This window comes from Papio anubis, chromosome 5, assembly GCF_008728515.1.
Source record: "Papio anubis isolate 15944 chromosome 5, Panubis1.0, whole genome shotgun sequence".
NCBI classification, from domain to species: Eukaryota; Metazoa; Chordata; class Mammalia; order Primates; family Cercopithecidae; genus Papio; species Papio anubis.
Window position 1 is genome coordinate 96,295,708 of NC_044980.1, and position 72,089 is coordinate 96,367,796.

A 72,089-nucleotide genomic window follows, 5' to 3' on the forward strand; every position below is an offset into this window, starting at 1 on the left:
CAATGCTTCTACTTCCCCTATTTTTTGAGATTGACAGTCTAGGTTAACTATGAAGGCATTCATCAGGAAGATAATTTTCTGATATCAAATATTTTACATGTAATAGCCATTCTTTTTTGAAAGTGTGGAGTACAAAAGAAATTGTATGGACCTAGGAAACTATGTGTGATAGTATGGCCCTGGGATATGGTGGGAAGACTTTTCCTCCAGGATCTTTTCATATACTTTTGATCTTTTCAAAGTAGGGGAAAGGATACAGTGTGTGTTAAAATGTGATCTGAAAACCACTGAAATGCCCACCAACTACAAAGTATCATTTCCACTGTCCTGTTTGGTGTTTGTGAACTCTTAGGTTTGCAAAGAATATAGAAGGTGATTTTTACCAAGTAATCATTCAGTATAAGCTTGAACACACCCCAGACTCAAATTTATTCCCTATTGAGTCAGTCTAATCCTTGTATACTACAATATGATAGAAAGTTTTTATGTGATGCATTGAATCTACATCTCAGTAATCTTCCTTCACATGTGAGCCTCCCCCTTATTCCATGAATACCCAGTAGATATTTATCAAGCCTTTCAAGGAGTCAGGCAATTTGTACTGAAATGAAGACATTCAAATCTCTTGAGGGACTCTGTTAAAATACACACTATCACTTTGTAGCAACAATATATTAATCCACTAAAAAACACAAATGTTTTACCAATTGCTATGGTTTGAATATATGTGTCCCCCCAAAATTTGTATGTTGCAACCTAAGATTCAGTGTGATATTATTAAGAGGTGGGGCCTTTAGAGGTGATTAAGTCTTCAGGGCTCTGCTCTCATGAATTGGTTTAGTATTCTTTAGAAGGGCTAGAATTAACTAGTTAGGGCTTTTTGCCCTTCTGTGTCTGCCACGTGAGGATGCAGCAACAGGGAGCCAACTTGGTAGCAGCAAGACACTTAATGCCTCACCAGACCCTTAACACGGGCACCTTGACCTTCGACTTCTCAGCCTCTAGAACTGTGAAAAACAAACTTATGTTCTTTATAAATTACCCAGCCTCTGGTATGTTGCTACAACAGCGCAAATGGACTGAGATACCAAACCTGACTGTGAAAGTGGAAAGCTACCACCTCGAAAGCCAGGGCAGGGCCTAGGAAGTGAATGGGAAGACCACAAAAAAGCAGCAGATCTGGGAGGAGCCCTGATGGAGAAAAGGCATTGCCACTGAAACGGGGATCTTGGAATGTGCGTGTGCTGAGATATGTTGAAGTGAGCATGGGTGTTGAAAGCTCCTAATTTCACCAGAAGTCAGTTTGCTGGAAACTATCCCAACAGTTGTATTCTGCTATGAGAAATGAAATAATTTTTTATTCATCTTTTTATCCCAGTGTTTGGTGCAGAGCATGGGACCACAAACTTTCTCAGATTTGCAGTCCTCTATACCTTTGTGCCTTGATGTGAACTCTTAGAATCACTCCTACTTTAGGAGAAATAAAACATTTTACACATTGTATGTAAGTTTTGTGTTACATTACATACAAAGGGCTGTTTATGGCTATTTCTATGCCATGTAAAATATCTAATCCTTCTCATTGTAATTTTCTCAGGCTAGCCTACTTTTGGTTTCCTCATTACATTTTTTTATGATATAGAATTTCTGGTTCTTTGGCAGAGCTCTTAAAGATATATTCACTCCATTAACAGCTGAATAAATGAAGCTTGAGCAACTACTTTTTTACCCAACAACGTATAGCCCTTACCTGGTAGAGGAAGAACTCAGTGTTTAGTTATAAAAGGTTTGACTGGTATCGTTCCTTTATAACACGATGGCTGTTACTTCCAGCCACACCCCCATACCACACCCACCTTCTCTTGTTTATCTAGTTCAGAGGTCACAGATTGTTTACTTCATACTGTGTCTCCCAAATCTCATGATCTGCAGACTCATACCGTAAAGAATGCAGGTCTCCTGCTATTTGGAAAAGTCAGAAGGCCTGTCTGTACTGGACCTGCGTTTTCCTTCCCTAAGGACACGCTAGTTCACCAACACTCCAGACTTGCTCACATACAGCCTGCTTTACTCATTTACATCACCTGCCTGGCCCCTGTAGACGGTTCACATTGTGACTTCTAATCTAACTGATTTCTAAGCACACACACACAGTGGAAGAAACTACACAAATATTATGTGAACACTCATGTCAGGGACTCTGAATCTGAGGCACATGCATAGATGTTAAGGGGTTAGAGGACCCCTTTTCAAAATGTAAGCATAAGTTTATACCTATATCAATTTTATAATTTTCTGGTAAAACAGTCCAAAAGTGTCCCAGTTTCTCAAAGCAATATACTCCCTGAAAAAACTACCCAGGTTTAGCCTGAGATGTCAGTAGTATAAAGACAATAATGCTGAATAAAGTTTAAAGATATCCATAGTTCTGGGAGAGTTCAATCTATACAAACATTTATAGATTCAAATATTTGGGTATATATATAAATATTATAACTGTTAAACTATTTTCCTGTTTTGTTGTTGTTGTTTTGTTGTTGTTATTTGTTTTGGTATGTGAACTATTCAAAGAAACCTGATGTGACTTCCCTGCATTTGATTTTTCATTCAATAAATATTGGAGCACCTATACTACAGGACAGGTATTATCTGATTTTATGAATATAGCAATGATCAAAACAGGAAAAATCCATGCCCTCCTGGAACTTATATCTTAGTGAAAGAAGACAGAACAAAATGAAAATAAACCAGTAAAATACATAGCAGATTAGAAGGCAAAAAGTGCTATGTATAAATGGAAAAAAGATAGTGTTTGCCTGGGCTGTAATGAAGATGGTTCAGATTGCAATTTTAAATGGAGTGGTCTGAGAAGACCTTCCTGAGAACGTGCTGTATGAGCAAAAATCTAAAGGAGATGAGGAGATGAGAATGAACTATGTAGACATACAGGGGAAGACTGGTCCAAGTAGTGGGAGCAGTCCATGAAGAGGGCCTGATGTGGATCTGGGCTGGAAGATTCCAGGAAGTAAGTCAATATGGCTGGAAGAGTGATCAAGGAGAAGGGTACAGGGAGAGAGTTGTAGGAACAGCCTTTTGATGAATCAATAACACAGGGAACCAGTAACTGGAATTGTTTACCAAATGGGGCAGTTTCAAAATCTGATGTGTAATACCAGCTTTGACAGAATTCTGACTTGAATTATTGACTTTCTTAAGAAATGTTTCTCACTGGGAGAGGCAGGACAGGGAGGAACGTGCCTCTGGGAGAAGGAGAGTCAATTTGGGAGATATATTCATCCAGGTGAGCATGTGTTTCCTTTGGGAGGCACAATTGTTCTTACTGCAGGTTCCCTTGCAGTTCCAAATAACTATAGGCTGAAGCCAGTGTTGGGATTAATGTCATTGATCCTGATTTCTGGATATTGGCACCAGGAAGCAGTCCCCATGACTAATGGTCCTTGCTTTAGGGTGTTCATATCAAGCAGATGACCATAGAGTTTTCATACTGTTATAGGGCACTTACTCTCTACAAAGCAAATTTCACATTTTATTCTAACAGTTACATAATTGATGATGCTTTTTGTATTTTATTTCTACTTCCAAATTTTACTAATTTCATTCAAAAATCTACAGACAGAACTACAAAGAAAATATACCTTCTCCTTTAAGTTTCATCATTCCAAATATAATTTCTGAGGCTATTAGGATTATTACCAGCAGTTTGGAAGGAGTTTTTACTTATTCAAAATGTATTTTAATTTACAATATGGAATAATGCAAACATTAAATATAAAATAATTTGGACTCATGTGAAAAAACAAGGGCCTTCTATGAAGTGACCAAAATGATATAGTGCTGATTCGAGATTGAAAGCAGACAGGCAGAATTATGTACTTAGGAACGAACTTCCATCTTAGCCCTTCTTGAGGTCTGGAGAGCTTCTGGGTTCTGTCAATAGTTTGGTCCAAGTAATGCACACGGGAGGTCAGAGGTCTGCTGGAGGTCAGAGGCCCCATGGTGGCTCAGTGAGGATTAGGCATGGTCGTTTCTGTTTTTTGTCCTTTGTTTTAATTACTATTCCACATGGCCTCCCAAGACATACATACAATGCCTCTGTAACACCACAGCAAGGTTTAAAAATATATTTTATTACAAACATATTCTTCCTATTCTTCTGAACATGCTTAGCTTGCAAGAGGGAAAGAAATGGTGGATTATTTAAGAATGGCAAAGGCTAACATTTCCTATAAAATTGATTTGGCAATATATTAACCTTTTAAAGAGAAATTGATTTTTTTTTTTTTTTTTTTACATTAAACTGCAGGCTTGGAGATGCACTATTTATGGGTGGAGTGGGTGATAATGTAAAGAAACAGACTGATATATGCTTGCCTGTGTTCATCTAACTCTAAAATATATATCTTTAGCAATAAAGAAAACATCCCAAGCAATTTTTAAAAAGCCCTCATCTTAAGACTTTCCAAAGCTAAAATATGTAAAAATAATGAAAGTTAATGATTCTGTATAGACCACCATACCTTTCAAAGCTTGCTTCTGAGGTGGCATCAACATGTGTATTTGGTGACAGTAATTTTCCTTTGAGTCATTTTTGTTCTTATCTTCTTTAGAATTTGGCCCCATTGATGCAATCCTTTAGCACTATGCTGGCTCCTGTTTAAAACTGGTTAGTCCAAGGTTTTCTGTATCTTGGTTACCATGTAGGTCGACATCATTGGTCGGTGTTTTCTCAATAAGAAACAGATTATCTGAAGCACACACTGCACAGTTGGACTCAGCACTGTTTGCTGAAAAATGCATTTGAAAACAGACTTTGTCATCATTTTCATTTGAAAGGTCTTCAAAATCTCTGTAGCACAAATTCTTCACCACTGGTAATATCTGGCTTTTGTCTTTTTCAACATTTTCCAGAGAGCTGGGTCACTCTTTAGGGTTTTTCATTCCCATGGGACAATTAGAAAAACTATAGTTTCTTTATCTTAACTAATTTTTGCTCTAACTCATCAGTTATGAAGGTTATAACTAGAGCTTTTGTTTTGCTCAGGGCTGCTATCTCTGGATGACTTGCTGCGACTCTGGTTCCATTCCACAGTGCTGTGGCTAACACCACTGAGCAGACTCTTAGCTGCTAGGCTGCTGCCAGAGGCAGGCCTGAGATTAAGACACGGTGTAATCTTCCTTTCCAGTAGTTGCTGTGCTTTTGCATGAGAGTCACTATGTAAAATAGCTTTGTTAAAGTCTCTGTCAGTCACATTAATCTGCTCCTTCTCAGAATCTATCACACAGTCAGCACAATGATTAAAAGAAAATGTACTCTCTGGGTTTTCCTTAGGTGTTTGAATGTCTGGTGGCCCAGTGAGGTGCACTGAATGAGGTGCAAGACTGCAGAGAAGTTTGACTAGAAGGGAAAGATACAGAATTTGAGTTCTCACAGCATTCTGCAGGTGGAGTCTTGCTTCCTTTGCAGTAGATGTTGGCTGCCTTTGCTTCTATGAGCTGCATGCTCACAGAAGATGAAGAACTAAAGTTGAAGTCTTTGCCATCTTGAACTGGAAAGATGTCAGTAATGGTATTTGGCAAACAATTTATTCCTTCTGTGCTTTGCTGTATGTGTGAGTCTGATGTGATATTTCCTGGGATATCAAAGTTGATTTTTCTCTCTTTTTCCACATCTTTAGAGTCCTCAAAAGGCATTTTACTTAAATCTGCATTACTTAAACTTGTGGTCTTTTGGGTATTATGTGAAGTAGGAAGAATTTTTTTGAGAAGAGTCTTAGACTCAGAGAAATGTTTCTTTCTGGGGGTGTTCTGACTAATTTTAAAGACCTTCTGCTGAGAGATAGCAGATTCTACCTCACAATCATCTAAGACTGTAGATAGTGTGTCAGGCTTATTTTTCTTTCTCTCCAGAGTTGAGGTTAGAGAAATCACCACTGTATCAAAATTATTCTCCTTCTGGACACCACACATGCCAGGAGGAGAGACACACAAACAATCTCAACTCTGATGCTTGTTTTCAAGCTGCCACATTTCAGGATGCCTAATACCAGACTGTGATGGAGACGTGAAAGGTTCTTTAGTAGTGCGATTGGAGGACATGTTTCTGTATTTAGTTACTGTTTTCCTTTCTTTTAGGATGAGTTATATTAATTAGTGTATTCTGTGTCTTACTCATGCAGTTGACTTTAATTTCTTTTCTTTCAATGGTTACTTTCAGCAATGGGCTCTCAGTTCTGGCGATTTCTCCTTCATGTTTAGATGGCACCTCAGGTTTTAATTCTTCCACCAATATATTCTTATGTTTAGGAAAGCAGCTCCTAGAACTGTAGCATCTCTGAATGGGTCTGAGAGAGAAATGCTGTCAACATTTTAGATGTGTCTTTTTTGTTGGGAACTGTATTCCTGGTTTACAGAAAAAGTTTTTCTTGATTTCTATTTGCACATTGAAAGCCCCAAGTTTCACTTCTGTAATAAATTTGCCTTTTGCTGGCTTAAAGGCTTCTACTGTGCCTGGGAGATTCTGTAATGTAATGTTTTCTGATAATGATTCTCCATAGTCATTAAATATAATCATAGGTAAGACTTTTTCCAGTTGATGAGAGACAGCCAAAGGAGGATCATCATTTCCCTTCTTCCTACCTATTTTGCTGTCAGATGGATGCTGTTTCTTATCTTTAGGGAGAAAAGAAGAATTCTGCTTTTCATTTACAGAAGCAGACATACCCTCATCTCCATTTTCCTTAGATTTCCCTAATGCCCCAGGCTGATGAAACATAGGCTCCAAGGTGTCTCCTTTGACTTCCTTTTCAAGAGCTTTTATATTTTCTTGGCATGTTCAGCCAGCAGGCTGAGATACACCTAAAGAGGAAGCAAAAAAATAAAAATTAAAAAGGTTTACGTGTCCACTTAGAGAACAGATGTTCCAATTTCCAGAATAAAATGCAATGCAAATCCTTTGTAAGTATTTTGGGTATTGGTTTTCATTCATTTATAGCATGTCAAAATGTTTTTCACAAAAGTTCATTTATAATAAATATATCATTTGAAATCAACCAATTCTCTTAGAGTGTAGAAATATCACCTGGTAGTTTTACAAAGTAAGAATTTAATTAAGCTTTGCTCTAAAACAGCAACTTCCAAAAGTGGGTGAAATGAAAATTTCGCAAGAAACCTATGCAACTAAATTTTAAGTGCAACTCTTGATAAAGAACAGCTTGCTATGATAAGGTATTTGAACATGGCATTATACTACAGGCTAAGTCAAGCTCAATATAATTTGAGATGGTACAACAAATGAAGATGTGGGTAAAAAGAATGGAAGAAACATAAGTATGCTTTTAGACAGACTTTCAAACATGTCCAGTAGTATCCTTTGCCCTGGGCTTTTAATAGAATAGGTTCACAAACTCAAAGTCTGTGGCATTTAAACAGGTAACATAAACAGATGAAGCAGGCTGGGTGTACATATTCTCTGCTAGTCAGCTCCACCCATGTTAAAAGGTGTCCTAGTGTTACCGGATCCTCTCGTTTTTTTCCAGAAGAGAACTAGAATCTGGATTTTTTTCTATACTGTAAAATCTCTTAATTTCTAAGGATTAGTTCAAATTTTTTTTTTTTAATGACCCTCTATAGGTGGAGGCCAGCATACTTAGGGACCAGATTTTGCCCAAGAACTCCCAGCTTACAACCTGCACTCCTCTGTTTTATAATATTAAAATATATTCTTATGAGAAGCTTGTGAACCTGAACATGAGGCACCAGAGCTTTTGTGAAAAACAGTGGACAAAAATATCTCAAATTCTATTTTAAACTACATCTGAGATTATTTGTTAAGAAAGAAGAATGGGCAACAAGTGAATACTTAAAAAAATTGATGAACAAGGTATCAAAAAGGACATTTTAAATAAGTTTAAAATTGGAATGGATTATTTATACCTTTATTTTAAATGTTTTTAATTTAAACATGATTTTTATTTGTACTTATAAATTTTTACATAAAATGTTTATAATTATATAAATACTTATATAGAGAAAAAAATTCTCTTCAACAGGAAAAAGAACAGCATTGAGCATACTAAGGTCACTTGAGGAGTCTAACCATTCCCATTTGCCTCTCTTCTAGCCTGAAGGAAGGTCTTCTCTCTTGGCAGGTACTGAAATAGTTTCCAGTGGGCTTGGTCACAATCTGAGATCTGTAATGTGGAGGTCATAAGAGAAAAGACATGGAGACCTATCTCTCTACAGGTCATTTACAATAGACCGTGGACACACTAACAGTTTATAGATTGGTGGACTGCCTTCCAGAACGGGACTTTATTCTTTCTTCTTAAAATAACATCTTCATGCCAGGAGCCATTATGTTTATACCCCCTTTCAATTTTATAATTTTATATTTTATAGACCCTTTTAATTGACTACATTTTAATTTCTGCAAAAAGGGATATAGAGCGGAGAAAGTTATGTAATGATGCATTGATAACAGATTCTAAGAATAATGGGTCCTAATAATCTATATCTGGATAAATATTTTTATTTAGATTTTTATTAGTTATAATACATATCATTAATAATGCAGAAGTATATAAATAGTAACTATAGGCCAAGTTTCAAAAGCATTTTGTATGTTTTTATCTTCCTAGTTTTGTAGACAGTCCTGTGATAAAGAAGAAAGTACATAAACTAAGCAGTTCATTTTATAAGTACTTAGAAAATCATTAAATTAGACTTACATACTGTGATATTCAAGATTTCCCATTTTTTACAGGCTTTTCTTCTTTTCCTCGTCATTTTGGGGAGCTGCGGGTCTTCAGTTTTCACTGCCCTTTGAAAACATCGAATAAATTTGAAATTATTTTCCCATCAGAATTTAGGTTTAATCAAATTACTGAGTAACTAACTCACTTGCCAACTTGATAGCATGGGTATCTTTCTGTGGTATCCCTATATTCTTTTCCTTTAAATATATTTTACTGTTGTAATTACATTTACCTTTTTTGTTTAGTTACATCTCAATAATTTAGTGCATTGTTTTATATATATATATAGTACATGTGTATATAAATGAATATTCAAACATATAGATATGTAAAACATATACACATAAATTCATATTTGTAGACATTTAGGATGCAAGTTGATGCATATTGTTTAATTATTTTTATGTTTTGCTGTTTCCGATATTAATAGAAACACCCAATTTTTTGTAAACTTAGCCTAAATCCAAGATTATGAAATTTGTAGCCCTGCTAAAAATTAAGTGGGGTAGGGAGATGGTTTGCCTTCATTATACTGTCATATATAACCATATTTAAATATTATGATTGAGTACACATATTGATAGAGATGGTAATTCATTGTAGAAGACTAAATTCTTTACCTTAACTGTGAAAGAAAGGATTATATTCTCTGTTGATGACGTCTTAACTCATAGAAAGTGTTGGAGAAGGCATCAGCGGGAAGGCCATCTCCTAACTTCCCAATTACCACCTCAAGCAGGCACCTGCCTGTGCTCAGCGCTAAGCCTGATTCCAATTGCTTTACTTTAAAAGAATTAATCTATCTGCAAAGATGAAAAGGAAATAGTTTCCCATGGAAGCAGTTTGCTTTAAGTGTATTTGGTCAGGCCAGGCTATATCTTTGGACACCTCAGTCAAAAAGCTTGACTCTTATTTGTTTTATGTAAAATGAGGCTGCTTTGTGGCCAGTTTTGGCAAAAATTTATTAAAATTCTTCATAACTCACCTCTCTCCTCAAAATCCTCCAAATCATAATATTTGTTGATTTAAAATCCTTTTTATTCCATAGCCTCTCCAAATCTTTTAATTTTCTGAAACTTCTTTTTCCTTAGGCTGCCTTTTTTATATAGAGCAATTGATATTCTTTTGGCATCTTTCAATTAACCTGTCTACATTCTCCTGCAATAAGCAGAACTACATCTCTGTGGCTTATGAGGTGAGCAGTAATCCATTCTTCTTAGAAGGCCAATGTGGGGATTGGGTAGGGTAGAGAATTACAAATGCATAATTTAATATCTTTCTTTTTTTATCCCTGTCTTACACATAATTGGGATTTCTAATTTAAAAATGCTTCAAAAGCACTTGACTAGGTATAGCTACTATAGAAAAATGTATGGAGATGCCTCAAAAAATTAAAAAAAAAAAAAAACTACCATAGGATCCAGTAATTCCACTCGTGAATATATATCCAAAGGAAATGAAATCAGTATTTCAAATATCTGCACTCCCATGTTTACTGTATAGCTATCACAAGTCAAGATATGGAATCAACCTAACTGTCTAACAACAAGTGGAGAGAGAAAATGTGGTATATATACAGAATGAAATATTATTCAGCCATAAAAAAATGGAATCCTGCTGTTAGTGACTACGTGGATGAACCTGGAGGACATCATGTTAAATGAAATAAACCAGACACAGAAAGACAAATACCATGTGATCTCATTCATATGTGGAATCTCAAAAAAAGTTGACATAATAGGAGCAGAGAGTAGAACAGTGGTTAACAGAGATTGACGGGGAGAAAGGGGTAGGAAGGTGGGGAGTGGTTGGTCAACAGGTTTAAAGTCCCAGTTAGATTGGACCAATGAATTCTGGTGTTCTGTTGCACACTAGGAAGACTGTGGTTAACAGTAAAACATTGCATATTGCAAAACAGCTATAAGAGAGGCTTTTGAATGTTCTCACCACACAAAAAATGATAAATGCATGATATAATGGACAAACTACAATGATTGGATCATTACACACCATAGCTATGTATTGAAATATCAAATTGTACCTTATAAATTTTTACAATTACAGGGCCAAATAAATAAATACTTTTTTAAAAAGCACATGACTAGGTTAGTGATTTTTCTCAATGGTTTCACATAGTTTAAACAGAAAAATGTAGCCTGCTGCACTGCGTTTAGTTGAGAGCGCTGGACTTTGACCCAGAAGATCTGGGTCTGTACTGTGGCTCTGCTTCTTACTCAGCAGGTTGTGTCGTATCTGTGAGGCTGAGTTTCCTTTACCTTTAAGATAGAAATGCTAACAAAATTTAACTTGCAAAGTTATCTTGAAGAAACACAACTGAAAACATTATTAATAGTTCCAGTGAAATGGTACTTGCTATTCTTAACCTCTGTTATAGTATATATACATAACAATTAGAATATACCTATAATTAGAGCTGAGCAGTGGCTGGCTTTGGGAGACTTACCATCGTATCAGAGCTGCAGGTGAGGCCTTCAATGAAGCTGACCAAACCATACATTCTTTTTGCACGAGAATGTCTAGAAGTTTTCAAGATTATCTCATTCAAAGCTCTCAGTCTGTATGTGAAAAACTGGGACCCAGACCATCCATGCTTCCTGAATCTCACTAATGGTGGCAAACCACTAATTAGGTAAGCTCTCTCTTTGAGCAGACACATGTGGTATAGATGCCCTGGAGATATGAATAGGCTTTGTGTCCCCACCCAAATCTCATATTGAATTGCAATCCCCAGGTGCTGAAGGAGAGAGCTGGTGGTAGGTGATTGGATCATGGCAGGGGGGCAGTTTTCCCCATGCTGTTCTCATGATAGTGAGTGAGTTCTCCTGAGATCTGATGGTTTTGTAAGCATTTGGAAGTTCCTCCTTCATACACTCTCTCTCACCTGCTGCTATGTAAGACGTCCCCTTGTGCCATGATTGTAACTTTCCTCAAGCCTCCCCAACCACGTGGAACTGTGAGTCAATTAAACCTCTTTTGTTTATAAATTACCCAGTCTCAGGGAGTGTCTTTATAGCAGTGTGAAAACAGGCTAATACACCTGGATTGCTTCTGACCATAAAGAACATATTTTATAGTCCGTTTTCACTTTAGCATTGAGAAAGCACAACTTTGTTCCAGAAAATTGAATGTACTGCTTCATATGAACCTAGTATCTAGCACAGTGCCAGACACATAATAAGTACGTAATACATATGCATAAATAAATAAATTAGATAGACAGCTCCAATCTGTACCTAACTATGGTTTCAATAAAATGTCTTCTTGGATTTTTAAACATACTTTCCTTTTACAATGTATTGAATTTGTTGATAGTTAAAATTCTGTTTTAAAAGAAATAAGTTGCTCGTATTTTTTCCTACTAGTTATCTCTCTTGCTCTGCACTTGCATAAGAGGCACCCAAATCAGCTGATGGCAGTGTCTGGAATCATTGGCTGTAGGGGTACTATCTATTCTGTTTTAATTGAATGGCAGCAAACATTTCTTCCTTTTTGCCTGTTGAACATGGTATGGCTGTAGCTGCATTTTCTAAATTGGTCCTAAGCAAAATGAGGAGTGGGAGAAGGTATTCTTTAAAATCCCAGGCTTCTGTTTCGATACCCTCTCTTGTCCTGTATGACCCTCTTCCTTCAATATGGTTGACCATGTTATGCTCTCTCCAGTCTCTCTCTCTATTTTAGAAAGGCCTATATAAAGATACAATAAAATGCTTAGAACATAAGCAATGTAGGGACACTGAATAAAGTTTTGGCTATTAAATAATTTGATATTTGATTTTTCAAAAACTTTCAAAATAGTCATTGACTATTTTGTAGAATATTGTTGAACTTCCTCACATATGGTTTAGAATTTGTCATTTTAATTTCACAGGGAGACACCAAAATAATTTTAAAGCTTTCCTACAATGATTTCATAGCATTTACATATTTTCTATCTCTAAAACAACTATTTTACACTGTCTCTTCTCCAGCCTCCTATCTGTCCTCCTCTTCCCACACTCTCAGTGATGGGCTTGACACATTCCTCATAGGAAACAGAAGCTGACTGAAGCTGTTTCTACCTTCCAATACTAATTAATTGTTAATTAATACAAACTGACTTCGTTGAATTTATATCATAGTCTATGAAATCTCTTTTATTTTGTGGAAAAAGTAAGTGTACCTGAACCATTTTCCTGCAATTTATCCTCTCCTCTCCTGCAATATCCATTTCTGTCTTTCTCTGCATCACTCCATCTATTATTGCATGTCACTGTTCACCTTTACAGCAACACATCTTCATGGATTTGTCTGTATTTTCTGAGTCCACTTTCTCTCCTCACAGCTTTTCTCAGGCCCACTCCAGGAACTAGCCTATCACTTATCCCTACCACTCCACTGAGGGTGCTCTTACCCACATCACCAGTGACATCCGTATTGTCAAAGCCAAGAGTCAATTCTGTGTCATCTTAGGCACACTCTCAGCAGAATTTGACACAACTGATCACTCTGTTCCTCTTGCATCGCTTTTTTTCTTTTAACTCCATGGTGTCACACTCTTCTGATCCTTATCCTGCTCTACTGGGCACTCCCTCGTAGACGCTTTTGCTGGATCTTCCCTTGCTCAGTCTCGAATCTTTGACATCTTCAGGGTTCCCTTCACTTTTTCGTCAACTCTTTCCCTAGGAAATCTTGTTTGAGAGCTTCAAAATAATATACCTAGGTGATTCTAAAATTCATAATTTTACTCCTAAAATTCATAATTTCTTAAGCCCAGAAGTCTAAGCTTAAATTCCAACTGCCAAATTGATGTGTCTATTCATATGTCTAATTGGAATCCCAAACTCATAAGGTCCCCAACTGAGCTCTTAATGTCATCTGCCTTCATTTCTTTTCTTCCCCAAATCTTTCCAATCTCGGTCAACAGCATCACCATCCATCTAGCTTAAGTCAAACACCCAGATATTGTCCTTGACCCTTCTCTTTAACCTTCCTCATCCAATGCATCAGCAAGTTTGCCCTACTCTGTTTCTAAACATCTTATCCCAAATATGTCTGTTTATTTTCTACTCCATCGTTACCACCCCAATCCAAGCCACCAGATATATTTTTAAAAATCTGGACTAGTGTAATAACTTCCTAGCTGTTTCTCTTATTTCTATATTCATATCCTTTGATTATATAGCAGCCAGATTGATTTTTTAAAAGCATAAATCAAATCATGTTATCCCACCCCCTGCTTAAAACTCTCTAATGGCCTCTCATTTCACTTTGAAAAATTCTAAGCACCTTTTTTTTTACACATATACATAAAATACCATTTTATTCACAAGTAAAATATATCACTACTAAACCTTTGGGTATACATTAAGGAATCCATTTTACTACAAATTTCTTGGGTTTATATTTTTAATGTTTATTTTTTTTCTGTAGAAAATTGGCAATAAAGCTCAGGAAAGTTACTATGATTGCTATTATGTATCAGCTGAATCCTATCATATCTGATGTCTTTATATTGGATTTTACAGGTCTTTTTTCCATCTGCGCTTTGACTCATTACTATAATTTACAAGAAGAAAGGGGAAAAATGTAAACTGGAAATACTAACAATATCTTTTTGCTGCAGAATTACACAGTAATACTGTTACACTTGGAAAATTATTGGATGATAAAGATTTTTTTGGGGGGAAGATATTGTTATAAAGTTTTACTGGTGTCATTTTTCTGATAAATTACCTAAAAATTACCTAAAATTTCAATTGCTATGTTGGAATATTTTCCTTGAGGCAGTCAAAGGAAATGTACTATTACCAATAAAAAGAGAAAGATTCACAAAGGGGTAGACAATGATATAATGATTGCTATGAAAATTCTAGAAGGAGACTAAATATGAAATTCAGAAGGTTAAACGCTTAACTTCCAGGGTAGCACAGCATCTAGTACTCTTTGTAATTCCCACTGGCTTTAGTTTTCTGTAGAATCTGAAAGAATTCTTAGTGTTTTTATTATGACTTCATTTTCCCAATTTTAGCATAATGTCTATGCTCTCTGTACTATATTTTTAAGGAAATTCATACACACAAAACAGGTTCTGAAAAGTTCAAGTGTAAAAATATTTGGAGAAAATTTAAAATTTCCATTTACTTTGAAAAGTATGTTTAAAATATAAAAACTTACCCATTACTGTCGTTTCTGATTTTAAATGGCATGAAATTTAAACTATATTTGTCCTTAAAAAAAATTCGTAAGAGCATAAGAAGAGTTATATAGGAAAACAGTTGTTTCAATAATGCCCATATATCACTTCAGATTTGCTCTCAGCTTCTTGTTTACAAACCTGGGACCTGATCAGTAATTCTTAGTGAATAGTTTGCCAGTGTCTTGAAAGTAAGACGCCTTGGTTAAGATCACTGAAGGCTGTTTCGGTGCCTATTGCAAGTTGTTCTTTATATTTTTACCTCCTTCTCTGTGCTGAAAAACACTGATGAGTAAATGCATTTATATCTGTATTTATATGCATTCGTGTGGATGAATGTTTGAATTCATTAAATTTTTAATGGAAACATTCAAATCTCATATGTGATGAAACCAAATTTACTTTCCCCCAGCATATGATGGGCAGGTTGTTGAGGCACACAGGGAGCATTTAAGTCCATCTATAGAAAAGGCCCTTGGTGATCACTGGAGCATAAATTGCTTAAGGTCTTGAGATTAGAAGAATAGGTATCAAAAACTTCAATACTAAACTAACTAACTTAACCATAACCTTTGTTGGAATGCCATCACTCTATTTGACTCACAACTGATCAAATGTAACTTAATGGATAAAGATAATCCTTGGAGAGATAAGAAGCCCACCCTACAAACTTTTCTTTCTTTTTTTTTTTATTATTTTTATTTTTTTTATTTTTAAGACAGAGCTCTGTCTCCCAGGCTGGAGCGCAGTGGCCTGATCTCGACTCACTGCAACCTCTGCCTCCCAGGTTCAAGCGATCCTCCTGCCTCAGCCTCCAGAGTAGCTGGTATTACAGGCGTCCGCCATCACGCCCGGCTAATTTTTGTAGTTTTAGTAGAGACAGGGTTTCACCATGTTGGCCAGACTGGTCTCGAACTCCTGACCTCAAGTGATCCGCCTTCCTTGGCCTCTCAAAGTGCTGGGATTACAGGCACGAGCCAATGCACCTGGCCTGACCCTACAAACATTAAGTCAGAGTCTCTGAGGAAATGAAATGCAGATAGAAAAGAGGATTGTGTAGTGTGAAATTTATTATTTCTAAAGTTTAAAGAATTGGGAAAGAAAAAATTGATATTAGTAAGTGAAAAGAAAAATGAGCTTAGTATCTAATACTGTGTGATACATTCAGTAATACCAGAAAAATCTCTTAACAGTTCCAAAATGTCTGTTCTTTGTTAGACTGTCGACATGTGTGGGACAATCTATCCAAATCCCCCATGTCTTTTTTTTTTTTTTTTTGAGACGGAGTTTCGCTCTGTCACCCAGGCTGGAGTGCAGTGGGCGGATCTCAGCTCACTGCAAGCTCCGCCTCCCGGGTTTACGCCATTCTCCTGCCTCAGCCTCCCGAGTAGCTGGGACTACAGGCGCCCGCCACCTCGCCCGGCTAGTTTTTTGTATTTTTTAGTAGAGACAGGGTTTCACCGTGTTAGCCTCGTGATTCACCCGTCTCCGCCTCCCAAAGTGCTGGCATTACAGGCTTGAGACACCGCGCCTGGCCCAAATCCCCCATTTCTTATTGCAGAAAAGTGGGAGAGATGTAGCAAATTACTCAAGAAACATGGTCCTGAGATGCCGCTTCACTTTCTCTCTCCACCATGGTAAGATTCTGAAAGTGAATAATTTTCTTAAGATTTTTCAAAGATTTTCATTGCTTTACTCTGTTAAACACAGAGGCTCTTCCTGCCATGCTTCAAGAACAGCCCCTTTCCTCTTTCACTTTATTATGGAATGATAAAATTAAAATTGGGAAAATCCAGTGTACTTACAACAGAGATAGGCTTTGAATTTGGCATTCTGCACTATGGACTTAAAGTAGTTCCGAGCTGAACTTGATGTAAAAATGTAAATATAATGTAAATTTCAAGGAGTTTACTGTTTAGCACAGGAATTCTCAAATTTGAATGTGGTTAAGAATCACTGAACAATTTGCTAAAAATGTAGATTTTGACCCTCACTTTAGAGATTTGGACTCATTGGTGATTCAGGTGTATGCAATTTTAATGAGCGCCCACGCTCCCATCACCTTATACACACACCAAGTGGTTTTGATTAGAAATCCCACTGAAGCAAATGCAATTGAATAGGTAGAATGGAACTTCATTCAAAAAATCTTTGAAAGCCTTAAGATTTTAGGCTAGGGCAGCTCTGAGGAAACTTGCTATTGTTTCACTTTATTCTATCTCATTTCTCTTCTTTCTCAACTGCACACACTAAGGCTTGGATTTTTTGTTTTATTGTTTTGGCTTAAGACTCTCTCTGTATCAACAAGCTTCTAGGAAGAAAACTCAGTGATAGATTGCTTTTTATTTTTTTCTCAGCCTAGTGTGAAGAGGCTTTACCTAAATTGTGTTCTAAATCAATCTTACGTGTCAGCTCACCAACATCCTTTTTTCATCTTGTACGAACTGGAACTTGTGATAAAAATCTAGCAAGTCAGATTAGCAAGCCAGGAGTAAGAAGACAACTCATGTTGTCTTTTTGATTGCTTGCTCTCCTGTGTTCACATTCAGCTTCTCAGCGGCAGAGGGTTCCTACAGTTTGGGTATAACTGTCTGTAAGAGCTGAAACAATTGGAAAGTACATGGAGAATTACAGTGTAGTGAAAGTGTTCGTAAGGAGGGTGCTTGGCAGGATGAATGAGGTATTTAGAGTTTTATCTTTTTATTTATGATGGAGGATCCATCAGCTCATTTCCTTAGTGCTGTAGCATCTGTAGGGCATCTTTAGCCTGGGATTGAAACAGACCCCTGGCTGCTCCACAGTTAACTTGACTTGAGCCACCTGAGCTTCAGAGGAACTTTATTACTGGGTCCAGCAAATATACACAAAACACCTCAGTGTATACAGCCTTAGGTTATTCCAGTCTTCTGTGGAACCACTAGCGGTATGACCCAAAATGTAGGACCCACATAAGACCTTGTCTATCGTATACTTTGATATGCTCCTATCGCATTTGTGTGGAGGAAACATAGCATTTAATAAATATTTGTTGGATGAATTAATACGTTATCTATTGTTTCCCAGCTTCAGTCATTTGCATACTACCTTCACAAGTTCTACAACATCCATAAAATAGCTATGCTGTTATTTGCTTAACAGTTTTCTTCTTAAATTTTTTCTTTTACTTTAGCTTCAAGTTAGGCAATAATATAGGTGTAAATCCTGGGTTATATCTAACACATATTAAAACAAAACTAATAAAAAGGAAGAATCTCATCTTGCACCACTCCAAACCATTGTGCATTCCAGCAGTGGTGTGTGTCCCTTGCTTTAGAAGATTTTAAAGATGCAGTCATACTCTACGTGCTATCATAATGACATTATTAGACTAGAAATCCCTGAAGAACTGTATTTTGCTTTGCTTCATTTCCTCTCTGGCTTTAGAATGACTATTAGACTGGAAGTTTAGCTAATCCCTCATGCAGAATGATGCATGAATTAAATATCACTATATGAAGAGAAATCACCCTATCCAATTACAATTAGAACCCTAGCTACTCTATATATTTTTTGAATTGCTAGGTCTGAGATTTCTGTAATTATGGTTTTCCCGTACGTTGACCTTGACCAGCACAGGGAGTTTCAAAATCTATCTTGAGAAGCCCATTTTCAAAATTGACTCAGTCCTGTGTGACATTTTACATTATTCCTCTTTGACTAATTATAGTCCACAATAAGAAGTGATAACTTCATTTTAACACATGTATTTCAAATAATAAAAAGTTTACACTATGAAGGTGTATTTCCATTAAGATGAAGAAAGAAAAAATAAAGCACACACATCTACTTAAATATATGATTAAATGCTTTATAAAAGTTAGCAAAAGAATAGGCACAAAAGGCTAATTGAATACATCTCAGGGACTACTTTTTTTTCTGCTCAAGACTTTCCTTACCTATTAATTAAACGAACAATGCCTTTGAGTTTTCTAAAGAGGAATGCTGTCTCTTTTTTTGCTTATTGAAGTGGAGCCACACTACTTCAATAACCATGTTACAGAAGAGCTATGTTTCTCTGAAGACTTAATAATTGCTGAATCGTCAACTCTTGCTGGGTTTAAATGACATCCTCCTAATTTTGAAATACTCAAACTTAAACCTCAGTTTGAAGTAGCATTTGAATATACCTTCAAACAGAAACCTCTGTGTATAATTCCTCCAAAACATGAAATCCCTGTAACTCTTTCAATGAAGTTGTGTTGGTGTTCCCCAGACGCAGAGCTCATCAATTCTGCTGACACCAGAGAGTTTCCGATTCCTGAAAGCAGGACCCCTGTGACATCTTCATTCCTTTCCAGTCTAGAATCAAGGAAAACTGATGTATAACCACCCTTCTAAATTCTAAAGATTAAGAAAAATCTCAAGTAAATATTTAAAATAAACACTCAAAATGTATCTTATCCCTATCAAGATTGTGCTTTGCTTATGTTAGCCTAAGAAATGGCTGTATGTTAATTCTACTTCAAGTCATTTGGAAGAAAATAATAAATACGACCTTTATAACATTTTAGTGGCAATGTTATCATCTATTATTAAGAGCCAATTATTGTTAGCAATATTTAGGGCACTTTGGACAATGCTAAATCTCATTATTTGTTCATAATTCAAAGTAACTTGAATTACTTTGAAATTACTGTGTTACCTCAGAAAAAATAATTTGATAGGACTATTAACGCGAACAAGATAAAAGGGCTTCGAAGAGGCTTTAATCAAAAGATTTAAAGGAGAAATCTCCAATCTTAGAATCCCCATTTTAAAACATTTTCTATGCTTACTTATTCACTTAAGTAAATACATTTCTGTAGCTTAATCCAAACAAATACATGTTTTTGAAAGCAATAAAAAGGCATTTATTTTAAAATGTTCTATGCTTACTATTTCCTGCTGACCTCCTTTGTATACAGCTGAAGCTATTGACTGTGCTGCATTTTTGCCCACTGTCATAAAAAAGTATGTAAATTGCAGTCTGGCCAATGATGAGGGAATGAGAAAATTATGCTTAGAATTAATCTGCCAGGTTAATTTAATCACTTTATGACTGGTTTTAAATTGGGCGGATAATCAGTGCTAACATCCCATTCCATCTCAAATTCACCGAGGTCTCTACAGTCTCATGGGATCAGAATAAGTTATCAGTGGATTTTGGGCAGTGTGTGTACATCTTCACAAATCAGATAACATTATGAATTTTTATTCTACTTTTTGTAAAAATAATCAGGGACCACGAAATGGTCATCACATCTGGTAAGGGTTGAAGATCTGAAACAACACAGTGAAATTACTGCTGTCATTTTACAGATCTTTTTAAAAACCTGGTCAGTGGATGACTTTTTTCCCCTGGAGAGAAGATACCAAGACTAACTTATAAGCATCCTAATTGTAATTTCATCACATGATTAGTACAGATTTCTTTAAGAAGTTAGATGACTTTACCTATAATTAAAAGGTAATTGCTAGCAACTAAGGGAATAATATCTTAAAACAATATAGATAATAAAGGTTTATTTTTCAATTTATTTTTCAAACATATCATTTAGGAATACTTATTTAACATCATTTTAATCCAACATTAGATAAACGAGCTAAAATTTAAATTATCTGAGAGGAAAAGGAGATTAAAAATTATCTAATATTTAAATTCTGAGTGAGCACGGGGAAGGTAAAAAGAGCTGGCTGAATTCTTAACGGTGAAAGGAGGCTTTTATAGCAAGTATAAATTTCCATAAATATCATAGTAAGAGTAAAAAAATCTTGCTTTCCAAATGGACAATTTGTTTGAAATAACCAGATGTAAAGATTAAGTAACAGCAAGATTGTAAATAGGCTATTTTGCAGTTTGATTTGGGATTATTTACAAAAAGATATTGGCCAGAATATTTTGCCTATGAAATTGTTCTAAATCACAGAGTAATTGCAATTGTAATAGAAAAAATTTCAACATCCTAAATGTCTTCTTTCATGAAGTCAGATCAAAATGTTTTAATTAATATAAAAACAATTGAATATAAACATTTATTTAAGCAAAATTAAGTATAAAATTAATGAAGAAAAAATTCTAGTAACTTAACCAGATGAAAAAATCATTTTGGTGATTAGTAAATTTAATGCTGCAGTGGAAACAAAGCAGAATATAGGAATTCAAAACAAGGTCTACTGCTTTGAAATGAAACTGACCCTTCCTGCATTCAGAATGAATTTCAATTATGTTTAGAAGCCTAGCTTGTCAGTTGCATTTTCCTTGCTTTCCAAATGCACAATTTACTTGAAATAACCAAATTAGGATATGGATGGTGCTTATTCGAATGTGCACATGATGTCTTTCATAGCATAAATAAAAGAGGCCCAAACATATTGATTATTTAGAATTTTCTTTGGATGTATCCATCCTCTCAATTCGGTAACAGTTAAGTTACAAACAGCTGTTGGATATTTTGTGACTGGAAAGAAATGTTATTAAATTGTCTTCATATATAACATTCAAATAATATTCCCTTTGCTATTATCCTTTGCCAAGGAACTAATTTAGAACAGCAAGGATTAAAATAGAGAATATGGCATTCAAAAAGGAAGAAAAAAGCATGTATAATAAGCTCACCTGGGTAAAGCCTTCATAAATTGCTCAGTTCTGAAGGAGACATGGATAAAATGCAGTATGTATTTTCAACAAGCAAGAAGCTGAAGATTTGAGTACCTTTTCTTGCTCTACTTTGGATTTATCTGGGTTCTCTAAATCCAAACTCTGATTAGCATATTTAATCTTATGCAGCATCAGGCACGATCACCCATCCTTTAACGATTCTATTATCTGTCTTAACCATTCCTAACAGTCTGTTTATATTCAAATACACTTTTAGTAAACACTGATGCAGTGTGTGCTTTTGTGGCTTCAGAATTTTGATAGTGGTATTTATTAAACACACCTATGATGTTCACATGGTGCAGATGAAATAGAGGCAAGCCAAACAGAAACAAAAACTTAAATGATCTAGTTCAGCTATTCAATGGGTTGGGCTAAATATTAGGTAATTCATTTACCTTTGTGTGGTAGACAGGGCAGAAGCAGTATGGCATATAGTATGGTAGAGGTAATAGGCTTTGATTTAGAAGACTTAAATTTCAGTCAGTTTCCATATCCTATGTTTACCTTGGGAAACTGACTTGACTTCTCTCAGATTCAGTGCGCTCATTTGTAAAACTGGGATAAGTATTACAGTTCCTGATATAGAAGTTTTTAATCTCATGAGATATGTAAATGAAAATATAGTTTATAAGTACAGTTTAGAATATTAAATAAATGAAAAATTATTTCTACTTGGATTAGTAACATATGGAATTAGCCATAATTACTCAGGTGGTCCTTAATGAATGTTAATGCATAATGAAAATTTAGAAGGCTTGTCTATGGCTCTGCAGGAACATAAATCATGGTATAATAAGAGGTTGAAGGAAAGGAAAATGATGAAAGTTGAAAGAGAAGAGGTAACTTGCCATGCTAGGAAATCAGACTTTTCCTTTGTCCAAGGACAGTGAGGGGCATTATTTTGAAGGGTTTTAAGTAAGGCAAAGACTAGATGAGATTGTTCCTTAGCAAGATCTCCTTGGCTGCAGTGTGAAGAATCGATTGGGAATGAAACTAGAAAGTAGGGAGACCAGTGTTAAGGGGCTGATGCAGAAACCAGATGAATGATCTGAAGTAGGATGGTAGCAGAGGGAGAAAGAGAAGAGGGAGAGGGAAAGAGAGGGAGATATCGAGATTCAAGAAGTATTAAGAGATTAAAAAGACAGGATTGAAGAGATTGTTTGGTTGAGAAGTAGAGTAGGGTAAGGGATAAAGCAGACAAATTAAAACAGTGCCCAAACTTCCATGTTAGGCAATATTATAATAACATAGGAATACAGAAGCAGGAAGATGCTTGGGGAAAAAAGATAATTTAATTTCAGACATGCAGTATTTGGGAGGTTCTGGGACATCCAAGCAGGTGTGTTGGACAGTTGGAGAGAGAAATGTGGGATCCAAAGAATGTCCTGCAGAAATGTGTAGAGTAGAAGATTCAACCTGAAAAATATGCAAAATTTAGGAGACTAAAGAAGGAAACTGAGCCTGGAAGTGCTTTTGTCAATGCAGAGTTATTAGGAAACATCTTTAGGATAGCTCTGGTAAGAAAGGAAAGGATTTGGAGTAAAGTATTTGGGCTTAAGCTTTGGCTCTCCTATTTATTAACAACATGACTTTGAGAAGTTACCCCATTTTAGCCAACTGTAAAATGGGGATAATAATACTAATATTCATTTTATGGGGTTAAGGATAAAATAATTGTCAACCTTCAATATATAGTCATGTGTAAAAATTACTAGTATTGAGAATACACTAAACAGTTATGCTTCCTTAAAAGCTTGTTGTAAATAGAGATCTGTAATTCTTAGAAATATATTGTAAACAACAGGTAAAAAATAACTTTTATAATGTCCAGAAATCTAAATTTGCAAAAAATTACAATTCATTAGTACTGATGTTAGATATACTGAACAAGGAGAATGTACATACTGTTTTCACTGTATAAAACAAAGCTTTTTATATGATAAATTTACTATTATAGAATGAAAAATGTGTTTGTTTTGCATAAGAATGTAGGAAGTGGCTGGGAACTAAAAAAAAAAGATGGTATGGCAAGCCTAGTAATTTGTAGAAAAATATGGTATTTTTTGGAAATAATAATAATTAAACATTTCTACAGCCATGAAAACTTTGAGGTCCACACAGATACATGCATATTTTCTCCTGTTACCCCAGAACACACAGAGTTCCCAGTGGCTTCCCACCTGTGGATATACTCCCATGGAAGCCCTCAGTATGATATAGAGGGGGGATGATGGCAGGACCACCCAAGCACCTGAGGTTTGAATTTGCACACATCTTTTAGCATCTTTTCTTTGGAGTTCCAAATTCTGCAAACTGCTTGGTACTATTCAAATTTGTTCCATAAACACAAGTAAACCTAACAAAAAAGCAAAATAACTCTTAGCAGTAAAGCTGTTGGATAAATGGCCGTTTAAATCATTTTTACCCCCACTGACAGAGATGACTTCAGCTCACTGCTACCTGAGAGTAGTAATAAATATTTATAAAGTACTCTACTGAGATGTTCGGAACATCACACTGCTCCAATAGACAATTTCAGGCTAGAGTGAAATGGGCAGGATAAAAAGTAAACAAAAATAAACTTCAGACTAGATCACTTGTCCACTTACTCTGTTTTAAAATAAACAAGAGTACCAGTTTCAATTTCTACTGCTGGGTGGAACTTCCACATTACTAAAAATAAAACCTCCTCACAAGTTAAGTGGTTAGAATGTTCTTAATCCTCCACAGGTGAGGCAAAGAATTTGTCTGGTATCGTTCCCATGAGCCCAGGAATGGAAAGCCAGGGCATTTTTTCATTCTTTATGCTGAGTTTGTCTGTCTCTTATCAGGCTTCTAGTGAGAAAGAAAAATGTTTCCATGAGGAGAAAGTTTCCCCCCGCCCCAACTTAAAATCTGTTTAAAATTTTACAGCAGACCCACTATTCTGGAGAGTTATCACTATACCATGAGTTGCAAAAAGGAGGAATATCTATTGTCTACTGCTATGGCTTTGACTCCTTAGCAAGAAAAAAAAAGTCTTGAAGAAATAAAGAAAAGTTAAAAGTGTCACTTCCACCAATGAATACAACTATATATAGATATCCTTCAGTAAAAATAGAATGAGTAATTTGCCTCTTGGCCCAATTAACATGTCCAAACATTCATCCCATAGTTGAAAATTCATTTTTTTTTTTCTCAAACAAGAATTCAGGCTGCTGATTACCTGTTTTCCCTATGCCATCCTTATTATTTAAATGCCCTTTCTTTTGACCATTTCTAGTTTTGGGCAAAAAAAAATGGAATTACTTGAAAATCTATCATATATAATAAACTTCACTCCCTCTTTCAGAAATTCTTTTGAATGCTATTCTGATTGTCCTGGAAGGATGGTAGGTTTTTAGTATTTAGTTTATGTTCACAAGTAATTCCTCCAGTCAGTGACTCATTTTGAAGGTGCAGGTACTTGGCAACATTATTACCCTTGCCCCAAAATACAGCCTGTCTCTCATCTGCTCCTGTGGGGTTAAAGCTCTCAGGCATCTGCCCCCACTTACCAAGCACCCTTCCTGCACAGAGTATCAAACTTCCCTGCCTTTTCCAACCTCTTGACAGCTACTCTTGCTTTGCCTCAGGACCTAGATCTTAAATATTTGAAGACAGAAACTCCTACTTTTGCACATTGGATTTACTTTGTCCTACACATTTTTTTTTCTAATAGAGAAAACAGCCCGTTTTAACCTCAACAAATACACACATTTCACTCAATACCTACCACCCATCTTTCCCTCCCTCCCTCCCTCTCTATCCCAGAACCTAACAACTGGGTCTCAGCCCTAATAAAATTTACACTGTGAAAATTTTACTCTAAATAATTAATAGATTTGTTTTATGGAACATCTTCACTTAATATTTTATTGTATCCATGTTAGCAACACAGTTCCAGGACCAGCCATCTATTGTTGTTATGTGGGATTTAATTTAGTTTATTTCGTTTATTAACAAACTTATTCTTCCTCCTTCCATCTCATGGTCTCTCCCTTTGTTATTCTATTATTTTCTGTCTTCAGCCAAATCCCTAACCGGGTCTTTAAAAGAATTTCTCATTTTTTCCAACTAAATGAAAGATGTAGGCTTCTGACTCTTCATGTTCCATCAACATGTGAAAATGTCAAAATCCAACAATTAGCAATATTAGACAAGTAATAAAAATAATACCAGATATATTGCTTTAAACCTGAAGAGCAAAAACTATTGACTTTATATATGTATGTATGTATATGTAAGTCTGTTTGTATTTGACCCCAAACTATATTTTAAGATTCAAATGAAAGTTTTAAGTCTCCCAAACACAGACACTTTAAAAAGGCTTCTGCATTCTTTGTACACGTCATCAATTCGAAACAGGTTAAGAACTGAAATCAGGCTTTACTCATTTTTCAAGAGACTTGTCAAAACATGTTACGCACACACAAAACAAAATCAATTTTAAAAATTTATTATGACATTCATTTCCAGTAGAATACATTCATGGCACTACCACGTCTACTATTCTTTTGAATTGGCCATTCCTTCTATTTACATAGCTTTTCACCTCTCAGAGGTTGGCAATTTAAAGTTGTTATTAAAACAATAATTTACTTTGATGTTGATTTTTCCCCAAGTAAGGATTAAATATCTAAAACAAAACGTATAACCACAATTGTTGATACTTTATATTCTACTTTCCTATCTTAACATTATGACAACCTGGAATTTTACAATGTAATCTTAGAATCTGTAAGTATTAAAAGTACATTTGGAGTAAAACTGAATTTCAAGATGCTCTGTTTCATAATAATCAAGGTACATTATTTTCCATATACTTATGTGGCTCGAATTTTATTATGTATCTAAATGTCCTGTGTCAGTTTTAATTTGGTTTAAATTCTTGATACCAATAAGCCTTCATCAATTCCTAAGAAAATCACAGCTCATTAGTAAAATGAAGTTTTATCTGACAAAGTTATCTATTATTTAAGTTAAATAAACATTAAGTATCTAAAATTTTAATTAACAATATTTTGTAAGTTAAATTTATTCTTATCATTCCTTCTTTTAATTCTGTCTATATATATTTTTAGTAATAGCTTCTAGTTCCTATTACAGGGAGAATCGTCCTCTGCATTATATAGTACAGACTGCTGTAATTAATTAGTTATGTAACTTTCACTAATTAAGTAAATTCACCTTTCACAATTTCTTTTTCCTTATCTATAAAATAAGGAAAGTTAATTTCATATATTATCCTTAAGGTCTCTTCCAGCTCTAGCATTCATTAGTAAAGATCCAAATTATACAAATTTTGATATTCATAAACTATAATAGCTATTAAATCAATTTCAAAATAGCCTTATAAAATGTGACTTTCTATGTTGCAAAATTGTGAACTACTATGTTTTGCTTTCTCTAGAATCTTACTGATTCAGCTCTAAAATATACTTATTTTATCAAGGCTTCTTAGAATATGTTGAAATAAGGTCAAAGCCAAGATATATTTGAGCATAATAAATATTATTGGTAACGATTATACGATTTTTTGATAACGCAGATACATCACTCATCACGAAATGAAATAAAGCCAATGTTTTCAATTAAATATGTAAATCTGCCTGGGACTTATTTAATATCCGACCTTTCAGGAGAATTCCTTTCAAGTTTAATTTCAGTGCAAAACCAGAGAATCTTGATTTGTCTTAATAACAGCTTTATGTGTAAGTGACATATAGGTAGATGTGTTAATTAATTTTAGGTTTAAAAGAGAGGTCCTAGATATAATAGTATGCTTTTCTCCTTCCAGGAGGGTGTGGCACTGAAATCTCTATTAGAGTTAATTATTAAATCTCTATTAGAGTTAATTATTAAAATAAGAAAATTCTTAACACTGGTCAAATTAGACAAGTGGCTACACTATAACACCTCCACTGCTAGAACAATGGAACCCCCAGGAAAGAGCAAGTGGAACTACAATGGGGAGATGAGCAAAAACCAGATACTGACAACTTAAAGATAACAAAAGGACTAAAAAATCAATACAAGCTAATACAAGCTAAAAATTCATTAAAATTTTTTGTTTCATTTCTCAGATCAAGAACTTTCTTCGTCATCAATTTAATGCTTATAAGAGGCACTGAAATTTACACACATTTCTAGAACATACTTCTTTCCAACACGATGTCTCTTATTAGAAAAATGGTTTTCTGAGATAAAACTGTGAAGAACAATGAAGAAAGAAAAAGTTCAGAGAAGGCTGACCCAGATTTAACATAATCTGAGGCAATATTGTAATTTGTAAAAATATGAATTTGTGATTAAGACAGAAGAACATTTTGAAAATATTTCCAAACCCAACATGATATTCTGTGTTGTGACACTCTCAAGAGTACTGAATAATCTCTAATATCACTTAAGGAATGAGTGTTATTAGAAATTATTAAATACCCAAAGCTTAGTTCTTAGATTTAGAGATTGGGATTTATTCTAATCCAGTGTTTGATTAATTGATGTGCAATAGCTCGGCTTGGTGGCACAAAGAATGCCTGCTGCTTCCCTTTGGTCAGAACATCCAGGACCTAAAACACACCATAACAGAATGCATTAGGATTTCCAAGCTGTCATATTTAAATACTATTCCCATACTTAAATAATTCAACTAAAATGTGATGAGTTTTACGGAGAATAACAGTAGAAAGTGACAACATCCATATTTACAGGCAAAGTTTTTTTTTTTTTTTGGAACAAGGTCTTGCACTCTGCCACTCAGACTGGAGTTGCAGTGGTACAATCATGGCTCACTGCAGCTTTGACCTCCTGGGCTCAGGCGATCCTCCTGCCTCAGCCTCCCAAGTAGCTGGTGCCATAGATGCACACCACCACACCTGGCTAACTTTTTAAAAATTATCTGTACAGACAGGGTCTCCCTATGTTGCCCAGGCTAGTCTCAAACTTCTGGGTTCAATCAAGCTTCCTGCCTTGGCCTCCCAAAGTGCTGAGATTACAGGTATAAGCCACCACGCCCAGCCTCAACATGCAAAGTTTAGTACAGCATTTTTAACTCCTTCACTGAGTTAGTGATTCAATTTTTAAAATGTTCCAGAAAGACACATTCCCTTATGAAAAAATGACATCATGAAAAATTAAAATGTATGCTCCACACTTAATTTCTAAGTGAAGCCAACTTTTGAAACAGATTCTTTTTTATAAAATTCATAAGCAATAATCTAAATTCCATCTTTTTGGATTAAGCATAGAATAAAATTAATTTTATGCAGGCAAAGTCAGAAAGAATTTCAGGTCAGATGAGTAATCCATCTTTCAATATATTATTTAGGAATGGCATTTTAAAAAGTTATTTTAAGTGTATGTTTATTATACAGTTATGTCATTCTTGGCCTTAAGTACATTTTAAGATGAATAAAAACTTTCTGAAAATTTTAAGCACTTACTGATGTTTTTTGAGAGCCACTTGTTTTAATGTTATAAACTAAAATATAAAAGGTTTGAGAATATTCCTGTTTCTCATCTAGGAATTAATGTTTAAGCCCACTGATAGGTACTATTAATGTGTAGGAATGGAATCTAAAATTCGAAATGGTACAGAATCATCTCTACTAGAAAAATCTCACAGAATAAGTTAATATAGATCACATTAGTGAAACATACTCCTCTTGTATGGAATTACTAATTACCATGTAATCCATGCATAATGAGAGGGCCAAAGCCATCATTCAACTTGCTGAAAATATGCATCCTTGTTCTGTGCCCAAACCAATACAGTCAGGGAACAATCAATAGAAGAAGGAAATTAAATTGAACTTTACCTGTTCTCTAGTGAACCAGCGGGCATCCTCTATTTCATTCTTGTCAACTTTAATTTCTGTAGACACTGCCACAGCTAAGCAACCAATCATTAAGGAGGAAGGCATTGGCCATGGTTGACAAGAGACATACTGAACATGGCCAACTTTGACTCCACTTTCCTCTTCTACTTCTCTTCTAACAGCATCTTCTATTGTCTCTCCTAATGAAATGGAGCAAAAGAACAAGTTGCTGATGAACATGCCCTGGACATTTTGTGTCCTGAATCGTTCAAACATCTGGAAATCACTTTGGACAGAAACCCAATTCAAATAATCAGAAAGCAGAAGCCTAAAACTAGACTGTAATTGAAGAAAACATAAATTTTTAAAGTACATGACCACATATAGAATATGAAAATGCCAACAATAAACTTTTCATTTTTTTAAAGGTCCAAATTTGTCAGTTACATTTTAAAAATAATCATATCATCTAAAAATATCCAACACCTAATATTCGTTAAACACTATGCAAACACTTTATATCTGATCTCATTTATATATTGTCCACTAAATAGATATAAATTACATGATTTTTACAAATAGCTCTTTCACACTAAAATTTTCAAACTCTTTTTATTATGTTGTCAAACAATTATTGCAGGTAACTCTTTTCAGGTCATGAAAAGATTAAAAACTACATAAGATGAAATTTAATACTTTTTCTAAGCAATTGTTTTCCTCTAGATGACTGCTGACTCTGCCATGATAAAATAAAGTGATGCCTATAAATGTACTTTATATTTCTAATTTGTTGGATTTAAGAATTAGAATAGGCGATATCATTTCTAAGTAAAATCATTTTTAACTAAATCTGGAAGTTTAGAAACATTTTGCTAAATATTGCTGTATTTAGCAAGATATATTTTAAATATAGCTTTCTATTTCAAATAGATTGATAAATTTCCTACACGAAAATTAACAACTTACAATAATCAAAAGAACACATATAGTAAAAATATAATTATAGACTAGCATAAGATATTTGCAAAACTATAACTAACAAAAGATTTGCATATGCTACATATTTAAGAATTCTTAAAATGAATAAAAAAGGATAAACAATGAAAACAAAATTAGGTAAAAGACAAACATCTAAAATTCAGAGAAATGAAAACTGAATGCCTAATACACATTTGAAAAAAGATGTTCCATCGGCAAGAAAATGAAAACGAAAACGCGATATAATTTCATTCACCCCTCAGAATGACAAACTTAAAAGTCTGAAAATCCTAACTTGGTGAAGATGTGGAATAATGGAACATTTCATGTTCTGCTGGAGGAAGTATAAATTGGCAGAAACACTTCAGAGACAACTTGGCAATATATAGAAAAGGGTAAGATGCTCATATCACATAAGCTGGTGGTGCTACTCTATGTATACAATCTAGATAACTCTTGCAAGTGTGCACAAGTATAAAAATATTAATTGCAGTGTTGTTTGTAATAAGAACTTTAAATGTCCAATCAGCAGAAGGGATAAATAATGGAATATTCATGAATGGATTACTACCCAGCAGTTAAGACAATGACAATGACCTAGAACTACTAAAGACAGTATAGGGATTTGCAGCAAGAACTCAGAAGCCAACATGCCCAGGTTTAAATCCCTTCCCTATCACTTATTCGCTGTTTGAACTTGAGCAAATTATTTCGTCCCTATGCCTTAGTGCCCCTATCTGCAAAATCACTGTAATAGTGTATTTTATAAGGTTGTATGAAGATCATACTATATATATATATGTAAAACACAGCCTGATACTGTTTTATATATATGATATGATCCTTCTCCAGAACACAGGCTGATACTGTATGTTTACTATTATCTAGTAATGCAAATATTGGAAACTGAAATTGAGATAAAACATTTATTACTTAGACATATTCACTCCACAAACATTTACTGACCTACTACATGTGCTATAGGCATGTGCTATGAGGGTTTCATACATAGTAGTGGATAAAATAAAGTCCCTGTGCTAATGAAACTTATATTCTTGAGACAGCAGATAATAAATTAATAAGTGCATACATAGTATATTAGGTGATGATGAGTGCCCTAGGGAAAAATCAGGCAGGATGATAGGGATTGTGAATGCAGGGTATGGGGGCTAACTAATGTATCTGGGGCAATTAAGTAAGGCCTCTTCGAAAAGGTGACAGTTGAGTCTAGTACAGAAGGAAATGAGGTGGAACCTAGACACCTGGGTCAAGAGCGACATATCAAAGAGCAAATACTGAATTTTTAACAAAGCAGATCCAATTACTAGGAAAAGCAATTTATGTAATTCTCATATAAAACATGAGAATTACATGTTTAAACTATTATTGAAATTGTATCATGTTTAAAATACTTTAAAATAACCCAGTTTTATAACATAATTTATCAGAGATTATTAAATGTTATCTAAACTTTGTATTTTGAAATCATAAGTTAAATAGAAATTATTAAGAAAAGGCTTACCAGGCTCAATAAATCCAGCAAGGCAAGTAAACATGCCTGGGGGAAATCTTTTCTGCCTGCCTAAAAGACATCTGGTCCCATCTGGATGAATAACTTGCATGATTACTACTGGATCTGTTAAAAAAAAAATCATATATATGAATGGCAGGAAAAACGAATTTAGATTCATGTGCAAACACTGTCTGATAGGATAAAATAAAGGTGTATCTCCTATAGGGATAGAACCCTTGTCTGGTTGTAAGAGATTGCTTCTTTCTGCCCTAATGTAGCTGACAACAGAATATCTCAGCGAAATTGTACAGAATAGTGTCAATAAGCTAGCAGAAGACCATTTTTGTCCTTCTTCCCCCAATCTTAACAGCAACATTTATTCTGTACTTATGGATGTTAGGTGTATTGTTATTTTAATGAGAAAAACTTTGAGTAGGTAATACATGCAAATAAGGAAAATTCAAATTTTACCACTGTAAATAATTTCCCTCTCCCATCCTAACCCTTAACAAAATGTTTTTAAAAGCTAATATGGTTCTATGATTAGATTTAAGTCGTTAAATAAAATTTAAATAACAGTTCATCTCTCTAGAAGTTACTAATTCAGCAAATTCTTCTCACTATATCATGACTAAGAACTAGGAATTAAATGTAAAAGGTTCTTGAGCAACAAAAACAGATGTCACTAGGCCATGTTATTTTTCGCCCCAGAGGCCTCCTCAGGTGTTGCTGAGCCTACCTATCATTTTTTCACACAGTTTTAAAGGTCTGGGTTATCAGATTTCCAAACTTACGGCAGACTCAAAGCAGCAATTAGAAGAGAGAATACAGGCAGACATTAACAGTAGTGAAAAGCTAGGGCCAGGCTGTACTGCTATGGTAATGCCTCAAACAGGCAAGAAATTGTTGGGGCTTTTTCTCCATTAAGTGGAGCCACACTGGTTGACTTTTGAAATCATGTATCATAACATATCAGGTTCATAGTGAGTAACCCAAAGTTAAGAAATGGCTATTGAATGTACCATGTTTTTTACTTAAAAATCATGAAAGTATGTTACACTTTAACACTTACATTCTTAATGGTTAGACATGTTTTCCATAAAAAGGAAAACTTTTTAGCTCCTCACAAATTTTCTCTTTCCAGAATATCCTATTCCCCAAGATCCAGGTGGCGGAGATATAAAATAAAGGGCTTACCAACTCTTGGGTATGATGTATTATGAACGCCATTGAGACTAGGACAGTCTTCTTTTAAACATACTCTCTTATATCCACCTTCTTCAATTTTAGTTCCATTTCCACAGGTTGGGCAAAACTTATATCGACTGTGCCAGGCAAGAACAGATCTTGCTTGAGCTACAACCCCTTCAAAAAAAAAAAAAACATAAAAATTTTAATTCTGTGACAAATTAAAATCAATATATAAGTAAAATATTCTCAAGTTACAATAAGAATAGCTATGTGATCAGGTATATTAGTGTTTCTATTTTTATAACGTGTATTTTTCTTTTAAAGTAAAAGATTTAATTTTCTGGATGACAAAAATTAGATTCAAGTTTAGTTTGAATAAAATATAACTCTCATATAAGATAGAAGTACTAACATCTATCTTACATCATACATTAGATCAGGCTTTTAGTGTAGGTGATTTTAAAAGTTGGGGTATTCATGATTCTAGTGTAGAGTAAGTTTACAAACAGTGATTTTACAATAGTGATTTTAATAAAAATATACCACAAAAGCAGTTCTTGAGATTTGTACTCTAAAGGAAATATTACTAGGAAACCGTAGGAGGCTATCACCGCTCTCTTGGTGACTATGCCATTGATGGTCGACGCTGTGTGGAACAGAACCTGTTTTCAACTGGAGACTGCATGTACACAGTATAAAACACACTGCATTTACTATGTTCATGGTTAACTTTGTTTACCAAAAAATGCCTAATAGGATAAATCTTAAAATATACACCCTTTAGCTATACGTTTTACTCTGGTAGTTCAAAAAAGAATTAATACGACCTGGCCAGAAATATTACAGTTGAGGCAATAAGACTAGAAATGCTATATTTTAAATGCTTGACAAAGTCACCTCCCTAAAATACATTATTTGGTCTACAGATTTTTGAAATGAACAAAATAATAATTAAAATTCTAACATCGTTTAAACTGGGAAAAATAAACATAAAACAGTTGTAATGAACAGACAACGTTACATTTTTGCCTGCTACCTAACCTTATAATATGTAACATGCTAGGGTATTTACATTATTTCAGAATCATCACAAAAAGAAAAGCTAACATTTATTGAGTACTTACAATGTTCCAAGCATCATGCAAGGAATATTTATAGATTATCCTATGTTTAGAGCAACCCTAAAGAAGATAGGTACTATTATTATTTTCTGTAGGAGTAAACTGAGTCACAGAAAAGTTAAGTCTGTATAAAGTTATAGAGCAAGTGAGTTAAAAGGCCTCAGTTTTCCTACAAGGGAAAAAAGCAAGCAAGTAGCTCATTTATCATATCTTTTTTATCTTAAAGTGATATATACATGTCTAAAGAAAGTAAATTTTCTTTAAAAAGCTTGATGATTTCTGCACAGGTGTGGAGAATAAAACATACCACATCACACTTTGAGACAGAGATATTTAAGCAGTCTCTGGCAGGACCTCTATCACCTAAGGGAATGTGGTCACTGACAAGTGACCTCTTCCTAACTTCCCGTTAACTTATCAATCTACCATAATCTGGCTTCCGTTCCTTTCACTCCACTGACATTTCTCTTGTCAAGTTCATCAATAGCTTTATATTACCAAAGACAAAGATTCTAAAACAAAACAAAACAAAACAAAACAAAACAAAACAAAAAAAAACCCCACAAAACTTTGCCTTCATCTTACTCAAGTTCATAACAGCATTCAATACATTTGACCACTCCCTCCTGGAAATACTCTGTTGTCTTGGTTTCCCTGAGGCCTCTTGGTCTCTTCCTACCTCATGGCCGCACTGTTTCCAACTCCTTTGATGGCTCTCCTGCTTGCAGCTTACCTTTAAATTTAGGGGGATTCAGGGCTTACTCTGAGAGTTTTTCTTGCTTCCTCTCAACTCTCCAAGTAATCTCAGTAGTTTTTTTGGGATTTAAGTATTTTTGTGTTGATGACTGCCATATGGGTATTTCCAGTTCAGACATCTGATTCTAATGTCCATTTCTAAAACTTAGTATGCCCAAAAGTAAACTCTTGATTTATTTACTCCAAGTCTATCCTGCTTTCCTTGCTCTACTCATCATATTATTGAGAAATGGTATCACTATATACCAAATTATTAAAGTCTCTAGCCTAGCAGTCATTCTTAATCTTTTCCTTCATTATTATATATCCCATATCCAATTCAATAGCAAAGACCATTGATTTTATCTCCAAAATTTATCTTCCATATACCCTCTTTCCTCCATTTCTACTATCAGTACCTTAATTCATGCCATATTACCACCATCTCTCACTTATAAGGGTCTCAACCTACAGATCAAGCCCTATCCATTCTACCTCGAGAATATCTCAAATTCTCCCTTTGTCTCCATCTCCACTGCCTCCATTCTAACTCAAGCCATTGCAATCTCTTACTTGGGCAATTGTAATACTCAATTACCTCTTAACAAGACTCCCAACTTTCACACTTACTTACATGTGTGCAATTTATGCTCTATGATGTAGTCAGTGTGCAGTGCAGTGTTTTGTTTTAAAAAAAAAAATTTCAAATACAGGTTAGGTTACATTTAAATGGACTTTAGAATCAAACTCTGATTTCTTACCATGCCATAAAAAGCGCCAGCAACAGAATACAAAACAAATCAAAACAGTCAAGGTCTTTGCCATCATGTTCTGTGTGTAGCAGGAACTCAAGAATTATTCACTGAGGAATCAAATGAGATCATCATGCACCAGTGTTAATTCTCAGGAAATCAGTCTGGGCTGATTAGAACTACTAACTGCCCAGGAGAGTAGTCCCCTACGGTGAGAACTTTAGGAGGTTTCTGATGATGACAGTCTAATTTCACTGCTTATTGGAAAAAAAAGTGGCCCTGGAAAGTGCAAATACATACAATTCCAACTCAATTCTAAAAACCAGATTTTACCAACAAAAAGCAGCATTCATTTCTTACCAGCTTCTTTTTCTTTCAACTGCAGAAGGGCTGGCATAGGAGGATGAAGAAAGTAACAATTTTCATGTCTTTGCTTGAATTCTTCAGCAGCAATAGGATCTATACCTAGAGCAAACCAGGCAACCAATCCATCTTCCTCCTCTCTCGGGACTTCACCAGCATAATTAAGTAGCTTGTCTTTCATTTCAAGTTCCACTCCAAGAAAAATCAAGGTGATCTTCTCAGGCTGGGCCAAATAATCCTTTATATCTTTGTAGTTCAGCTGACAAAGCCTAACTTCTGGTTGTTGGAAACTTTCTTTATTGCCACCTAGAGTAACCAAGGGATTTAAATCTGAGAAAAGAATAAAAACTGTGGCTGGATGGCTTTCTTTAGCTAGTAGCCAGTCAGAATTATTCCTCTTTTCACTTTTCCGGTCCAGTAGTGTTTTGCTAAAATAATTTTCACATTCTTCCACTTCATTACTTAGGAACCAAGGCTTCTTCCCACCTTTAGCAGTAGCTAGTAAATTAGCTATATGCTTATAACCCCAAAATACAGCAATATCCAGTGCAGTCTGCCTTGATTTATTGACAATTGATCTGTCACACCTACAGATGGAAGAAAAAATGGGGAGAAAAAGTAAAATAGGAAGTAAACACTTTCTCCTGTATTTGTTTCAATAAAATATTTCCAGATGCACATTCAAGTCCTTCTTTTTAATGATTACATAGATTTTTTTTCTTGTGTTACATAGTTTACTATTGGGAAGGTTAGAACAATAATCATAAATGACAAAAAGAGACAGTGGATACTTACACTTTCTGGATAATTACTTACAAAATAAAACAGCATTAAGTTTTATGTACTATAAAGAGATACTAAAATTCTACAAGAAGTCCTTGGTAGTCATAGTGAGATTTGCATTTTCTATTTGGGAGAAAAATTTATTATTAGACTTCTCATAAATTTGCTTTGCTATAAAGTAATAATTTCTCAATGAAAAGGTTACAAAGTTTTAAGTTAGAAAAATTGTGCTACATGTTTACATAAATTAGCCAATGAGTTATTTAGTAGTTCAACAATATAAATATGGAAACAAGCAAAATTTAAAAGTAAATATGTAACAAAGAAATTAAACCACAAACCCTTTCAGGTGGTACAGCCTAAAATGTTTACCCTTTCTCAAGCAGAAATTGGACAATCTCTGGGTGCCCATTCCTTGCTGCATACATTAAAGCAGTCCAGCCATTTTCAGAAGTTTCATTGAGAAGAGATGGAGAATGACTGAGTATTCCTGTTAACTTAGCAATATCTCCTTCAGCAGCTGAACAGTGAAACTGGGTAACTATTTCTTGCTTTGGACTTCTTTTTACAGAAGACATTTCTTCCTTAAAAGAAGGAAAATAGGGGGAAAAAGCTTATTTGCAACTGCTTTTTTGTCAATGAATGATATTGTTAGAATAGCAGCAATGGTTTCCAAGGCAATATACTCTTCAAAAGGCAATCATTAAACAGCATACATTTCAATTTCAAAATGTTATCAGTTTAGAATTACAAATACAATGAAATTTATATGCTCATGGGAGTTACACAAAATAATGTATAAAGAGCTTTGATAGCACAGACAAGGGGGCCATATCCTTGGGAGGGGGAACCAGGTAACATATTACATAAGGATGAGGTATTTAGGGTACACCAGAGGGGACTTCATGATGAGGTAGGGACATGATAGGGAGAACATTAAAATAGATGGAAGTAAAGGCAGAGATTTTCTAAGTTTCACATGAAAACAGTTTATTGTTTGACCTTGCACAATTAATTCTGTAATCCATCTAGGATCTATTTTTGTTCATGGAGTGAGGTAGGGGTCAAGACAGTTTTTTACCCAAGGCATAATCCAGATGACTCGGCATTATTCTTGAAATTTCCATCTTTGTTGTACTGTACTGAGACAAATATTGTCACAAATCAGATGACCATATGTTTTTGGTTCTATTATTGGACAGTTCTGTTGATCACTTTGTTGTCCTTGAATCAGAGCAGCTTTTAAAACTCATTAACTTTATCTGCTTTGTCCCTCTTTTCAGTGGTGGAAAACCCCCCGAAATAACTGCCCCACACATCTTAAACATTGCCTAATCATGGACTGCAGATAGTAGAGCACAAACTGAGCTTTTTTTTTTTTCTTTTTTGGTGGGGGGGATGGTGAAAATGGTTAATGATTCAACTGTCTGTGAATTTCTCAAAGAATTTTTTTAAGGTATAATTTTTCTTTCTATGAAATGCTATTAAGAAAAGATTTGGGATTCTAACTACATTTCTATTATTCTAAGCAGTAAGATTTTTAAGCTGAAAAGACAGAAATGTTATAGCCCATCGTTTTTGACAGCTGCTGTCTCCTGGGTTCTGAAAGGGCAATCTGGCTGATGAATTGCATAGCAGGAATAGTATGAACAAAATTTAGGGAAAACAAGGAGTAAAAATTAATTTTATTTTACAGCTGTTCATCTTTCCTATTTGAGTCTTTCTGCTACTTATAAATAGGTTAAAACAGCTCAGAGTCATGGAAACACTTGGATAAAACCTAATAATGGAACTCTGTTTAGAAATTAAATTACCAGAAGTAATATCTACATGAGAGAATAATTGACTTACTCTAGAATTTACTTCGCTAGAATTTATTCCTTTCATATTGAAATTTCTAAATACTTTAAAAATATTATGCATAACAAAATCTTTAACTTTTCAGGACTTTATTTTGAAGCACTGCCGTACAGCTCCTGTACTGATCTACCTTCAAATTGTCTTTCTCTTAAATTTATTTTCCAAAAATCCATATTATAGTTTTTTCAGCTAGGTTTAGTTTGAATAATATTTCAGTGTCTCATGTTCCAGGGTCACGGTCACTCCCTCACATTCTCACAGGCTGCGCTAGGTGACTGCAAAATTGTCCTTCAAAAGTACAGTGTCATTCACTACCTCCAGGGCAATGCTTATGCATATGCTATTCTGTGGAGATAGGAAGTCGAAAGTGTACACTTTTCCCTCTTGCTTTCTCAGCAGAAAAGCCATCTAGAGACAGTACCATTATTCATTCCAGAGAAGCACATAAATTCTAACACCCAATTCTACTGTTTGATTTACTTTTTCAATTCTCATTGGCAGGTTATAGAAGGTAAGGATTTGAAGGCAGAATAAAGTGCTGCCCTTGTTTTCCAAGAAGCTCAAGGACTATTCCGAGAAATCATTTAAAAGAATATTAGATTTAAAGGGACATAAATTTTTAACAAACCACATCCACTTTTACTGACGTGTAACCCGGGGCCCATGACTTGCGCATGCTCTCGTAGACCGAGTGGGACAGGACAGGACCTCAAATATCGCTCTGTCACTGAAGTCACTGACCATCAATTAACGAATTTCATCCACTCCCTGGGCACTCAAGACCAATTAAGCGCCACCTGTGCACGGTCTCGGAAAATGGTAACACGCCTTGAGATATTTTACTTTCTTGCCACTACTGTTAGGTTCCTTCTTTCGAGGTGAAATCACTCCCTAAGTAGCGCTTCCTTTTCCCCATCTCAGCTAGGGCAGGAAACTCCACTAACCTCAGGACCACTTGCGCCTCCGCCCTGTCCCGAGAGTCCCTGCAAATGCGTCTGTGGTTCCTGCGCCTGCGCCCACCAACCCACTACGAGGCTGCGCCACACTACCCAGCAGGGCCACTCAGAGCAGCGCGGGAACCAAAGAGCCCAGGGAACTGGTCACTGTCCCCAGAGGGGACACTGAGACGACTAACTCGCCGCTGCTTCTACTAACCCAAAGGTGACCACAGTAGAGGCGACCAGAATGCAGTCGAAGGATTGGGATATCGCAGTCGAAGGATTGGGATATCCCACTCGCTTTTCCTGGCGCCGGATGCAGCCTTCTCGACTTCCTGTGGCGATCCGAGGTCTTCCCGTGGCTTTATGGGAGTTGTAGTTTGAAGCCCACAGGTTGTGCGCAACCGGAGAAGGGGCGGAGATTGCGGGGGGAGGTGTTTGGGAGCCCGCGCGGGAGAGATTGAGGTTTAAAGGATTGGCGCTGAGTGAAGGTCTGAAAATTCTTTTCCTGAGACTGTGATGTATAGATAGAACGTGGTGCAGGAGATCGGAAAACCGTTCTCAGCGTCTGGCACCCAGCTCCCAGCCCTCTCTCCAATACAGTCCGGTGCAATTAAGTGCTCAAAGCATTCTTTTCTGTTAAATAATCTTGGAATATTGCCTATACCAAGTCAGTCTTAAAAGAGATATTTGGCCTCTGTAACACCTTAATCAATCACCCCGTGTGAAAACTGGTATCATGTACTGACGCGTAACTCATTCATAGTCCTTTAAAAAGTATGTATCAAGCGCCCACAACACCTTCTTGGATTGTGAGGTTTACATAGGATAATACAAACAAAGCTCTTAGGATGTTGTGAAGTGCAGAGCGGGCACCCACAACAAAATTATTGTCATTATTTATTATTTCAGTTCCTGTGATTTTATGCTCCAAAACCTACAGAAGTTATGAGTCCGAGATTACAAAAGTAGGTGTTGGCGGTCTTCTAACTTCCAGACCGGGCTTTTTCCTTTGCTAAACTCTCCTTGGTTATCAGCAACAGCTACAGGGGTCTCTTACAATTTATCATTGTTTCCCACCCAGAGTTTACCCTTGGAAGCTCCTTCTCACCGTGAAGCTGCTTTTCTTTTCTTTCTTTCTTTTTTCTTTTTCTTTTTTTTTTTTTTTTTTTGAGACAGGGTCTTCCTCTGTCACCTGGGCTGGAGTGTAGTGGTGCGATCTTGGCTCACTGCAACCTCCGCCTCCCGGCGGTTCGAGTGATTCTCCTGCCTCAGCCTCCCAAGTAGCTGGGATTACAGGCCTGCGCCACCAGGCCCAGCTAATTTTTGTATTTTTATTAGAGACGGGGTTTTGCCACGTTGGCCACGCTGGCCTCAAACTTCTGACCTCAAAGTGATCCATCCACTTCGACCTCCCAAAGTGCTGGGATTACAGGCGTGAGCCACCCGGCTGCCCTATGCTTCTTTATGTGACTAGCTGTCTTCAATCTTTAATAATTTCAGTGACTAGACTGGTGGTCCGAAAGGATTAGTCACTTCACTCGGAGTACCCAGTCTTTGCATTCAAACACATGTTAGGTTAGTATAGTGAACTCTCGTGTATTAATGATCCAGAGTCGACAATTATTAATATATAGTTCTCCCAGTTCTTAGGATTGTTTTGAAGTAAATTCCAGACCCCATATTGTTTTGATGACAAATATTTAAGAATAAACTTTTTGGAAATATGAATTATATCTAAAATACAAGGGCTTTGAAAAACAACACAACTTCAATATCCCTAGTATTACAAATTTAACAATAATTCTGTAATAACATAAAAGAAACATTCTATGTCAAATTTACTTACTTGCCTCAGAAATTTTTTGTTTTCCAGTTGATTCATCTAAACAAAGTCTCCACATTACATTTGATTTTTAAAAATCGATGGACTCCTTCCTCTTCCCCTTTTTTTCTGGCAGTTTATTTGCTGAAGAGTAATGATCATTTGTTCTATAGAATTTTCCACATTCTGAATTTTGCATATTATATTCCTGTGGTGTCCTTTCCCCCTGTATTTCTTGCAAACTGGTAGTTAATAGAATACTCAGATTAAAGTTTGATTTTTTTTTTCACAAAAGACTTTTTAGGTGTTATAGTTTGTATTGAATTACTTCAAGAGGCTTACAATTTCTGGTTGTCTGTCTTTTTTTAATGTTATACTTGATCATTGGGTTCAGATGTCATCCTGATAACATTTATGATAAATAATATAAATATTATAAAAATATAAAATATGGCACATATTTATGAGAAATATATGACATTGATATATAATTATGATAAATATAATTATATTATTAAATACTAAATTTCTGATAAATATATTTATTATAAATATCATAAAGTTTTCCATCAACTTTTCAGCTAAGTTTTAGCAGTCATTCATGATTATTGCCTAAATCCATCATTTTGTTATGAGTTGCAACTAGTGATATTCTAATTTGATATTCACTCTACATTTACTAACGAATTATTTTAAAATAAAGAACTTCATCTAATTAAATATGCAGTTTATACGGAAAGATAGGATAAATGTGTAATTTTCACCATTATTTCCTAATCTTCAGAATAATTAGTTAGTTCCCTAATATCCTTCAGGTTTTTAAGTATACAAACATGCCTTGTTTTATTGCACTTTGCTTTACTGCACTTCACAGATAGTGCATTTTTTACAAATTGGAGGTTTATGACAACCTTATGGCAAGCAAGTCTATAGATGTCACTTTTCCAACAACGTGTTCATTTTGTGTGTCTATCACATTTTGTAATTCTTGCAATATTTCACACTTCTTCATTATTATATCTGTTATGGTGATCTGTGATCAGTAATCTTTGATGTTCCTATTGTAATTGTTTTGGATTGCCACAAACTGCACCCATATAAGTTGGCAAACTTAATACATGTTGTGTGTGTTCTCACTGCTCCATCCACTGGCTATTCTTGTCTCTCTCCCTCTCCTCAGGCCTCCCTATTCCCTGAGACACAACAATATTGAAACTAGGCCAATTAGTAACACTGCAGCGGCCCCTAAGTGTTCAAGTGAAAGGAAGACTCACACATCTCTCACACACTTTAAATCAAAAGCTGGAAATTATTAAGCTTAGTGAGAAAGGCCTGTCAAAAGATAAGACAGGCCAAAAGCAAAGCCCCTTGCACCAAAGAGTCAGCCAAGTTGTGAAGGCAAAGGAAAAGTTCTCGAAGGAAATTAAAAGTACTACTCCAGTGAACACATGAATGGTAAGAAAGTGAAACAGCTTTATTGCTGACATGGAGAAGGTTTTAGTGGTCTGGGTGGAAGATTAAATCAGACATAATATCTCTTTAAGCCAAAGCTTCATCCAGAGCAAAGTCCTAACTCTCTTCAGTTCTGTGAAGGTCAAGAGAGGTGAGGAAACTGCAGAAGAGAAGTTGGCATCTAGCAGAAGTTGGTTCATGAGGTTTAAGGAAAAAAGCCTTCTTCATAACATAAAAGTGCAAGTTGAAGCAGCAAGTGGTGATGGAGACACTGCAACAAGTTATCCAGAAGATCTAGCTAAGAGAATTGACAAAGACAACTAAACTAAACAGCAGACTTTGTAGAAAAAGCAGCCTTCTGTTGGAAGAAGATGCCACCCAGGACTTTCATATCAAGAGGTAACAAATCAATGCTTGGCTTCAAAACTTCAAAAAACAGGCAGACTCACTTATTAGGGATTATTGCAACGGGTGACTTGAAGTTGAAGCTAATACTCACTTACAATTTTAAAAACCCTAGGGCCCTTAAGAATTATGCTAAATCTACCCTGCCTGTGTGCTCTAAATGGAACAAAAAAGCCTGAATGATAGCACATTTGTTTACAGCATGGTTTACTGAATAAGCCTACCATGGACCCCTACTGCTCAGAAGAAAAGATTCCATTCGGGGCCAGGCGTGGTGGCTCACGCCTGTAATCCTAGCACTTTGGGAGACTGAGGCGGGTGCATCACAAGGTCAGGAGATCGAGACTATCCTGGCTAACATGATGAAAACCCATCTCTATTAAAAACTACAAAAAATTCACCGGGCATGGTGGCGGGCCCCTGTAGTCCCAGCTACTCGGGAGGCTGAGGCAGGAGAATGGCACGAACCCGGGAGGTGGAGCTTGCAGTGAGCCAAGATTGCACCACTGCACTCCAGCCTGGGTGACAGAGTGAAACTCCATCTCAAAAAACAGAGAAAAGATTTCTTTCAAAATATTACTGTTAATTGACAATGTACCTGGTAACTGTCACTCAGGAGCTCTGGGGAGATATACAAGGAAATTAATGTTGTTTTCATACTTGCTGGCACAACATTCTGCAGCCCACAAATGAAGGAGTACTTTTTACTTTCAAGTCTTGTTATTAAAGAAATACATTTTGTAAGACAATGGCTGTCATATGGAGGGATTCCTCTGGTGGATCTGGGCAAAGCAAATTGAAAACCTTGTGGAATTGATTCACCATTCCAGACATCATTACAAACATTTGTGATTCGGGCCGTGTGCCATGGCTCACACCTGTAATCCCAGCACTTTGGGAGGCTGAGGTGGGTGGATCACCTAAGGTCAGTCGTTCAAGACCAGACTGGCCAATATGGTGAAACCCCACCTCTACGAAAATTACAAAAACTAGTCAGGTGTGATGACGGGTGCCTATAATCCCATCTATTAGGGAGGCTGAGGCAGGAGAATCGCTTGAACCCAGGGGGCGGGAGTTGCAGTGAGCTGATACTGTGCCATTGCACTCCAGCCTGGGCAATAAGAGCAAAACTCTGTCTCAAAAAAAAAGAAAAAAAAAAAAATCGTGATTTGTAGAGGAGATCAAGCTATCAACATGAACAGGAGTTTGGAAGACATTGGTTCCAACCCTAATGGATGACTTTGAGTGGTTCAAGACTTCAGTGGAAGAAGTACTGCAGCAGTGGTAGTAGCAAGGTAATCCAGATTAGAAGTGGAGCCTGAAGATGTGTCTGAATTGCTGCAATCTCATGATAAAATTTGAACGAATAAGGAGTTGCTTCTTATGGATGAGCAAATAAAGTGGTTTCTTGAGATAGAACCTACTCCTGGTGAAGATGCTGTGAACATTATGGAAATGACAACAAAGGATTTGGAATATTACATCAATTCAATTGATAAAGTAGTGGCAGGGTTTGAGAAAATGGATTGCAATTTTGAAGACGTTCTACTGTGGGTAAAATACTATCAAGCAGCATCACATACTATAGAGACACTTTCTGTAAAAAGAAGAGTCAATGATGTGGCAAACTTTATTGTGTTTTATTTTAAGAAATTGCCACAGCCACCCCAGCCTTCAGCAGATCAGTCAGCAGCCACCAACATTGAGGCCAGACCCTCTACTAGCAAAAAGATCATGACTTACTGAAGGCTCTGATGATCATTCGTATTTTTTAGCAATAAAGTATTTTTAATTGTTATGTACATTTTATTTAGACATAATGCTATTCCACACAATAGACTACATAATAGTATCAACATAACTTTTCTATGCACTGGGAAACCAAAAAAATCTTATGGACATCACTTGACTATGATATTTGCTTTATCGTGGTGATCTGGAACCAAACCCGAACTATCTCTAAGATATACTAGATTGGGCGTGGTGGCTCACGCCTCTAATCCTAGCACTTTGGGAGGCCAAGGCGGGTGGATCACGAGGTCAAGAGATCGAGACCTTCCTGGCCAACATGGTGAAACCCCGTCTCTACGAAAAATACAAAAATTAGCTGGAGGCTGGGGCAGGAGAATCTCTTGAACCCAAGAGGTGGAGGTTGCAGTGAACCAAGGTTGCACCACTGCACTCCAGCCTGACGACAGAGTGAGACTCTGTCTCAGGCGGGGGAAAAAAGAGATATGCTGGTATTTATGAACACATGGATGTTAACATTTTTAATGTATTTCAGGTCATTTAAGGCATTATTATTTTCAAATATTTATATATTTATTACTTTGATCCTTGAATTTTTTCTTATTTGACCAGTGGGAACCCCCTCAAGTGGGCTTCTGAGTTTTTTGGACCAGACCCCTGCAGTGTTTGATAGCTTACTTCCTTTCTGGTATGACAAAATGTTTTAGGCTAATCTTGTAAATATTTTGCTCCAGACTTGGAGTCAGCCATTTCTCCAAAGAGCCTTGGTTCCTTCTAGTGAGAAATGGTATTTAGATATGACAGTCTTTATACTTGTGGTGCTCATTGCTGATGGGTTACTATCTCTCTGGATGTAATTTTCTCTCAGGGAAATTGAACAGTTACAAATCTTTTCTGATAAGATTTCACATTCAAAGGACAATATGGTCTAATATCCATAGATGTTAATAAAATAAAATAATGTTTTCATTTTATTACATTTCCATTTAGAAACTTAAGGCTCCTCAATGTGTACAAGAAAGAATTAAAACTCTAGCTTTGGATATTCTCCTTAATATGGACCCAACATATTTTTAGTAATATTTTTCCCCAGAATTTCCTATATAAAACCTTTCTGATCCAGACAAATTGGCCTATACATTGCACCGACCTGGGATATCTCTTGCCCTTTCCTACCTCACTGCTTGTGCTCATGCCACTTTTCCTACCTTTAATGCTTTCCTTTTTCCAAATCTTACCCACTTCTTAAAGCCCAAGTCAAGTATCTCTTAACTGGATCTTCATTACTGTCCATAGACTTATAGATTTCCCACTATTATCTCCTTGCTTTTACCACTTCATTGTATGCTGGCCCTTCTTCCAAATGCCAGCATCTACATTTCTTAGCCTGAGGGTTTTTTCTTTTCACAAAAGAACTTTGCCCTCCAGCTCAGCAGATCAGCAAAGCCAAATAATTAATACCTCTGGGGCCATGACAGGAATTGATATATAAATACCTCAGCCTTTGTCACCCTCTTACTCAGAGGCATGTTCTACACAAGCTGCCAGCTTTCCCCAAGGAGATCAAGTTCTCCTTATCTAGTGTGGACGCTAAATAACGAACTCTCTTTATTAAGGACCAACTCTCTTTATTGGCTGCCTTTCCTTCCCTGTTTCCCTGCCATTCCTCACTTCTCCACTTCTCTACCATTTTTTTCTTCCTAGATAACAGATTTCATATGAATCCTTGTACCAGGATCTGCTTCTTGGAAAACCTAAACTAAAACAAGGATATTTTCCCTCTTTCAATTCATATCCTCAATTATGTGGTGATTTGCCTCCCCTGCATAGCTTGGTTAATCATTAACCCAATGGGTTAAGTAAATAGATCCATATTATCTGTTATTCTAGAACACACAGTCTGTTGTCTTTATCAGAACAGTGTTGTTACAAATCAGTGCATGAAATTTTGATTGTCCTTTAGATGAATAATTTGGAGTTCAAATTTTAAACTCCTTTTTTTTCTTGCCTATAGCGTCATTTTACAAAATGGCTTGTCCTTCACTATTACTAGCCCTCTAAGACCACTACTTGGACCTCTTGTTATTTAGTTTTAGCTGCTTTGGAAAGTTACTTGGTTTCTTTTTTGATTGCCCTGCAAACGAACACATAGACTATTAAGGCAGAAGTATGTTAAATGTATTCTTCAAATTTAGTAAAATCCAGTCATTTTTCTCTCAACCAGTAGAAACTTGATGCTACAGGTAACATATAAATATAAGTTTAGGTAATTTTACTTGGTAATTAACCTTATGCTGTCTGGAGATACGTCTTATTCTTGGCACACATTGCTTTTTATTTTTTGTATTAATACTTCATGCATTTTTGCCTTTTTCTCTAACAGCTTGTAGTTTCTTTAAACATAAAGAGTCTGATTTAAAAAAAAAAATATTCTCCAGTAGTAGCTGAATTTCTCTCATTAGCTAAGGCACTTAGCAAAAGTTGGTGGATGGCAATAATGAGATATATTGAGAACTGTGCTTTGTATTTAGAGGTGAATTCAGTAAAAGTAAGGATCTCTTCAGTTCTACATAAGGGCCTTGATATTAGATAGTTTCATATATGACTAAAGATAGAAGAGTTTCTAATTTATGTACACTATGTATATATTCTGCATTTTTTTTTTTTTTTTTTTGGAGGCAAAATCTCACTCTGTCTCCCAGACTGGAGTGCAGTGGCACTATCTCAGTTCACTGCAACCTTCGCCTCCCAGGTTCAAGCGATTCTTCTGCCTCAGCCTCCTGAGAAGCTGGGACTATAGGCATGTGCCACCATGCCCAGCTAATTTTTGTATTTTTAGTAGAGATGAGGTTTCACCATGTTGACCAGGCCGGTGTCGAACTCCTGGCCTCAAGCGATCCACCCACCTTGGGCTACCAAAATGCTAGGATTACAGGTATGAGCCACCACACCTGGCCTCTATTCTGCATTCTTAAAAACACGAAGTTTGCTATGGACTTAGTGCCTTTGTGATAGCTGTTTCCTCTTTTTTGCAATACCCTTTTCCTAGATGTGCTAATTATAGATTCCTCCTTGCATCCATGTGTCAGTTCAAATGTCATGTTTTTAGAGGGCTCCCATGATCACTCAGTTTACAGTATTTCTCCTACTGATACTTTCTTATTTCTGGCACTCTTATTTTTGAAATTTCTTATTTCCAATGTTTATTGTGTTTCCTTATTAGAATGTAAACCACTACATGAGAAAGTCCTCATTTATCTCATACGGCTGTTTTCCCAGGATCTGGGATTTTGATTCAGTGAATATTTCGTCATGTTAAACAAGTGTTTGTTTTCATATTTATTAAGTCAAATATATTTTTGATATTGCTATAATACCTTGGTAATTAGAACTTCTCAAATAACATTAAGCAAGAACATATCTGACTGTGTGGTTGTGTTTACTTGTATGTTTATGGAATTTAGGCAGAAAAATAATATCTGGTTGCCTCTCTCAAGGAGTTTCTTGTCTAATGAAGTAAAGCAGATGGTAAACAATTACATGCACCATGATAGAGTGAAGACAAAGTGGAGAGAACATTCAGGGCAACTACTGTAGACTTGCAGGGCAGGATCAGAAAGGGTAGAGTGGAGACTTGAAGTGCTTACCCATGTCTTTTTTATTCTCTCCATCTGGATCTTCTGGGAAAATGATATGGCCTAGGTTCCTTGCAGCTAGACATGGCCTTGTTACTAGTTCTAGCCTATGCACTGTGGACAGAAGTGGTGGTCTTCTAGGTCAAGGGAGTAAGAGACAGGATTATAGCCCTTCAGATTTTTTTTTGTTTTGTTTTTTTTGAGACGGAGTCTCGCTCTGTCGCCCAGGCTGGAGTGCAGTGGCCGCATCTCAGCTCACTGCAAGCTCCGCCTCCCGGGTTCACGCCATTCTCCTGCCTCAGCCTCCCGAGTAGCTGGGACTACAGGCGCCCACCACCTCGCCCGGCTAGCTTTTTTGTATTTTTTAGTAGAGACGGGGTTTCACCGTGTTAGCCAGGATGGTCTCGATTTCCTGACCTCGTGATCCGCCCGTCTCGGCCTCCCAAAGTGCTGGGATTACAGTCAGATTCTTATTACCCTGTTGTGGCAATGTTGGAAGCGCATGTTAAAATGACAAGGTCACTAGGAGACAGGACTGGCATTCACTCTTAGGAGATACCTGCTATGGAGAGCTGCCATATCTGCCATGGACTTTCAGTGAGAAATCAACCTTTGTGGTATAAGCCACGAAGATTTCAGGATTAGGTTGCCACCTCACCGTAGCAGTCTATTCTAGTATAGAATACAGTGAGGAGATGACCTCTGAACTGGGTTTTGGAGGACCAGGAACAAAGACTGGATAAAATCTGTATGTTAGAGGTTCTCCTTTCCATCTTGCCAAGATAGAACCTGGTCCCTTAAAAGAGTAGGAGCAAGTTTAGACATAAAGGTAAGTTAATATTCCAGACGCTAAAGAGGTAGCAGAGTCTACTAAGTGTCAGATATGTCAGGAAAACATACCATAAAATCTTGATATCCAAGGCCCCTGGTAGGCCAAGTGCTGACGGCGCTCTGTCAGCAGTGCCCAGCTTGTCTGATTTAAGGCCTATTGTGCTCACCCTGCTTTTGCAAATACATTTCCTCTTACTGAAAATGACAGCATGTAATAGCAGTTGGCAGAGGTGACCAGAATAAAACAGTTTACCCTTTGCAATGTGTACATCCAGAAATGCCTTTAATCTTTAAATGCACTCATTTATGATTTTTATGGGTAACAACCCACTTTTGTTGAGTTTAATGGTAATTTCATCTGTCTCACGATTTTCAAAAACAACTTTTAGAGTATTTTTACTCTTGGAAGTGTATAGAAATGACTGTATTTTCCATGCAAACATCAATTTAGTTTATGCATTTTAGAAAGAATTCCCAAACAGTGGTTTATTCTTATTCACAGTCATTTCTCCCCCTTTGCTGTATGAGTTGTGTTTTATGAAGCAACAACCATGATGTGAGGAGGAGTCTGTCTGATCAGAGGCAGAATTAACATTGCTTGAAAGAGCAGCATTCTTTCTGTGTACTCAAGTTAATTGGTGCAGTAATTTAATCATTGAGCCTCTGTTCACATTTCATGTGTAAGTCACTTAAACTTTTTTTTTTTTCGCTTTTTTAGAATGTCTAGGTTGATGAGCATTTAAATAAATTTGTAGCATTTAAAAATGTCCTCAAAACTGATTGCAGCATGACATCCCTCAGATTTTGTATTCAGTTTTAGTTTAGCTATTTTGAAGTTTTCAGATGAAAAAAACACCTAAATTTAATATTCTGCAACAGGTTTTTCCATCACTATGCCAAAGCCCAGAGGAACACAGTATATTTTTTGAGTTTTAGTCTTCTATTTTTTCTTTAGGATATTTTTGACCCCACACACTTTTTCCTTTAAATTTGACTGAGCTGTGATCATGACTCTGACCTCTAGCCTTGAAAGAAGAGGAGTTATGCCTCTCAGGAGCAATGCCTCAGGCACTTTGCAAGTCGGCTGGCAGGGATTATTTCCCAGACTGTGAAGCGATGACCTTCTACAGAGAGTGAATGTCTGCAGTGCACGTAAATTCCTTCAGCCAGGATTGAGAGCCTTAGGTTTGTTACCTGCTCTATGAATCAGAGTTTTCCTTCTCTATGAAGGACAGGTAATTTAGCAGTATATTTAAAGCCACATGTTATGTGCTCACATGTTGGTTAATTTACTGTTTGAGGTGAATATATTCTGGTTTTGAGCTCCATAAAGGATTAGTTCAGAAGTAAATCTGGAAATTTGGAATAAAAAGCAAGGATGACTTTACTGTGATTAAAGGACACCTTACCTGTTATTTCTAAACAAAGTGCCCTGACAGTGCTCTCTCAGCTGTTCCCAACTTGTCTGATTTCAGTATCCCAGAGAGGATTTCTGTTGCTTCCTAAGCTATCATTACAACAATAATATAATGCTGATTACTACGATATTTTCAGAATACATTAAAAGGAGGAATGAAATTTAGAATGATTAATAAACACTTTTGGAATTTGTGGGATGGCATTTTGTTTTTATTCTCTAAATAGAACTGTCAATCTGAAGCCAGTAAATTTCTAGAGCTTTGAAAAATTAGAATATTCACCTATTTTTTTTTTTGAGGAACATAGTCATTTCAAAAAGCATGTGTATATTTTTAAGACAAAAACTGATTTTAAACATTATGTGATGATTTTTAACATTGATGTTAAAAATGATTTATATATTTTAAGTCCTTCTGAAAAATCCATGAGAATCCACTTATTGTCACTATCCTGTTTAGCAAATTCTAATATAAATCTAACTGACAGAATTGGGGGAAAGGCAGAGTAAAATAAGAGAGTAGCTATGTCACTGAAGGCCATGTGAAATACTTGGAAAGCCAGGATAAGGAACTATTGCTGGATACAAAATGTCACTACAAATATCTTATAAAATGTTCTGTTTTGTTCTAGTTAAAAAGTTATCTGCAATGGGTGAAAACATTTTCAATCTAAATCACACAGAGCTTTTCTGGTAATAGGACCATCAATGTGGTACTTCTTGTGTAGGACTAGGCCTTGTGGTCTAGAATAAAATTTGAACAGTGATTCATTCATTCATTTATTCTTTCAAAAATGGATAAGGACTTCTTAAAGTGTTGGTAAATAGTACTCGAAGGTACAACTTAGTCAGATTCTGTTGTTAAATATTTCTCTTTTACAGAGTTTAAACAAAATGGAGAAAGTTTCTCAAAATATATCTAATTGCACTAAATCCAACTTTAAGCTCCAATAGATAAAGCATAATTTACCTATGTTATATCTCGCTATTCTCTTTCGCTTGGCTTCTTTGTTTTTTGTTTTATTTTGTTTTGTTAGCAAAGGAAATCTGTGATATATTTGGACGCATATTTATTTAAAAGGCCCTGGCCTATTGAATCTGGTAAAACAGAGATAGAAAGCAGAAACGATACTACCTTTATTCTATCACCAGTAGGATGGCATGGGACAATTGGATACTGGCCATAGCGTTGTGTTAGCTGGTACCCTTCACCCTCACCTTTGGCTTCCCTCTCTCTCCCTCCCAGTCTCCCACCCCGTTTTCTATGATCAAGATTTTAATTTCGCTTACATGAGAACAACTAGAGTGATGTAGCCAGGTTAGTGACTACATTTCTTTTAAAAAATTGGTCCTAGTCATGAAATCAGAATATAATTAAATCATTGAGTTTTAATGACCTCAAATAGGATAAGGGCATATTATAACTTGATTTGTAGTCCTACTTTTGGAAGGATATATAAATTATCTTTGTGGAATTGTATAGGTCTAGAATGTAATGAATGATGTAAGTCAATATGATTTATAGTTTAAAATATTTTTCCCTTATAGGCAACTCCTGTCTCCTGCTTGGTATTTCCACTGTGCCACCAGCATCATTTAAGTTCTTACCAGGATTACTGAAGTGGCTTCATAACTGCTTTATTTGTTTTGGATCTCATCTTTAAATTTACTCCCCAGAATATAACCAGAGTGGATCTTTTAAAATCTACCTGTTCTTCATTTTTAAAAATTCTTTATTACTATGCATCACCTTCAGGAGAATATAGAATTTGAGGTCCTTTTACTTTAATTGCAATACTATAAATTAAAATTTTTTGAGGACATATAATTGTGTGTGTGTGTATGTGTGTATGAAGTCTTGTAGATGTGTGTATATATTTATATAAAATATTAGATACATTATATACTATGCACAGGAGCAGAATTTTAAAAAGGATGTGGTAAGAATAATTTTAAAAATAAGCTACAGTCTTCTCATGTATTCACCTTGTGTACCTTTTGCTGTGTGCACCCAACTTTGGAGTGCTCCATTACTCCCCTATTTGCTTCCTACCGTAAAGCCACAGCTACATAATTACCAAGACTGTGGCATGTTCACTCCTCCTATTTCTTCTGTTAGAAATGCCTACCTCACTCAACCCACTCACCCATAGAACTTCTTGTTGAGTAATTTTTACATAATTTTCCAGACTGAGTTCATGTGCCACCATCTCAGAGAAACCAATTATATCCCCTTGTCTGCTTCCAAAGCATTATAAATTAACCATTTTCATAATATTTTAGAGTATAGATAATTATTTTTTCTAATATTCCAAAGATTAGGAGCTTCTTTGAGGAACAACTATCTTGTTAATCTTTACATCATCACAGGCAGACACAATGCCCTGCATGCATTATACCTTCAATATAATTTAAATGAATTCATGTGTGAATCAGGAATGAAGGAAGGAAGGAAGGAAGAAGGGAGGGAAGGAAGCAGGGAGGGAGGGAACGAGGCAGGGAGGGAGGGAGGGAGGGGATAGAGGGAGGAGTTAATGGATGTGTTCAAGATAAGACAACCAGTCATGGTAAAAGGAGGATTTTTAATCCATGTCTCTGTGGTTCTCTGATGGTCAATGGTAAATATATAAGGAAGGTAATTTTGCATTATTTTGGTGAGAAAGTCTGTATATTACGTATCCGTATCAAACATAAATATTGTTATGTAAATGTTCTCTGTTTTTCTCTAGGTTTTAAACACTTATGTGGTAACCTAATCCTATTAAAAGCTTTATTTTTGTCTTTTTTAAAAAGTGTTTTCTTCTGTTTTATGTAAAGCCATAGGACTAGCACAAATACCTAAAATATTGATGTGCTTAAAGTTCCTTTTGAAATGAGCATGGGATAGAGCGAATCATAGGAAGCAGGTTATGGATAAGGATAATATATTTTGATGATATTCAAATTTATTCAGCAAAGACCAAGTAAGTCAAAGCAGATTTGCTGGTTCATCAGTTGTGCTGCTTCTGCATTCTTATTAGTAAACTGTAGCACATTTTACAAAGACTCAATCTTTTCCCACAGGGCACAGCTCTAGGTTAAGCCTAAAAAGCAACTTTCATTATAGATCGTTTATTGAAAGTGGAGTAAAGCAATTACAGTATCTCTCTGAAGAGGTATATCGGCCAAACACTCTACTTTGGAATAGTGCTTTATACTGGATTAGTTATTTAATGCTTTGGCTATTATTGAAACTTGGAAATGTGTATAGATGCCCCTTTGGGCTTATTGATACTGTTAGAAAAGTAACATATATTCTGGGAAAAAAATATGATCCTCATCAAGCCTTTTTAAAAGTTAAAATGTAGACATTTGCCAATCATTGTTTTAGTTTCTTAGTTTAAAATACCAATGAAAGTTGTTTTGAGGATTTATGGAAACTAATATTTATCCATTTGACTCACTGTGGTAATTATTTTTGTGGTGTGTTGATATAGTCAAATTTCCATTCTTTTGATTATGTGTTTTATGCAAATTTTGATATAAAAATATAAGGGCTCTTCTTTTATATTTAGCATCTGCATTTTCTCATTTGACAAATTAGAATTAAATATATGAGATCTATTTTTTTATAATAGGCCAATCATAAAATTTAGGCTGATTTTAGACAAACTAGTGTTCTAAGAAGTCAAATAGTTTCCTTGGAAATAGTTGATTCTTTTCTCTTGAAAATAATGGATTTTTGTCATCTTCATCTTATATTAGAGCTAGGATACTTTCTTTTTTTATATTTTAAATTTAAAAGCTACAAGTTTTTGAATATGTCAAACTTATTTAAATGAAACTGAATCTTGTGATTCTTTCTTGACATTTTCAAATATGATTCAAATTTGGGGAAATTTTTCTTGCAAGCTAGTAAATGATTGCTGAAATCATGAATTGAAATTTCTCTATTCAAATGGAATGTCATATTTATAAAAGTAATAGCTTGTAAGAGATTGTCAGTGGCATTCAAATCTGAATCCAAAATGTATTTCTTTCATTAAATATTCACACAGAGTTGTCATATATTTATATAGGTCATTCCCTGGGACGTTTTTTACATTGTCATTTAAAAATATTCATTCTTAAAGAGATACAATAGAAACATGCTTTATGTATCCATTCCAGGTGCATGCTTGTATAGTACTGTGCTGTATCCATTATCTGCTCTTGAGGCTATAGCTGTTATTTATAGTGTTACAGTTACTGTACATTTATTTGTTCTTGATTTTAGCTTTTCCAACTGTGCATTTTCATTATCAAGGACAAAATTGGCTCACAGATAAAATTTCTCACCCCCATAAGTAAAATAAAAATGAACTCTCCAAAGTTGAAGTAACAATGAAAGAAATAAATTGTGGCAATGGAAATAATGGATTTAGATGAACGATGTTTGTATTAGTTGATGCATTCACAAGGTTTTTACCAATGAAAGTCCAATAATTCAAGTGAATGGAATTACTTAAAAGATATACTTGATGTGCACTAATGAAATAATATTTTCTTCTTTTCTGTTCTTTTCTTTTCATGGCATAACTGTATTTTATTTCTTTCCCAGATTCTTTTTTGCTTCAACCATATAGGTGTAATAATATTTGGTTGAAGTGGAGTTTCAATACTGCTCGCCTAGGTTCAAAACCTGGCTCTGCTACTTCTAAGTTGTTTTGGGGCACCTAATCTGTGCCTCTGTTTCTGTTTTTAAAATCAGAATAATAGAATAATTAATAACTTTCTCATAGAATTGTTATGAAGATTAAATAAGTAAACATATGCAAAAAGCTTAGAGTAATGTTGCCATATGTAATTTAAACAACACTGGAGTTATTAATCTCTTTATCGTTGTGGACATTAAAGTATTTTTGTTGTTGAAACGGGAGAGTGTTACAAAGAAAGGGTGTGCTGGCACGCACCTGTAATCCCAGCTATTTGGAAGGCTGAGGCAGGAGAATCACTTGAACCCAGGAGGTGGAGGTTGCAGTGAGCGGAGGTCACACCACTGCACTCCAGTCTGGGTGACAGAGTGAGACTCCATCTCAAAAAAAAAAAGAAAAGAAAAAAGAAATGGGAGAGTGTTCATTCAATGAGCACCTAGAATTAAAAAGTGAATTGCATGAATAAATTCTCTCATTAATACAGTTTATTGTGGTTGTAATGGTGGGGTTAGTAAAGAAGTAGAGATAGTCTCCTAGTCTCCAAAATGAATTGGCACTTCAACAGTTTAAACTACATACTAAAGTTTGTAGAAACTGTATGCAACCATCACTGCTGCCTCTGTTGTGACCATGTGGCCCTTCTTTTAGATAAGGAGTTATAGCAATACATTATATAGCACTGGATTTTGACCTTTGGTATATAAATTCTGGTCATCTCAAGGTATCTTGTAGGGTTAATACAGATATAAGTAATAATAATTATAATACATTTAAGAGATTACAACATACATTGTGTTATTTGGTTCCTTATGTATGCAGTAGGTATAGATTATTATCTTTATTTTTCTGATGAAGCTACACTGGCTTAGAGAAGTAAAATGCCTTACCTGAGGTCACACAGTTAATCATAGTGGCAGGATTTATAGAATTGGCCTCATGTCCAGTTTATATTTGTTTATTAACTATTTATAGTTACCAAAACTCTATTAAAAATGACATTGTCTTAAGAAAAAGGTACTTACACAAAAGTAGAGTTAATATCTAGATTGTTTAGGAATTTAAAGTCACTGGTGTTGTAAAATAACTAAGAAAGTAGGACTCGTATTAACAATTGTTTTGGTTTATACTATTTGAAAGACTCAGAATTCTTGGCATCAGATTGTTTTCATAATAAGTAAGGAGGATATAAAATTTGGCAAGACCTTTTTCTCAATTGATATATTTTAATAAGTTTTATAACATTCAGTTTTTAGTATAGTCTATATACTAAAATTAGGAAATTAGAACTTAGCCTGTATACTAAAATTAGTATATGTAGTCTATATATTAAAATTAGAATGTTTTTGAAATATGTTTTAAGAAGAAATATGTATTTTTGATAAATGTATTGGCAATTCTTAAAAACGTGGAGGAAGTGATAAATATATCGTTTGGTAAGTAATTTGTGTAAAGACCCCTAAAATCATAACAGCATGATAACTTGAAAATTAAAAGAGCTTATTTAAAATATAAGCTTAATAGCAATAATAAGTGGACTTCATAATGAAATATTTACTTTCTTACCCATTAGCATTTTAATAATGAGAATATTTTAGACATGCACCAGTTTTTGCCAGGTTATACTGCAGTGACAATCGACCTCTAAATTTCAGTGACAACAATATAGGTTGATTTCATGTTATGTGTCTATTGCAGGTTGACATGTAACACAGTCTCATATTATTGTAACACAACTTTACATTGTTGTTCTTTCTTGTATGGTCAAAGGGAAAGGAAAGCCAATGTGTCATTAAGGTTCCTACTTGGCAATGCCACAAATCACTTGGGCTTATTTTGGACTGGCCAAAGCAAGTCATGAGAAGCAGTGAATATTTTGAACTAATGTCACAATCTACTACAAACACCATTATAATTCCTAGGCATGGACTCTGCTTAAGAGAAATATTGCAGGGTTTTTTTTGTGTGTGTGTGTGTGTGTATGTGCTTGCACTTATATCTAAAATTGTATCTCATGGGTAATAGCTACATTTTCAGCTTTTTTTGTTGTTGGCTGGGATTCTAATTTTTTGGTATCAAAATTTTCCTTGCATTTTTTAAATGTTAACTTATTATTGGAGTCAATACTTTTGACTTCGAGAAATAACATCCCACAGCAAACTAGTATATTACAATGCAGAAGGGTTTATATGGATACATGGGAATGTCGTAGAACCTATGGGTAGAAGTACTGCTGTGTTCATGTGGAACTAGAAAGTTGTCAGGCATTACTCCCTCTCTCTCTTTCTGGATTTTCTTCTTTCCTTATTTCTATATGTGAGGTTCCTTCTTTTCTCTTTTCATATGGTCATTTTTCCCTGCTTTTTCATTCATTTGGTACTCAGTGACAGCACCATAGTCCCTGAGTTTACCTGTCTCAACTTTAGAAAACATCAAAGACTCAACTATCCTTTCTGAATCCCAATTCTGAATTCTCCAAAGAGAGAAGCACCAGCTGGTAGGCTATAAGTGGCCCACTAAGTAATTTAAATCATGGAATTTTAATCTCTATGCATTAGGGGAGATAGGAGGAGAAATTTGTTGAAAGAAGATTGGACAGACAATCCAAAAGCTGTCTATTATTCAAAGGTTAAATTTCTTATTAAAATAAGAAACTTTTTTTAAAAAAAACATTATTTTCATGAATATGTTTTAAATAAGTTTTCAGTTATTTTTTTTTATTCTTACTGTTGATAGGGAAATCTGATAAGCACACTGATAAAGCTTTAAAGTTAATGAACAGGGCAGTTCTGAAGCTGTTAAATTGTAAAAGAAAAAGCTGTTGGTATACTCATGTTCTTTTATACACATTGTTCTTTCCTTACCCCAGAGGCAGTGTTAAGTCAATGCTCCAACTACGCAACTAGCCATCTCCCATAAGACCCAAGGCTACTGTTTCTCTAGAATAAGGAAGAAAAAGAAAGAAATCCTCAGAATTATTTTAAGAAAGTATTTCAATTTTTCTCAGACATTAAATTGCGCATTAAGCTTGTCTAATATAATTTCAATGTTCTTTTTAAATTTCATGAAGTTTAGCTGCACTGGTAAAGCAGGTTGAATATATCAGAACATTATACTTTTTTTCTCCATCTTTTTATTTAGAAAATTTGTAAATCGAAGAAAGGTAGAAGGGCTAAAACAGTGATTTCCCATATATCCTTCAACTGGATTTACCAATTTTTGCCACACTTGCTTATATCTTCCTTCATGTATACTTGTATCTCCTACATGTATACTTCTATCTTCCTACATACATTGAACATGGTTTACTCAATTAAAAGAAGGTCAATTAATTCCCTCAGGAAGAACTTTATTGCTTTCACTTTATTTTGTACTGCATCTCCTGCTTTTTTGTCACATAGAAAATGCTCTTGTAAAAGATATACCTCAATCTAATGTGAATAACCAAAATGGCTCAGGGGCCTTTTCAGTCACCTATTAAGCCCCTCTCTTATGGGAAGAGATGTATTACAGCATAGGTGTAACTTTGCCTGTTGTCATTAGTTTGCATACAAAATGTCTTGAAATTTTGTGTTGATGCGTATTTTCTTGACCACTTTGCTGGAGTTATTCCATTTATTTTTATTTCTGTTTATACATGCTGGAAAATGATTTAGAGTCAACAGCAGGTGGCAGTACTACCAAACGTTTTGGTACATAATAAGCTTGGAAAGTAATGTCTTTCAGTACCACAGGAGCAATACAATTAGTAAGGAGTCCTTAAATACCTATGCTTATCTCCAATTAATTTTATTTCAAGAATTATTTTTGAAATCAGTTGAAAATTATGGCTAAGTGTATTTAGAAATACTAGTTTAGAGACTGAATTTTGTTATTGTGGGATCAAATAACTGAGAAAAACAGGTTTGTTTTATCCTTGTTTCTCGTTTATTCCATAACCAGGAAAAATAAATGTGAATACTTAAAAATTAGAAAGAATAGATAGTTTGAATCCTGTTAAAATTTGCTGGAAAAATGTCACAGCAACATTTATTTCTATTGATGAAAAGGTAGTTATGTATGTTGAAATTTTGTGGCAAACTTTAAGAAAGCTCTTATGAAGCAAAGCTACTCTGATTCACCAGGGTAACAAATTTTAGAAAGCTTAAATTGCTCTTGACATTTATGGAAATAATTTTAAAAATTCTCTTTAGTTATAATTTGTTTCAAAGACCACAATTTGTTGCAATTCTCTTCTTTCATTTCATAGAAAAGGAAACTGGACAAGCAAGGAATTTTTGTTTTCATTGAGGTGTTTGGGTTTTCACAACTTTTGTGTCATTTTACCAGAAACAATAAAGACTTTTTAGGAAGTCATATCAACAACTGTTTTATGTTGTTGGATTTTAACAGTTCTTCTATACATGTGTTTCAATAACTTACATATGGCTTATTTAAATATTTGTATATTTATAGGTTCATATATCATCTAGATATCAGATAATAGCAGATTAGTAGATTTCTGTTACTAATATGATTATTTAACTTATTAAGAACTCAGAACACTTAAAATTCCATAGAATTGAAAGCTCATGTAGTTTAATGAGATCATTGCTCCAATGGAGAAACTGAGGCCCAGGAGAGATTTCAGTGAAGGAGAGAGACTTAATGGTAAAGAAGGACCTTGTTACATTCTCTCTTGATTCTCAGGCTGTCTCAGGAACAACTCGGTTGCTAATTCTTCTTTTATTTACTTATACTCTCAGGACTCCTGCATTCACTAGGTTCTGTATTTTACTATGAAGAAAATTACCAATAAAAATTCTGTGCTCCCCAAAAAGTGTGCATTTTAGCCATTTCTCTAATTAATTGGTTGGCCTCATACCCCCATTTGCTAGATGTGTAATTAAAATTTAATGACTCTTCCTGAACTATAGTTCCAGTGCTTTTGAGAACTACCCTATGTAGTGGCAGCTATTATTATTCCTACCTTTTAAGACTGACAAGTGAAAAAAAAATGATAAAATGTTTAACTTATATTAAGATAAAACAGCAAATCATCAAAGGATGTGGGGAGGACAATAGAACTCTGAGGCATAAGTACAGATTCCCCAAGCGGCAGCCTTTTCCATGAAAAACAAACAAGACAGAATGAAATCTTAAAATTTTCTTCAAGGATTACATTAGAATTAGGAAATGAGATGGAAGCATTTTATGCATTGCATGTGGAATAAATCATCTTGAAATAGAAGCACATTGCCTGTTCTCAATAAGATATCAATGATTTATTGAAGTTATTAGTTAACTCAAACACACAATTTTTGGCATACTATTGAAATTTAGCTTTGATTACATTTTAATTATTACTCCATTAAAACCTATTATTTACATACAATAGCTTTTTTATAAGGTTAGGCAAATCACTGTTTCTTGAAAATTCTCCGGTCATGTGTGTAGCCAAGTGAAAGAGAACTTTAGTTTGGCCTGTGGTAATCTATGTTTTAAATTACAGCACAACTCATTCCAAATCAATATAATGAATTGATTTGTAAACGTTTGAGGCAGGACTGCTTTCTTTGGATTTTGTCTATTGAATGTGCACTGCAGTTAAAGCATCCTTTTTCTGCATAATTAAGTCTATGTTCTTGGCCTTTCACTGAATTTAAACTGTGTTTAAAAGGTAGAAATGTATGTTAAGGCAAAATTATGCACATCCATTATTCTTAGTCTTATAAATATTGAAGCATTTTTTCCCTTTTAGTGAGAAATGGAAGAGAAAATAAAGCTGAATGCCCTGAACTTTAGTTCCCCTTTCTGAGGACATTTTAAACTATTTTAATTCTGGGAAGCATTGAACATACTTCCTTCAAATGCCTAAATTGCCTGAATACACAGCAACATTCTTTATTCTTATAGCAATGGCAATGTTTAAATTATGGTATATGAGAATAAGTGAACAAGAACAATGTGGTGATTTGAATTCTGAGAATTCTGAAAAGATTTTGAGCTAATATATAAATGGAAAGAGCTATGGTAAAAAATCAATTCAACCAACATTTATTGAGCACATGTAATAGTGCTTTATATGTAGCAAACATTGGGTTAGTCAATTCATAAATATCTTCCAATTTCACAAGAATCCTGCAGGTTGTTTTATTCCACATCTACATATAAGAAACTAGAAAGTCGAGTTATTGAAACATAGATTAAAACATGGATCTTCATCATGATCTTTTGGCTCTAAAAGCAACATGTTGCTTTGCCACCTACCAGTTGTCAAGAGCTAGAGATATAAAAATAAACTCAGTTCCTGCCTTCAAGAAATTCATATGGGTGGTCTATTGGGAAAGAAAGCCATTCAAACAGTTTACATTATCATGTGATAAATCACAGTATATAATGATGTACTACGGTAAGGAGGGAATTATTTCTGATAATAGGAGCTAAATATGTTATCATTGAGATAGGAGAAGGTATAGTGCAGAAGAAGTTAAAAGTAGTGTCGCATGGTAGATTTTGAAGGGCCTGGAAATTTATGCTCAATAGCTTAGGACTCCTGGGTTACTTGGCTTTCAAACAAGCCTCATGATTAGTTTCCTAAATAGTTGTTGGTGTTAGTGGATTTAATAGTTTTATGTCTTTGAATATACATTTGAATGCTTTGAAACTCCAAATTATTGAAAATTAGTAATTCTCTAAGTTTTATTCCACCAGACTTTTGTAGCTCAGGATACATTTTTACAGGAGTTATTTGCTATTCTCATTAACAAAGCATATTTTATATTTTAAATATACTCATACTTACAGAGTAGATTTCAGTTGTCAATAATCATTATTGTAAAAAAAATACATACAAGATGAAGTACTGGTAGTATTCACTTGGCAACTTTATATCACATTTTTCAGGGTTTATGAAATATAAACAGGATTTTAGACAGTGTACATGGCTGCATTATAAGAGAGATGAAGGAGTTTAGATTTTTTAAAAATATGATTGTAGACAAAGAATATTTTTGGAACTGTCAATAACTTTAATGTTTTTAAGTATATATTTGCTGTCATTACATCTGACTCACTGATTGAATTACACATAAGCAACCTGTATAAATGGATACCTTGCAGGGACTGGAGATGTTGGTAAGTTCTATATTGTCTTCTATTAGAGATAATTATATTTCAAAGTGGACACTCAAAAGTTTATTTTTGAATTTCATTTGTAATTTGCAAATTGATAGAAACTTTAAATACTTGGAGCATCATCCTAAATGTTATCTTTTTTCAGCTTGAGGATATTGTATTTTCCATCTCCTCAATGGATAACATCTCCTATAATGTTATCCAGTTATATGGGATTTATTGCACTGTTGGTTAGTGCTTTTTATGGCCTTAATCTCAGTAGTTTTATTTTGAAACAAAAGTTGTTGCTTTATGGATATATGTATAAGTTCCAAAATACTTTTCTGATAAAAATATGAATATAACATAGGAACTTCAAACTCTTAGAAGGCTCAAGTTACTCAAGTTATACTTTTCTTAAAGACAAAAGCATTTTAAAATGTGTAACATCACCCTGGAAAGAAATAATTGTATAGAAATGCAACTATTCTCCTCGTAAGCACTGATACCAGCTCCTCCCACGTCTGCATGGTTTGATCTGTTGTTTCTCTTTACCACAAAGCAGGTTTCCTTATCACTGTCAACAGCATGAAATCAGACATCAAACTTGCCATTAAGACTTTTCACATTTTTCCCAAATGTTTTCTAAAGATGAAACTATAATAGAAAGAAGGAGATTTGACATCAGGAAAGGAATAAGCAATTTTTATTATAGATGTCAAATATAATAGAAACGTAACCACTGATCATTAGATTTTTTTTAAAGATCTCTGGGTTAAAGGTGTTCAATGTTCCTGAGACAATATATGAGTCAGTTGAGCTTATAGTTTCTGTATATGTATATGTGTGTGTTTAATCTGTTATTGCTACTTCTTAATAAAAGAGAACCTCATTTCTGAGGTTCTTTGTAGGATATTGTACTGGGTTACAATTCACTTTTATGCCTGGTATATATAAACAGGCCCAAACTGATTTTATGTTGACTTCATCATGGCAGTGTTAGGAAATAACTGTGATGCCAAGTGATGGCCTTACTATTGAACTGTTTTGTGCCTAGGAGGCAAAAATCTTAAATTCTTATTAGCTTGTTAACATGTCAGATATATTTGGAAAGTATGAAGTGTTTTCTAATTATTATACTAGTAATTCCAACTCTATGTACTTTTTTTAAACAATATAAAGAGGTGTGAGCTTCAATTAATATTTGGGACTATAAAATAAATTTAAAGGGATAAAGTGTGTAAATGTCATTATAATAATAAAAATTCAAATTTATAAGATGAAGCCTCTGCATAGCCTTGAATAAATTGCTCGCAATAAAGAAAATCCTAAAATGACCATTAGAGGGTGCAAAGGCATTGCAGAAATGGACAAACTATTCCTAGAGTGAGAAATAACTGAGGGAAGTGTATCTTTGTGACCATGAAATGCTTAACATTTCAGAAAACATTCAAAACTTGTAGAGCATTTCGTTGAACATGAGATAAGTGTATGCTCATCTGAGTATAATCCTACTTTTCTTATGTGATTTATTCTGAATGAGCAAGTTGTCACTACGTTGGTTCTTGAAAAGCTTAAATAAGATCAAATCAGTAAAGCAGTGTTAAAAGGGGGAATGCCATTACAGTTGCTACAACTGAAAAACTGAATCTGGGTGTTTTTTTTTTTTTTTCTTTTTTTAAGGTCATAAATGATCATTTTAGAGAAATTTCGATTATAAGTTTCATATTTCATCTGTAAAGACAGACATCAAGCTTGCCATTAAGACTTTTGATTGGGGAGAGATAATTCTTGAAAAATAAAGGCTTTGGGAAAGTTTGAGAAAGAAAGACAAAAATGCTATAAATATCTTCTAATTCAGTACATAATGCAAAATTTCTATTTATTAATGTGAGTGTTAAGATTATTTTCTATGCCAGATGATATAATTTTGTGGCACATACCTATTGATTGACCTTAATAGGTTCTTTGGTTTTTTGAAAATTTTGAGATACAAACCCAAACTAAACAAAACAACAAATCTAACATTAACTGTAAATATTAATAGATCATTTGACAGAAGGAACATGCAAGTTGATTCTGATAGAGCAGTTGTTGTTGTTTTTTTAGCAATTTTTTTTATTATTATTATACTTTAAGTTCTAGGGTACATGCGCACAACGTGCAGGTTTGTTACGTATGTATGCATGTGCCATGCTGATGTGCTGCACCCATCAACTCATCATTTACATTAGGTATATTTCCTAATGCTATCCCTTCCCCCTCCCCGCTCAGAGCAGTTGTTTTAATAAGTTTTTATCTCATGGTCTTAGTTGGATAGAAAGGTGAGATTAAATTTTTAAAAAAATATTTTTTGTTTGTTTTGAGATAAGGTTAGAAGAAATTGAAAACTGCATCGACTGTTACTTATAAGTGAGAGGAAATAAAAAATGAATATTGAACATTTAGTTTCAAGGCTATATCTGAAAGAACTGCTTTAGACATAATCTCTGTGATGATTTTATATTAGCTTTTAAAAATAAAATCAACTTTTGAAGTGAAGTCTCACAGGAGATGTTAAGGCAATAAAAACATTTTATTTTGTTGTTGTGGCTTGTCATCTAGTAAGAGATGCCCCAGAGCTCCCAGCATTCCTCATTTTTACACCATCAGGACCTTAGAACCACAGGAAGCACCTAAAAATTATCATCTTTATTTATTTTATTTATTTTGTGGTGACTGTGCTCCTTAAGGAGGAGCTGAATTAAGGGAAGATCTACTGTAAAGAGCAGTAACTAGTCATTTCAAAAAGTCCAGAAGAATAAATAATTTAGCTCTAGTCAATTTATTCAATATTCAGTTACCATATGTCAGGCATTGGTCAACCTGTTGTATTTTAAGATCAATCAGTACTTAGTACTCAGAGTTTTAGGAAGCTGAACTTATTGTTCCTTTAGATTCTACATCTACTCAGGAAGTGTAAGATATCTTAGTACCTTTAACAAATATTCCAGTCGCTCCAGTAATTTCTGGATGCTAGAGAATTGGGTATAACTGAGTTATGAAAGGCAGTGATATTTTCTAATTTAGCATTGATATGGGCCTTCTGTGGCTCATTATGCTACATTGATACTCACCATAGTAGTCAATTAATTTTGTACCTCAATTGCACGGATGTGGTATTATTTTGACATCTAATGCCAGGGAGGGCAGAGAGTTCCACACTGGGGAAAAAAAAAAAAGTGTTTAAAAGGAATTGTGTTATATTGTGAGTGTACCTATTTTTTTCTCACTCATAAGTCAATGGGGACAGCCAAAGGTTATTTAATTCATTCCTCAACCTGTCCTAAGGACTCCATGCCATCCTTCAAAGACAGATTGATATTTATCTTCTTTAAATGTCTCAAGGGAAGGAAAAATCTATAAGCTACCTTGGTGACCCACCTTAGTGTGGAATAACCCTCATACATTTATACAAGAAAGAATGAAGAAAATTCTAGTTTGACATAAAAGTCATCATTTATGATGAGTCACTCTGAGAATGAGGGGGCGACTGCACATTTCTTCTATTCCCTTATGGAGAAGATGAATGACCTCTTACAGTCTTAACTTTCCCCTTGTGTTCTGCTTGAAATAATCATGACCCTGTGAATGTTAAATGAAAGAAAATCAAGAACAGCTGTCAGGCAACATATATAATTTTGGGAAAATGAGAGGTTGAGGAAACCCCTGAATATCTTCCTCTTCAACTTTTTTTTCCCATAATTCATAGCTTTCTTTCTGACTTTCCTCCGGTCACATCTATTTCTCCCAGCTCATTTTCTCCCAAACTCCTGTCAGTGAACACAAGCTTGAGTCTTGACAAATCATGGCACTCAAGTGCAGAACTCTCTAAGGCTCTGTCATAGAAAGGAGGCAGGAGGCAGGAGGAGGAGGAGGAGCCGACTTAAGTGAATGAGGTTAGACAGCCCTAAAATCTGGAATGCTCATCTCAGCCCTAACTCGGAAGTTGATGCCCCAGGGGTAGGGTGGATGGATGGTGGATAAAGGGAATATATTTCCAAGAAGAAGTATGGAAAATAGACGGGCCCTCAATGTAACATTAACACATTGTTCTCTTAGGTCTCAGGGATAACCTATGTTTCCCCGGCCACACATACTACTTTGGAAATTTGAAGAAAACAAGATATAAAAAGCAACCAAAGCAGGAGTTATATTTGAATAAGATGATAATTTTGGAATAATTTCTCTGGAGATGGTCTATTCAAGAGTTTTGTGGATATGATGCTATTTTAATGAAACCAATATGAGAAATGTGTCATATTACCACCTAATCAAGCTGTGATAATGTTTCCATTGGATATTACATCAGTGTTCTGTTCTGATTCCAGATGAAATTTAAGATGTTGACTACCAACTATACAGTCCAAAATTATCTGGATTATGGTTACTTTATTCCCTCCTGATGTTAAACATTGTGAATTTAGACTTCTGGGGCATTCTTGCTACTAGTTTTTAGATTACATTCATGAGAATTATAGAATAAAACTTGTTTTGCATGCATTCTTGCTTAGGGAATACTGGCTAGCTTTCTTGAGGGGGCAGGAAGAAGAACATCTAAGCATCTACTGATATTGGACTTTCTTTGAAAAAGTTTTACTTCAAAATTTTAAATATTTAAGCTATTTAAAGTAACTGGTTCTTTGAAGTTTCAAATATTGTTCTGCATGTATAACCTTATGCTTCAGTTTTATGGATTTAAATTTACGTTCTAAATAATGCAATTCTGGCTTAGGGATAGGGGATGGGAATGTAAAATGATTCCAAAATGTAAAAATGTTACTTTTTAACCTTCTTTTATAAAATATATTATTGAAACTTCTAGGTATTTTAATAAATCCCTTGTTGCCATGGATCCTTCCTAGTTGTTTCCTAATCAGAACCCTACTTCCACTCTGTCTCTGCTCTAATTCATTCAGTTTGTTTTATTCATGGTGGCCAGCATTATCTATTTTTAATTAATAGACTTATTTTTAAAGCAGTCACTTTTATATAACAATTGAGAAGAAAGTACAGAGGGTTCCTATATACCTCTCCAACCTCCCACAGTTTAGTCCCAACTAATCTGTTGCTACATTTGTTATCAATGAGCCAATACAGGTACCTTATTATTTACTAAAATCCATGGTGGACATCATCATTTACTCTTTGTGTTAAATATCCTATAGTTTTTGACAACTATAAAATGACATGTATCCACCATTACAATATCGTACCGAATAGTTTTACTATCCTAAAAGTTACCTGTGTTCTGCCTGTTCATCTCTCCCTATCTCTGGCAGATCACTGGCAAGCTTTTTATTTTTTTAACTTTTCCCATACTTTGCCTTTTATGAAATGTCATTTATTTTGAATCGTTTAGTATTTAGCCTTTTCAGATTAGTTTCTTTGACTTAACAATATGTGTTTAAGTTTCCTCTACGTCTTTTGTGTGGCTTTTATCACTGAATAATGTTCCACTGTGTGGATATGCCACAGTTTGTTTATCCATTCATCTATTGAATGCAACATCTTGGTTGCTTTCACATTTTGGAAATTATGAGTAAAGGTGCTATAAACATTTATGTGCAGGTTTTTGTGTGGGCATACATTTTAAGTTCCTTTGGGTAAATACCAAGGAGCCCTACTGCTGGATTCTCTCTTAAGAATATATGTAGTTTTGTAAGTAACTGCCAAATTCTCTTCCAAAGTGGCTGTACCATTTTGCATTCCCATTAGCAATAAATGAGGGTTCCCATTTGTATACATCCAAGCCAGTATTTCGTATGGTCAGCGTTTTGAATTTTAGACATTCTAATACTAACAGATGTATAGTAGTGAGAGGTGACAATGTGCTAGCAGCCCTCACTCTCACTTCCTCCGCCTCAGCGTCTACTCAGGCAGCACTTGAGGAGCCCTTCAGCCCGCCACTGCACTGTGGGAGCCCCTCTCTGGGCTGACAGAGGCCAGAGCCAGCTCCCTCTGCTTGCGGGGAAGTGTTGACTGAGAGGCATGTGCATGGCGCTAAAGTTCCCGCTGGCACGGCTCCAGCGGGCATGGGGGGCACGGCTGGTCCCGCACTTGGAGCGGCCGGCCCAGGGCAGTGAGGTGCTTAGCACCCAGGTCAGCTGCCGCAGAGGTTGCCCCGGGTCCCCCAGTACTGCTGGCGCTGTGCTCAAATTCTCGCTTGGCCTCAGCCGCCTCCCCGTGGGGCAGAGCTCGGGACCTGCAGCCTGCCAAGCCCGAACCTGGCCCCCGCCACCGTGGGCTCCTGAGAGGCCCAAGCCTCCCTGACGAGCACACCGCAGGACGGCAGCACCACCCCCTGCTCCGTCCCATCAACCGCCCAGAGGCTGAGGAGTGCAGGTGCAGCTCAGAACTGGCAGGCAGCTCCACCTGCAGCTCAGGTGCAGCATCCATTAGGTGAAGGCAGCTGGGATCCTGAGTCTGGTGGGGACTTGGGGAACTTTTATGTCTAGCTAAGGGATCATAAACACACCAATCAGCACTCTGTGTCTAGCTCAGGGTTTGTAAATACACCAATCAGCACTCTGTCAAAATGGACCAATCAGCAGGATGTGGGTGGGGCCAGATAAGGGAAGAAAAGCAGGCTGCCCAAACCAGCGGTGGCAACCTGCTTGGGTCCCCTTCCATACTGGAATTTTTGTTGTTTTGCTCTCTGCAGTAAATCTTACTGGTGCTCCCTTTTTGGGTCCACGCTGCTTTTAAGAGCTGTAACACTCACCACAAAGATCTTCAGCTTCACTCCTGTCAGCGAGACCAGGAACCCACCAAGAAGAATGAACAACTACAGACACGCTGCATTTAAGAATTCTAACACTCAGCGCAAGTGTCCGCGGCTTCATTGTTGAAGTCAGCGAGACCAAGAACTCACGAATTCCGGATTCAGTAGTATCTAACTGTTGTTTCAATATGCTATCCCTTAATGACATATGTTGAGCATTTTTTTATATGTCAAGTTGTCCTGTGTGTCGTCTTTGGTGAGATGTGTTCTCAGATCTTTTACCCGTTTTGAAATTGGGTTGTTTTCTTTTTCTTTTTTTCTTTTTTTTGATTCTAATAGTTCTTTGTACATTTCAGATACCCGCAAAAATTCTCTACTAACATGTGACTTGTCTTTCATTTTCCTAACAGTGGGTTCCACAAAGTAAAGGTTTACGATGTTAATAAAGTCCAGCATCTCAATTTTTTCTTTCATAGATCATGCTTTTGGTGTTGTACCTAAGAAATCATTGCCAAATCCAATTTCATATAGATTTTCCTGTATGTTATTTTCTAGGAGTTTTATAGTTTGTGTTTTACATTTATGTTTTTGATGTATTTTGAGTTAATTTTTGTGAAATGTGTAAAGTCTGTGCTGGATTCTTCTTGTTTTTTACATGTGCATGTCCAGCACTTCCATCACCATTTGTAGAAAACCGCATGTTTTCTCCTTTTATTTGCCTTTCCTCCTATGTAAAAAATTGATTGATTATATTTGTGTGGGTTTATTTCTGGGATACCTACTCTGTTTCATTTATCTATTTGTGTATTCTTTTGACAATGCAGTCCTAATTAGTGTAATTTTATAGTAAGTTTTAAAGTTGGGCAGTGTCAGTCTTCCAACTTTGTTCTTTAATACTGTGCTGACTATTCTGGATCTTTTGCCTTTCCATGGGAACTTTAAACTCAGTTTGTCAATATTCACAAAATAACCTGCTGGGATTTTGATTAAGACTGCATTGAATTTATATATCAAGTTTATATTCCTGGATTTCATCAAGGCCTCCCAGCTCGGTGAGTTCCTGAACATTAAACTCAGTTTGTCAATATTCACAAAATAACTTGCTGGGATTTTGATTGAGACTGCATTGAATTTATACATCAAGTTGGAAAGAATTCCCTCTTAACAATTTGAAGTCTTTCTATCAATGAACATGGAATATATCTCCATTTATTTAGATCTCTTTCATCAGAGTTTTCCTCAGATAGACCGTATGCATACTTTGTTAGGTACATACAAAAATATTTCATTTTGAGGGTGCTACATTGTTTTAATTTAAAATTCTACTTGTTCATTGCTGGTACACAGGAAAGCTTTTGACTTTTGTGTATTAATTTTATATCCTGCAATCCTGCTGTAGTTGCTTAGTAGTTCTAGGAAGGTTTTTTTTTAATGATTCTTTGGAATTTTCTACATAGATAATTATACCATCTGTGAACAAGGAGAGTTTTATTTCCTTCTTCCCAATCTTTTGAGAAGAATATATATATATAATATATATATATAGTTTTACTATATATATTAAATAATATAGGCTAGGCGTGGTGGCTTACGCCTATAATCCTAGCACTTTGGGAGGCTGAGGCGGGTGGACTACCTGAGGTCAGGTGTGTGAGACCAGCCTGGCTAACATGGCAAAACATCATCTCTGCTAAAAATACAAAAATTAGCTGGGCGTGGTGGCACATGCTGGTAATCTCAGCTACTCAGGAGGCTAAGGCAGGAGAATTTCTTGAACCCAGGGGTGGAGGTTGCAGTGAGCCAAGATCACTCCACTTCACTCGAGCCTGGGCGTAAGAGCAAAGCGCCATGAAAAAAACAAAATGTGTGTGCGTGTGTGTGTGTGTGTGTGTATATCTTTATTACTGTATATGTTAAAAGATTACTATATAACCTTTTGTTGTATAGTAATATTTATTGTTAAGATACTTGAGTTTATGGGAATACTAGGACTGCAGACCTAAGAAAATCTTTATATGATAAGGTTAATTTCTGTTGCTTATCTTTTTACTATGACCCAACATGCTTCTCAGGAGCTTGGTGAGAGGTTCACAGTTTCACCTGCCTTCCCACAGCCATGACCCACTCTCTGAAATCATCACAGGAGGCCTGGGGGCCTCTTGGGATCCTGGATTTCATCAAGGCCTCCCAGCTCTGTGAGTTTCTGGTGTGTCCAAGCCCCTAAGACAGGCTTAAAAGAAGCCCAGAATGTGCTTGCTTTTTGCTGGCAAAATAATCAGTGTTCATTGACCTCAAAACTACAACTATTCAAGAGAACAGTCCTCAAAAACTTCTACATTCAGAACTGCCTACCCTTCTTAAAAAGTGTCAAGACAAATTTCATCATGTTTTACACTCTTGTTTACCTAAGTGACTTTCAGAAGCCCAAGAATCTCAGTTCATACATTATTACCTGGGCTCATGTCCCATAAACCTTGAATATCCCCAAATATGACCACATCATTCACTCCCATCCCATACTCCAAACTC

At 35.5% G+C, this 72,089-nt stretch overlaps 1 protein-coding gene across 4 annotated transcripts; it reads right to left on the minus strand.

Moving 5' to 3' along the window:
* Positions 1 to 26,107: 26,107 nt before the first annotated feature.
* Positions 26,108 to 40,067, minus strand: NUDT12 (nudix hydrolase 12). Of its 4 annotated transcripts, none has more exons than XM_021939574.2 (7): positions 39,936 to 40,067; positions 37,293 to 37,504; positions 36,135 to 36,724; positions 33,173 to 33,340; positions 31,985 to 32,098; positions 29,485 to 29,684; positions 26,108 to 28,236 (listed from the first exon to the last, which is right to left on the minus strand). In XM_021939574.2, the coding sequence occupies exons 2-7, from the start codon at positions 37,496 to 37,498 to the stop codon at positions 28,126 to 28,128; spliced, it is 1,389 nt and encodes a 462-aa protein (XP_021795266.1). In that variant the 5' UTR covers positions 37,499 to 37,504; positions 39,936 to 40,067; the 3' UTR covers positions 26,108 to 28,125. The 4 variants fall into 4 exon arrangements, with proteins under 4 accessions (XP_021795266.1, XP_017815240.1, XP_021795267.1 ...); XM_017959751.3 differs by having other exon boundaries at positions 37,293 to 37,500; positions 39,936 to 40,066; XM_021939575.2 differs by having other exon boundaries at positions 39,725 to 40,065.
* Between the last annotated feature and the right edge of the window lie 32,022 nt (positions 40,068 to 72,089).

Coding starts and splice junctions, on each gene's coding strand:
- NUDT12 (XM_021939573.2), bottom strand. Junction 33,341..36,134: donor GTTGAAAGAAAAAGAAGCTG/GTAAGAAATGAA, acceptor TTTTTTTTGAAG/GGGTTGTAGCTCAAGCAAGA. Junction 28,237..29,484: donor GCTGGTTCACTAGAGAACAG/GTAAAGTTCAAT, acceptor GGTGTGTTTTAG/GTCCTGGATGTTCTGACCAA.